The following is a 70,154-nucleotide window of genomic DNA, read 5'->3' as shown; positions in this document are numbered from 1 at the left end:
ACCTTCAGAGCACAATGAGCAGGCTGTAATGAAGGCTCATGATTCATGGCCAGGTAATAAAGCTGAAGAGGGCCGTTTACCCAACAGCATACACACACAGGCACACATACCTTAAGAGGCTCTGAATAACACACAGCTGCATATGGGATTTAACACAACATCAGGAGTGTGTTGTCAGACAGGCGTATGGTCCCTAATAAAGCCCTAAGCTATTCTACTGAGAGACTATTGAAAAGCATTCCTTCTTGGCAAGTGATTTTCATCAAAAACATGCAACCAACATGGCAACCAGGTGTGGGCAATTTGAGCGCTGGATGCCAGAAGGGAAAATTATCAGGGTATGTGACAGCTGATGACATAATATAAATGTTTTCAGGTCAGCAGTTCTGCTTGTGACAGACCAAAGCTGCACACATTGCTCACAGGTTGCAGACAGCATGCTCTCCCTACATTAAATTTGACTTTACTGGGACAAAGGCCTTTTAGAGGGGACAACGTCAACATCTTGCACCCTGATAAGACACTATATATGAGAGAAACTTGTTAGCACCACAGGGCAGCACTTCTCAGAAAGCTGAATTAGCTTCTGTGTGTATTTCTTTGTGTGTGTGTGTGTGTGTGTGTGTGTGTGTGTGTGTTTATGCTGTGCATGTTTGATGAGGTTTTTTAATGAACCGGCGGACTCCTGGTGGATATTGCTGTGTCAGGGTATAGTCTGCCTTTTAAGAGCTTCTGAATAAGTTATGATATTTGGAAAGATAATGAGATGGAGGGAAGGAGATAGAGGGCGTGAAGGAGCTGAGATCATCAGCAGAAAAGTCTTACCACAAACTGACAGTTGGGGCTTTGAGGCACACTTCAAGGTCAAACTGAGATATTCAGAGCAGAAACTTGCATTCTTTGAAACACTTTTCTACATTTCAACAAATACAAGCCTGATTGCAAAAAAGTTGCGACGCTGTGAAAAATGTTAATAAAAACAAAATGTAGTCATTTGCAAGTGAACTGACAGCAGCTTTCCAAACTATTCCTCAGCCCATGTACTGATATCCTTTTATACAATCATGTGTCCACAAGGCAGTGAACCTCACCCCATCTTCGCTTGTGAAGAACTGAGCCTTTCCAGGATGCCCTTTTCATAGCCAGTCATGATGCTATCACCTGTTACCAATCAACCTGTTTACCTGCTGAATGTTCCAGGTGTTTTTGGAGCATTCAGCAACTTTCTCAGTCTTTAGTTGCTCCTGTCCCAACTTGTTTGAAACGTGTTGCTGCCATCAAATTCAGAATTAGCATACAAAAATCAATACAGTTGATGAGGTCAAATTTGAAATACATTTTTTCAACTGAGCAAATGTCAAATAGGATTAGCAAGTTATCACATTCTGTATTACTTACGTTTTACACCGTGTCCCAACTGTTTTAGAATCAGGGTTTTAAATATACTCACTGGAAAATAAGAAGTCAAATTCACGATGCCAAGATTGAATTCAAATGTGAAAATACCCACACGTATGTAGTTTCTAACAGGTTTTGGAAGCCACTGGTTGGGGGATTTAGTGATGACTTGTGAGCATTTCTTTTACCTCCTCCATCTAATGTGAATGAATTAACATCAAACCTAACCCTTAAGGAATGTGAGCATATGACAAGGAGAAAAAAAGAGAAATTGTTTGATCAAACAAAAGGGGACGGAGAAAGTGCATCGACTGCATGACATCATATTTGCCAAAGCCCACTTGTATGAGCTAATGACACTGCAACAGTCTGACTGCTGTGCTTCCACCTGAGCACCGCGGCCACATTTCAAACTCACTCTCCTTTCAGCCTGTGTTACCACAGACACGCTGCAAATCAGAGGGGCTCTGACGCTCTGATGCACAGATGCACTGTGCCATATAGGCCCAATGAATTATGGTCATTGTGATTCCCTAATAGGCTTTCAGGGCTTGGCAGCACTAAATCTTAATAGTTTGAAAACTACATCATTGAGAGCTTCAGGCTTTATGTGTCATGGCCCCTTCAATAAATCCAAAACAAAGGTTTACTTTTTCTAATTTTACTGGGTTGTGAATTCAACAAGACATACTCAATTTTAAACCACACACAACTGAGGCCAGAGCCTACGTTCAAAAAATCCAATGTGTCTCAGACATGCAGGGAATGAGAGGGAAGTGCCGCTGCAGCCTAAAAGTCATGGTGGCCCTCAGCCCCTTGATTCCCAATGAAAAGCTAGGAGAAGCAAATGTGCTCGGCTCTCAAGCAGTTTGTCTGGTCTCGCCAAAACATACTGTCTGAAAATAATTCCATTGATGCAAAATCTCAACTTTCTGTGGCTGTCTTAGAGTGTGGAACGGGCTTATTACTGTCCCCTGTGGCCAATGGGGGATGTGAACGAGGCGAATAAGGTGCTACACTCGAAAGCGTACTTCACAAAGATGAGACTTATCTGAAAACTATCCAAACAAACTTTATTGTTAAGTGGCTAAGACAAAATACTACAAGGACGTAGATTAACTGTTTGGTTTGTACATCTGTTTCTCTACCTGAGACAAAGAGCAGCACGCAGAGGCTTAACTAAGCTTTTCTATGGGAAACATCTGGGACTGTCTCCCACACAGTAGATGAGGGTTAGCGTTAGGGTTAGAAAGCCCCCAACAGCGCTAAGTGGCTCTGTGCATGCTATTTTGAACTTCAGCTACAAAAGTCAGAGGGAGCTGTAGTTGGCCTGTTCTTATGTACCGCCTGAGCAATGTGAAGGCTGGAGAGAAAAACAGCCTCTTGGGGATGCCTGTTGATCAGTTACACCACTCTCTTCACAAAATGCCGGAGAGGACGATGTAATATTGAAGTCAAAGGTTGTTAGAGGACTATTTTGCACTTTCACAGCAACATAAGTCACCTCTGTTTTGGAGATGTTCCTTTCTTAGAGGAGGTACTTCACTGATTGGAGCCAATGGGATGACTTCACAATGATGACTAAGATGATTAATTTCACCTGTCTTCATTACTAACTTTATTTCTTGGCCCTTAACCTCATGCTTGGTTAATGTTGTCATACAGATAGCATGCACCTTGCTTCTTCACAGGATGTATTACTCATGTTGAATCATCCATCCACTGCCTGTTTGTTGAGCGTCAGACTCTTTGACACTACATTTCTTCCCAGATGCTGCAATTTTGAGTTTCTTAGCCATGTATATACTGTAAACACCAGGTGGATCCGGTTGTGAGGCCAGTGGTTTTGAATTGTAACATGACGCTTCACTCTAGCAGTGTGGTCAGTCCACTACCTTGGCCCAGACTGAATTATATCAACAAATACCTGATGGTTTTAGTACAGACATTCATTGTCCCCAGAAGATGAGCCTTTCTGACACTAATGGTTTCCTAATTTTTCTGGCACACCAGCAGGTTGACAATTGTGGTTTTAAGTGAAATGTTCATCGATGTTCATAATTAAATGGTAAATTTGTTCAAAACTTGCCACATCCCTTATGTGATTGCCATGCACCCTCGGCTGTAAAGCTATAGCCTAGCAGAGTCATCACTTCCTCATATTTCTCTATCAAGTTATGATAACCAAGAGCAATAACACTGAGTACTATAAAAATAAGACCTAAGTTGTAAACAGAAAATAAAAAGTTCTTTTATGTGAAAGTGGTTCAGAACCGCTGCTGAATGTTAACATAGTCTGGAAAACAGTTTATAATATAACCTCTAGACAGAGAGATTTCTGCACAGGAAATCTCACTTTATCACTCATTGAGAACATGTACATTTATTATATGGGTGTTGGCTCTCACATGATATCTTCACCACCTAAAGCAAGAAACAAAAAACTTGGAAGTGCAACACAGGCCCTCTTCAAGAGCTTTGACCGGGAAATGCTGGACTCACCAGTGTTGGATGTTTTCCCTGCTGTGTCCCTCTGGAAGCCTTTGGTATAAACCATCACAGGTGAGTCTGTTATGTAGACCTGACGGTGCGCTGTGTCTTTTCCCGGCACCACATTGCATGATGTCTGGGTATCAGAGTACACACACTTCAAACAGTTGTCTCTTTCTGCTTTTTAGAGCCACCAATGTGTGACGGTGACGGGTTGCAGCAGCGTTAATACTGGTCTTTGTGCTGAGAGTGTGTCGGAAGGAGAGTCAAAATAGCAGAGAATTCATGCTTTAAAATGAATTAGTTCATTTCAGGTGATTGAACTCGTGCCACTTCTGCCTGTGCAGTTTGATATGTTGCTCTCATGGTGTGCGGCAAATGACTTCTTTGTAAGTTGTTTTCTTTCTCTCTGGTGAACACAACAGCAATTACTTTCAGTGGTTGGCCTTTTCACACCTCCCATTCACGTTTTTTTGAGCCTGTCCATTCAGCTGTTTGGAGAAGGGGGGGGGGGGGGTATTGTTTAACTACAACCATTTCCCAGTGAGATTGCTTGAGTCGTTCATCTTGTGGAGTACAGGTGAATTCACCCCATAAGGAAGAAAAATATGAACACTGACCCCAGCAAACGGGTATTTTTCTTCCCGGCAATGGCTGTGCTGGGAAGCAGGACTCTAAGTCGAGAATAAGAGTGAGATTGAGGGAGACAGAAAAAAAAAAGATGCGTGACAAAGTGCATGGTTGGCAATAGATGAAATGGACTAAGGTCACTGGGTCCTGGGTAGGAAATGGAAAACCCTGGCATATGAGAGTGTTAGATTATCATGACATGACATCGGCGAGGATTTGGTTCCCATTCCAAACCAGGACAAAATACAAGCAGGTGCAACACAAAAGAGAGAGAGAAATAAACAAAGAGTGGCACAGAGAGAGAGGCTGAAGGGTAGATTACCTCTGAGTTCACCTCAGGTGTTCCTCTTGATCATGCTGTTGGGCTGGCTTAGAGGTTTTGATATGGGTAGTGACTGTTTATTGAAGTTGGCAGAGGTTGTGCTCTTGGAGGTGGCAGTTTCACATGAGCCTCAGAAACAAGCAGCATGGAAGACATCCAGGGACCGGAGAGGCTGTAAACCATCATCCTGGCACATATAAAGGCTCATATAAACATGCATCTCACTCATATTTCACCTCTTTATTGGACTCCGCTTCATAGCACATCCAAGATATACAAGTGTCGGCAAGAAGATAGTCTAAATTATCTCTCTATCACCGTACCTGCTCTGGGTTACTGAGCAATTTGATGCCTAAAAACGCAAAGTGTAAACATTCCTGTGATGATGGAGCTGGCAGCATTCATGAAAAGTCTGAGTGGGATAATGGCTCGAAGTATTCTGATTCATATCTTACGAATTCTTTCCGGTGACATCTCCTTTTCACCGTCGTTTTCCAAATTTAAACACAATAGAGAGAACCAGAGTAACTCTCCCCATAGATAATATTTTCAGTATTGTGGAGATATATTTTATTTCTCTGTTGTTAACCACCTCCCTTCTCTTCTTAGTCATTCAGTGTACTTCACCTGGTTGATATGCTGATTAATATTCAAAGTGGGTTTAATCAAATATTTATATATCAATCTTGAATCAAATCTCCATAATGTGAGAGTCCCTCATAGTGATAATCCCACATAGAGTTACCTCTGCACTTTCCCTTAGCTCTGCAGAGGGTTTGAGCAGTGGCAAAGCTCTGATAACCACACTGTACACTACCTGCCAAGCACCAAACAGCACACATGCAAAGTTAGCAATTTAGCATCTAAAGAGTCAGAATTTTCCCTCAGGTGTAGGTAGAGACCAAAACAGAGCTATAAAGAGCGTGAATATTGATCTTTTACTTGTCAGGAGGCTACAAACACAACGATCAATAATATATCAGCAGAAGAACAGAGCTTGTTTCTGCTGCCCCCAAGTGGTAACTCAGTTAATTGACTTTTTTTGTTTGGCCACTTGGGAGCAGCACAGCAAATTGCAAACGCAACACTTACAAATTATGAGCTTCTAAAGTTGTTGTGGTGAACTTGTTAGCATTCATCATTAGCATTTTAGAGTCGTTGTCCAGCCAGCAGATGAGGGGTAAGAACATTATTCGTTTTCCTTTTAGCTCTGTTCTTGACTCCACTATCTCCTGAGGGAAACATCTCTGGTCAGCTACTAAATGCTGCACTATGTTCAGCAGCTCGTCACCTTTGTCTGTTTACTGCTGGGCAGGTAGCATACAGCAGGTTTTTGGCTATAAAACAGAAACAATAACCTGAAAGACCCCAAAATGAGTCTTTTTTCAGCGAATCTATCATTGTGAGAGGAGAGACACTGAATATAAAGATGCTGATAAACGCAATGTTAATGATATATTCAATCCAGTGTTAACTACTGTGACAATACATCAGTTTATTCATAAAATTAATTTCATGACTTATAAATAAGAGTAATGCTAATTTAATATTTTTTTTTTTACTCTTTTGGGCCAGCTTGTAAACTTGCACTATAATTAATATCTATATTAGCTGAGCATGAATAATGCATTTAAAAAAAAAAACATGCTAATAATAATGAATGAATGTTTAATGATTATTTCAGCATTAGTAAGTGAACTGTGATGTGTTACTTTGGATTCTTTTCATATCCATTATGTAGCTGATCAATGCCAGGGTGGTATTCCTCTGAGGTTTCCTTGGCTCTTCACTCTGTGACATGAGAGTGTGCGGTATGTCTCTCAGGTCCTCTGCTTTTCATTAATAAATACAATTACAGAATCATGTCTCTCCTGATGGTGCTGCAGTGTAACCAACAAGGTTACTCACAGAGGAGTACTGCTGAGCTTGAGGCAAGGCAGCTTTTACAGCAAAACATCACTGTTTAATAAACTGCCTCAAACTGTGAAAACTTGGCACAGGAAAAAAAAAAAAAAAAAAAAAAAAACGCTTTGAGGGACTCGAACTTTATGAAAGTGAGCACAAACTTCAAGTACTAAAAGAAAGTTCAAATGCTAAACCTACTGCGTGTAATTTCACTTTAAACTGGCACTGGTGCTATCTAGTGATACATAACTGAGCTTCCACCTTCAGATGCTCAATCTTTACCAATTAAGAGAGGAAGCTACTCATGTAACTACATTTATGTTTCAGATTTAAAAATGGTCAAAATGTGAAAGAAAACCCCACAGAGACTCATCGGCAGACTCTGCAGTTTCCCTCAACTCTCGTTAAGATCAAAAAGGTCTAGAAACCCTCTGCACACTACCCGTCCGGCCCAGACGAAGTTAGCAACTAGCCGGTGAACACAGCAGTGTACTGAATTTGATGCGAGTATATAGGCAACTTTTAGTCCATCGTTTTTATAGGAAAATATTGCACTTTTTACTCCCCAACATTTATTTAACAGGTTTAGTTATTAACTTTTCAGAATGCATTGTCATATCTTAAACTGCCCAACAGTATATGAATAAATTAGAATTAGCTTCACCTCAGGCAGCTACAAAATGTTGTTTACAGGTTATTGAATCAGTAATAATTATGCTATATATAGGCTATATACTGCTTATAATTATTTAACACTGTATGATGAATAGTATTTTTACTTTGTACTCTTTTTTTGCTTGTGATTGAGTGTCTTTGGCCCTGTAGTATTATTACTTACTCAGACAGTTATTGAATGCCTTGTGGTTAAGATGCATGCCATGTAACAACATCTTTCTAGGTAATTTCTGGCTGAGGTTCTTTGTTGCATGCCCCCAAAATAATCATATAATACTAGAACAAAAACAGCAAATGAACAAGTGCAACTCTAAAATGGTATTGTTCACTGACTCCCCTGAACATGGCTGTCTTGAGAAAACACACAAAAAAATCCTTTGCATGCTAACAAGGCCACTTAACTGCACCAAGTCTGTGCGGACCAAAAAAGTCTATTAAGTTTAGCCAAGAGTTCCACACAACAGTCAGCAAATATATGGAAGCAGAGAAAGCGAGGCCAGGACACAAAAGCAGCACAGTGCAAAACGAAAGGCAGAGAGAGAGAGAGAGCTCTCGCATCTTGATAAGGACTCTTAAGACAGACACCCACAATGAGAGTGAATTAATCATTGTTCAGGGAAATGGGAGACGTGGTCCAATTTACAGGAGATTTATAGGTAGGAAATCAAATGCCACAGCATATTAATTAGCCAAGGTTACACCTCCGCAATTCAATGTTCAGAAACAATGACTCCCGAGAAGGTAATGTATGGAGAGGAGAGGTCTGAAACAATTTACTGTAATGTGTAGCGGCATTATTCTATTAGCCATGAATCACTTTAGCTCATATGTGATTCCTTCTGATGGCGATTGAAAGTCAATTTTAATTTTCGCTCTTTCATGATTGGGTAACAGAAAGGAGAAATTTACAGAGAGCACCTCTTCAGTTGAGACCAGCCTCATCTTCCAACAGCTTGTTGAAGTCATGAGCCTCAGCCCACCGCTCAACTCTCCATGGCAAAATATAAGGGTGCCTATTCCTCCTGCAAAACTCCATCATCTGGCAGGGAAAGCCTCTAAATCTTGTTATAAGCTCAGAGAGGATAGAGTGGCACACCATTTATGAACGCTGCATTGATGCCCAGGGGATGTTATAAGAATTATTCCTCCTCTTTTTGATGCCAAAAAAAAAAAAAAAAAAAAACCCAATCATGACAAAACCGGTTTTAATTGTCACAGGCAGCATACACAGAGGTGACTCAGACAATGGCCTTGAGCTCAGAGCCGTATGACCTCCACTTTCCATTAAAAACAAACAACAACAAATTATTTTGAATAAAAAATTGACAGAATTAATAGCCTAAGGCAACTCCTCAACCTCATTTAAAAAATGGGTAGAAATCATAGAAGATGCATGTGCCTAACTATTCCAGTCCTGAATTATCTGCTTCTCAAAGTCATTGTGCCTGCTGCTTGGATGAAAAGCGTGGCAAACATGCTTAGGCTTAGCCCTCAGTCACAGGCCCTGTGAGGGTTACTTTGAATGTCTTTTCCTCTTCGATTTCACTATCTTACACTCAAACAATGGAGAAATGACTTCCCAGGAGAGAAGAAAGGTGGATGTTTCATGTGTGATCAATAGAGAAGCTATATACAGATATACATACGGAGCATTTCAATTTCATTACTCGCCCAGCGTGAAGCTGTTTTATGTTTTAGGATCAAGTTCATCAGGACACTGACATGCAGTGTTATTGATTTATGGCTTGGCAATACTGCCCTTCAGTGGCAGCTGACTAGAATCACTTTTTTTCTGTTGGAGGAATGAAAGCGATTGTGGTGAGGAGAAATGGGCTGTGATACAGTGGCAGTCACTGCGGAATCCACCTCGAGAAATATGGCAACTCTCAAGAGTTCTCACCTTCTTGGAGTAATCAACTTCATGCTGAAAACATTTCACGGTGATGAAATACCCATATTCTGATCTCAAAAAGACATTCTTCTATATTATTTTCCTCTGCAATACCAAGTGAAACCCAGTGATTACTCAGTGTCTGCCAGGGCGAGCTCTTATTGTGAAAGAGCGTACCTCTCTGTAGGTCAAGTGCACTCAAATGTCAGGTTTTGTCCCAAAGAAATAAAGACAGATGTTTTGTGGCACTTGCCTGAAAACTAATCTAAGCTGGTGATCCATCAAGCCCCAAGTTTCAGCCCCGCTCAGTGCACTGGTTTCATCATCTCACGGCTCAAGGACGGACTGATCCACAGGCTACCTCTGGTTCCTTGCTTCAGAGATCAAAGTGCCTACATCTGAAAAGAACAAAAAGTAGGGTCTGCTTTGAATGTCGAAAATGTAGAAACCGCAGTGCCACATTCAATCTTGTTAAAGCATTGTCCTCAGCTGGCTTTTTGGTAACATAAATGTCAAACTATTCCCCAAGTCCAGCTGAGTGACACGTGTTTAGAGTATGTGATGGTGTTGTACACAGAGTGGTGCTGACCTCACTGTGACATTGACTCTCTTCCAGACCTGCTATCATACGGTTCAGTCTGACAGGGTCCAGAAGTAATTAAATATAATTGTGTAATGTGTAGTCTGTTTAAGGGCATAATTTGCAATACTTTTCCACTCTTTGATGATATGATGAAATCATCAACCGCTTGTCCTTTTTCAATAACAACACTGGGCAATATTTACCAGGGTTTTGAATCAATTCTTCACACAGGACCACCACTCCATGTGCCACCCACATTACAAAACAAAGTGCCAAACAAAGTACACCAATGAAAAATAGCTTGTCCACAGCCTAAAACACAAGAAAAACACACTCATAAACAATATACATTACATCAGTGACCACCCCTTCCCATTCACACTCACGTAAGAGAAAATAAATCACTGAGGAAGGTCACGAAAGGTGTTTTCCTGCCTCGAAGTGCTCAGCAATAATCACACGACACTGTGAACAACAAACAGCTATAAAGAGAGAAATGTTCTCACATCATCTCGTTATCGTTCCCTCACAGGCGTTGCAGCTGCTCGCTTTGTCCTGTAGGTGTCGCTCCGCTACTGCACCTGGTGCATCCAGCCCGCCAACCTCTGGCCCGGATTGTCTGGGTTCGTAATTGTCCTGGACCAATCGCAGAAGAGGTGGGCGGGTCTCCATTGTTACTACAGATACTCGAAGAAGTTTGCGCCGACCTGCCGCAGCTGCACCTATGAGTCTCCACGTTAATGAATAGCCGCGGCCCGCGCGAGACAAACGAGACGATTATGCCGAGATAAAGAGCATCTGACTCGCGCTCTGTCCGATAATGGCATGCGATGGTTCACCCGCGGAGGATTTCCCGGACAAAGTGATGCCCAGAGCAGCTCCCTGCACGTGCAACAAGAAGTGCAGGAGTCGGAGCGGCAGTGTCGTCTTCCTGGGATTATTCCTGCTGTCGCTGTGTCTGCACGCTGTCACCCTCGTCTGCTATTTGGACCTGCGCTCCGAAGTCAAAAGGGAAATAATCCACCAGAAGCGGGACTCCATGTTGACACTTGCGGGGAGTGACCTGGCTGACCCGGCGGGAGTGCTCTCGACCGGCCACCCGCGTCTGGACTCCGGCAGCAGCCGCGGCGGAGGAGAGGGTCATGAGGTAAAAACATGCAAAAATAATAGTAATAAGTAAATAAAAGAAGGAAAGGGGCTTAATGAAGAGCCGCAGCAGCTCATTCAAGACGACATTGTTTTCATTCCTCACACGGAGGCTGTTCGTGTTCATTCACCTCCGTTCAGTCCTCCTGTTCCCGTATCACGGTGTCAGGTTTTGTGTCTGCGCTCTGTTATGGCATGTTTCTGGGCAACTTACTTTACAGTAGCCTGTCACGAAGTTTTGCCAGCTCAGTTTCCAGACAAATATGTTTTGAGTTAGCGCTCCCGTGTGCGTGATTCCGCCTCTTGGAGAAAGATGCACAAAGGTGTAAGCTTTAAGTCTGTCACCTGGCCAAAGTCTCCTGTTCAGGTAAACACATCCTGGGAGGCATTTCAAGGAAGTTAGAGAAGTATGGTGCACAAACAAGAGGCAGCTTTGGAAAATTAACTCTTTTACCTCAGATGTAGCTTTTTATTTTTTTCCTTAATCAACCCACATTTAACTCAATTTGTCTTGTTTCCAGAGATCCCCCCTCAAACAGACAGAGCTTGCTGCTCAAAACTTAGGCAGCGTGCCCAGCTGGATTCACAGAAACGGGGGTCAGTCAGTGTGCTGGAGCAGGTGGACGGAAAATTAACTGGATCACCAGCAGGTGCAAAGCCCAAGGGCTGATGTAAATTCATCAGGACTTAGATGGGGCAGTTGGTACTTGGAGCTGAGCCAGTCTCGTCTCACATGTGTTTTCCTTTCTGGCAGTGGCCTGATTGAATGTTCATTGTGTTGTCTGTGGCTTTGGCAACAGCCCCCACCCCACACCCCTCAACACCCCCACCACCTCCACACACTCCCTAATTTCATCAGTACAAAGGGACCAAGTGTAGGTCTTAACATTGCATCGCTAGCTCAATTAGCTCATGTGTCACCAGTTGTGCAACCTTTCTTCAGAGAAAATGATCCACTGTGTGCAGCGTTGGCCGGACGTGGGGCTGTGCAGAGCTGTCCACTTGATAGTGACTCGGAGGAATTCATGTTATTCAGGATGGAGGCATTTATTTCTCTGTAGGAAAGATTATCGAGATCAATGGCTGCCATTGGTGTTTGATCTGTGACTTTTTCCTTTCACAAGTGGGAAGCTCAGCCTATTCATTTAGTCCTTTGCTAAGCTTATTTTAGTTTGGTTTCCCTGGTTAGAGCCGAGTGAGATGGGCCTGGTATTCAACCCAGATGGTGACGCTTCATGAGGTGAAAGACTGTGGCCCAGCTGTAAATATTTAACAGCGCTGTGATGCTGTCCTTGCCAGATGTCTGCATTAAACAACTCTGATTACACATCCCACAGTTTACATAGTTGGAGAAACAGGAGCATGTGGCATTTGGACGCAGCGGCCGCACTTGTTAGCTTTTCAAGCATTTCCTTTGAAGAGTCTTTTTTTGTAGAGCTAAAAATTGTTTATTGGATTTTTCACACAAGTCATCATCAAAGGAACTTCAGGAGCATCAGTGAAATTTGATGTGATGTGCAGGTATACAGACAAGTGTAACATAACATCGTAGAAAACAATGAAAATCAGAAACAATCAGGTACAGGGCCAAACATACATACCACATAGACCTACATCATGAAGGACACAAACGGCCAAGGCATTGCCATCCAATAGCACTACTGTGTCAGTGTGTAACCTCTGGTCAGGTGGACTCAGTCCACGTGGTGGTTGAGATGTATTTTTAAAGTTGCGGCTCCTCATCACGTAATAACAGCTTTGCACGCCAGATTTAGATTGCGTTTAGTGTGTTAGATAGTTTTCAACAGGGCTGATCCGTGTTGTGAACTTAGGTCCACCTCAGTAAACTCTGCACACAGTGGAAACCCAGACACTTTTTGTCATAATTCTCTTGTTTAGCCGAGTCAAACCGAATGGAAAGAGGACTTTTGCACTGTTGAGATCATGATATCAAGGAGGGTAATTGGGGGGAAAAATGGAAAAACGACATTCACTTGAGTTTCAAGTTGTAAATATCTTCTCTACAGTCAGTGCGTGCGCGTAGAAGCAGAGCTGTTTTCTTGCGTTGGCCTCAAAATGTAATTGCTAAAAAACTTATGTTTGATTAAGAGAAGAAAGCAGCGACCCATGTTTATTCTGGCAGCAAAGCTATTTTTCATGTAGTAAAATTGAATTTATTTTTTGATCCATTCTTAAGTGTTATCACATTTTTGTTCTCCTTCAGCCACCACCCGCCACTTGTTTTACAGTCTGACACTAGGGAAAAATAAAACTCAAGTGGGCCTATTAAGGCCAAGTAATTTGGGCTGAAAATTGGCAGAATTTATAGATACACACCTGATCTGAAAAAAGTGGTTGTGGCCCTAACTCCCAGATAAGGATCTGGGCTTTTTAAACCTCAGCAGTACAAGTCTCTGATCAGCTTTCATAATGTCTCTGTGAACAGACAAGGAAGCACTTGCCGGTGGGGTTGTGGGGTGATGCGAGGCAAAGAACGACAGCAAATGCTTATCAAGCCAAATGTTTAACAATATAACACAGTTCGAGCCTGTATATATATCTGTCAGGATGTCTATAACATTACATTTTACGTGTCTCCCCAGATTTAAGTACAGCAACAGAAACAATATTGTTTTGACACTTCAAAGGTTGATAGATCTTCAGAGGTTTTCCTTGCAATAATACTCACTGTAACAGAAAAATGCGCCATTAATGATAAACAGGAAAAACAGACATTTCCGGCATGTGCTGAAAAATGACACACCACTTAACATCTCACACTTTTTCCAGATCCATCTAGTTGCTTCTTAATGAGAGCAGATGATGTGGTCATTTATGATCTGAGCCTGGGAAGTGAACAAACAGTCTTCCCTTCAACAGTCACAGTTGGTATGCCCTTGAGCAAGGCAGTAAATCCCAGCTGCCCAGCAGATCTGCGCAGTTCCCAACAGTAAAAAGCCCCTCCCAGGTGTGTGTGGCTCTGAGGTCTGGAGCACGAGCGTGATGCAGGGCCTTACTGAGTAAGAGCAAGTGTCGCTCACAGTCAGCCTGACCCTCGTTCACCTGACCTCAGCAGGCTCAACGCAGTAAAAGTCAGTCCGTGGAATATTTAATTGTGTTAGCTCAGATAGTGTTTTATTCTTGCCTAACATTTTTCTTATAACCGTTTTATGAAATAATTTTCTCCTCTGATGTATGCCTTCAAAGTCTCACAGAGAACAGATGCTGAAACATCTGGAGTCTAGTTAACGGCTATTAAAAAAGTCAGTTTGATGGGACACAAAGTGCTTAGCAGAATACAGGCTCTGGGGGCTCCAGGGTGGGCTGTCACCCACATCTACTTTAATTGTGACCAGTGCGTGATTAGTTAAAACAGCAGTATCATATGTACAGATAGCCTACATATCAGGGATTAATCAGCGCGGACACAACGGTCATAAAAGCACAAGGCGAAGGAGGTTGAAACATCAGAGATACAAGGCTGCAAGCTTTTCCATAGAAGAGTGAATTGTCTTGACAGACGGATGGCGTTGACGCCCAGTAAAGATTAAGTCCAGAGTCACAAACATCTACCAAAATAATAAATTCTCAAGGCATTCACAGCATTCAGCTAGAAGTCACTTTGCCAGCAGTGTTGCAACAATCTGAAGTGTGATTGGCTGCTGACAGGCTACATTTCCCTTAGGTTGAGCCCCACAGCTTTTTTAGATGATAATCTATGGATGCTGTTATTAAATTATCCCAGTTATGGTTTAAAACACATGGCCTTCCAGAGAGCTGTGTCTGATTTTGGCAGAGGTCAGGACACTCCTTTCTGTATGAATTTTAAGCAGAGAACACACTGTCAGTGTTCTATCCACGAGTGTGAATCACAGGAGTATTGAGTGTGAATCACAGGAGTATTATGAACCCTCAGTTCTCAGCGGTGAGCCAGCTGTTAATTCAGCAATGCCTGTACAGCAGTGATGGACACCCAGTCTGCATCTGGCACCCACAGCCACCAGCCCCCAGTTTCACCTCCTCAACTCTCACGTTCTCAACCGCAATTTAGTGACTAATTGTCACTGCGAGTCCAAGATTTAGAGGCAGGACTGCGGCCAGAATGTCTGTTTTTGTGGAAATATGTGAGCCAGGAAACGGTATTGGTCAAAAACCACTCACGCTGTGGCTTTTTATTTTCATAAATGGCCTAAAAAGTTCTGATTGTTGGGGAATTTCGGTAGTGTGAGTGTAGAAATGGGTAGATACAAGCCGTTGCATTAGTAAGTGTTAATAGGGCAAAAAGAAGCCTTGTGATCACAAAATTACACATCCCTGGGGTGACTGAATTTTAGTCATATCCTCACGGAGCAACGGGGAATCGCGTCTTCTGCGCTCAACAGCACCCCCCACGCTTTGAAGATTTGAAAGCCCTCTAATTAATAGCATTTTTTCCCTTGTGCTGAAAAAGAATGGTTTACTCAATAGTTGGCACTTGGCATACATACCAACACGTTGTCATCCTGATTTACTGTAACTCTGCGTGCCTTTGAAGGGTATAAAGGCCGTAAATGTTGTAATGAAGTGAAATGAAGCAAACAAGGGCGCAAAACCATTTCTCATAGTCATATAATGGCATAACTTTTTTTCCTCCTTGATCACTTTGTTGCCTTCATCAACAGCACAAGCCGCACCAATCTGGTAGTAGCCTTGCAGATTGCTTGTTTGTTTTTTGTCATTCTGCTGGAGCTTAATCTCGGGCCAGAAATTGGCTGTTGAATCATGTTTGGCTGTCAGAACAGAGGAAAGTGTAATGCCATATGCCTGAACATACACCCAGAATCCTTTGAGAGGTAAAAGCCCCCTATATGCCAACAGCTGGAGAGGAGATGTGGAGACACCTGCGCACCAAATGAACAGCAAACGTCGCTGCTCGCGGGAACATCTGGAGGTCTGTGTGCCGATAAACCATTCCAACACATACTCCTCCATCAGGCTGGAATTCCCGTGCTTATAAGGTCAGACATGGCTGGCAGCTGGTCAGGGATGTAGACTTTAACTACTCTGAGCTTGCCCAACACAGCCGGCGGGTGGTGTTTGACATGATACAGCTCATCCCTCACCACAGGAGGGGGTTCCCACATCTGAGACGAGGTATAGAAGAAATTTGAAACATAACTTTTCTTGTCTGCCTTCTTATGGTCTTTCAGTGGCTCTGCTCACAAACCACACAAAGAGGCACTGGGAGTTCACGCTACTTTCAGGACAAGGAGAGTTCCCGCCGCCCCGGGGGGGGGGTTAAACAACTGTGTTTACTTGAGCGTCACAGATGGAGACATGCAGTATGTCATCTTGTGCCCAACCGGGATAGGCCCCATGTTGAGAAAGAGAGGTCAAAGTGTCTGTCAGTAAGCTTGTCTGATGCATTCCAGCGAGAAGAAATGATAGATCATTATTTATTGTCTTTTGATCCACGCTAAGGTGCTGCACATGTCACTGCTTTGGAGATGTCAGTTATCCAAACTCCAAGCAGATGTCCAGCACAAGCGTTGTCTGGTCGTCTGTCCTCAGCCGTTCACAGCCTTTATCTTGCACTCTTAACATCATTTATGGTGACACTCCAAAGTGTGACCGAAAGCGATCTCGTATATTTCGGGGCTCGACGAAAAGGAGGTTTTGGGTGGTCTTGTTGTGTTTCCAGTGCCAGAGTTTCTTTGTCTATCGGATTCTGGGAGCCCTCCAAAGATGTGATCACAAACTGGCTGTTCTAACTGAAGGCGACTTTGAACAATCTGCGTTTTTAAACCTTAGCACGAAACCCCTTTTTCTTTTTTGTTGTTGTTATTGTTGTCAGAGCCGGTCACGTCTTGAGTGTGTTACACTCAGGTCAGCACGTTCTACGGAGTTCATGTGAATGTAGGCCGACCAGAACCAGTCACATAAGAACACAGGCATGCGGTTTGTCCCGCCACTCACTCACCCATGGGAACACCACACCGCTGTAGCATAGCGTTTCCTGTTTTTAGGGATGAGCTGAGTGCAGCTTCATCAGATCCTTGTCTTTGACTCCAATGTTTTTTAGCTTATTCGTGCTACCTCTGAATAGGGCTGGGACCAGGTGCCATATGAATGGGTATTGCTCTCAGATTAACCGCAATTCATGTCCTCCTTTTGTATAAAAAGGTGAATTTTAGAGCAGCCATGTCCAGGTGACTGTCTCAAAATGGCAGAGACGCAGACAAAAGTGACTTGGGTTACAGGATAGGTTACAGCCCCAATGGGGCAGACAATGAGTTGGCCACAAATGAATGTGCTGGCTGACAGAGTCTCACATCTTTTCAAATGCCCCAAGTTGTCTTTGTGCAAACATTATACCCCAAGAATAGAAAGGACACTTGTAACATGGGTTTCGCTCTCAAAACCTTGTATCACTCATCCCTTTTGTTTGCTTCACAGAATTAATATGAGGTGATCTTGGCTGGTAATATTCTGTCTGCGAAGCCAGTGGCCCTCTTGAATTTTCTGCCATATGAATTTTCCAGCACTCATTAATATTTCCTTCCTTTTTCACCAGGAGTTACTGCACAGAAATAGCGACTTCCACGCCACAGAGGATAACAGGGGCATAACTCAGCGAGCGAAAAGGAGTCCCGGCAAGCAGCCAGAAACAGGCATGTTGTTTTGTTTTGTTTTTTCTTTGGATCTATGATTTATTTCTGCCATGTCTTTTGTTCTTAATACTGTATGTGTGCTGACAATGTAGCTTTATTGCCTCCCAGGTCTCCCCTTCTGTATTTTTCAGACTCAAACTCCAAATTCAGGACATTTAACTGCAAGACAAACCCTTCAAACCATGGCTCTGTGGTGCACCTGCATCAGTCTAGTTTCTGGATACATGCTTGGCAACAGCCTGGTCGGCTTTTGAGCAATGGTTTCTCTAGCTCTTGTTTATTTGGAGGGGATTCGGTACAGCGTAAATACCAGGCTTTTGGTGGGCTTAAGGCTCTTAAATTTTGAAAACAGTTTGTTAATGGCTTCTCACTTTTTGGGGAATTGATTTTTTACTGCTTTGTGCTTACTTAACAAAGCAGCTCCACCACATAATGTTGCCGAGTTTATAGAGCAAGAGATTAAATGGAATGGGATTGATTATTACTTGGACAGCAAACAAGGACAACAAGGAGTTTGGGAGGGTTTCACCAATTTGAAACAGACAGCGAAGCCCGCGTTGATTTTCCCCGTCTCAAAATAATATCAGGTCCCCGAAATATCTTTTGTATCAGTCAACTAGGCAGATCTGCGTTTTGGAGTCCAGCTGTGCGATCGGTCACGTCTGACCCTTTCGAAAATAAGATTAAAAAATGTTCTCCTTTGTAGGACATGCTGTCATTGTCAGGAACCAGGTGGCCCTGTCTGAAAGCGGTTATCATGTGAGACTTTGATGGTTTTCATTAATTCCAGCGAATTGATTTATCGTAATCGATAGCTCAACAGACAGCCATATGGACGATATGTCTGAATTGCCTTTTGTAGTTGTTGTTCAGAATGTGAGCTATGCAAATAAAAAAGCGAAGCCTTTGAAGTTTCATGTCTGAGAGCAACAAGTGCACCATGATCACAAGGCATACCAATGTCTGTGGCGTGACACTGAATACTTGGGGGGAAGTTTAGTGATTGTGTTTAAATTAGAAGAAAAAACTCACCTTTGAGACTTTCTACATAAATCAGTAAAGTCCCGAGCCTCTAAACACTAATCATTCCCAGGTCTCTCCTCTGCTCTCAGCGCACAGACAAAGGCTTTTGTAATCTCAGCCTTAGATGTGTGTGTGTGTGTGTGTGTGTGTGTGTGTGTGTGTGTCTCCTGTGTTTGCACGTGTGTGCATATGTGTGCATTCTGGGCACTCCTAACGGGCACCAGATTCCAGATAGGGCTGCTCGTTAAGAGAAATCTATGCGGATGCATCCAGTCATTTAGCCAGAGGAGAAACACTGGCCATATGTTTGAGGGGGACTCAAACTGTGAGGTTTTAAGGTTAAATGGCCTTTGTAGTTGTAATGACATGGTAAACACAAGAGCAGCGAGACGGCTTTTTGAAAAGGATTCTTCAGCTGCACACAGAGCACACACACCCTCAGACACACACACACACACAGATGTACACTCAGTGTATTTTGTCTTTCAAGCGCTGACATAGATGCCCCACCAACATCCATGCGCACACGCACACACACAGACACATGCACATGGCTGTAAATGGGAGACACACTCACACAAACACATGCGCACACACACACACATGTAGACACACTTTCATCTGCATTCTCCATCTGGGCTTAATTCAAAGAAAAGGATTTTGGCAGGATAAAGTATCTCTCTAATGATCTTCTCCAGTTCCACTGCCTGTGAATGCTTAAGGCACTTGTTCATACAGAGGAGGTGAAACCACACTTACAAATTACTACACTATAAGATACCACAGACTGACATACCTCCACTCCAGTGTTCAGTGCCGAACATCTGAATCTGTTATTTTAGCCTGTTCGCGATACCTGCGCGGAATGAGCTGGATACTCGAGATGTTATCTGAGATGATAATTGTTCGGGAGACCATTTCAAGCTTAATCACACTGTTTTTGTTTCTTCCAGAATCGACTGGGAGGGATAAAAGGAAAGAGAAGAAAAAAGGTAATACATAATTCAGCCTACGTTTCAGTCTTTCATCCTGGTCAGACTGCTACCTGCTGCCTGCTCTGTGGAAGAATCCCTGACATGTCGTCCAAAAGCCAGTAACCGCGTTGGCTCAGCGTGAATGACAAGCTTTCCATATTTGACCCGTCAGGGGCGTCATTCCTGCCCTCTTGGCATTACAGTCCGTACAGATGCTGTACAGACTGTAAAGCTCTTGGAGGCAAATTTGCGATTTCAGGCTACATAAATAAAACTGACTGTCAAAAGATTAACCTCAGCTCAGATTTAAAGATTAAGCTCAGTTTTATAGTTTGCCAACCATTTTGTTTTCTCTCCTTACAGGGAAAAAAAGGTCTGTACCTGGCCCCCCTGGCCCCCCTGGTCCCCCAGGCCCACAGGGGCCACCGGGCATCCCTGGAATCCCTGGCATTCCAGGAAGCAATGCTGTGGGGCCTGCAGGACCCCCTGGACCCCCCGGGCCACAGGGACCTCCGGGCACTCAAGGTCCAGCAGGTATAAAACTTAAAATAGATAGGACACGATAATACGCTGAGATGGCCAAGACTCAGGCAAGAGGACTTGGAAACACCCACGAGTTGAGAGATTTGTTCTTAGATTACAGTATTTTCCTGCCTGTAGACCCGTTCCCACACTAGAAGAGGGCTCAAGTTGACAAAATTGATGAACTCATTGCCTTCACAGTGCGAGTTTCTGATGCAGGATGTCAAACATAGTGTGGGATAGCAGTGATCTATCTTGAAACTATGCCGCTGTTTGTTTTGTTTGAATCATCATCTCTTCTTTGTTCCTCAGCCATGTTGAAGGCTATTTTATCACGTCTTTTTCTTATTGCAGGAGTTCCAGATAAGACGAAAACAAAGGAATTCCAGGTAGAGTATGTCACCTATCGGGAATTAAATGTTGTCCCACACAGAAATGTAAATGTAAATGAAACAGCAGTGCTCGTGTTTCACTGTGTGTCCAGATTAGTCACCAGAGATCATTTTGTTTTCCAGCCTGCAGTGGTTCATTTGCAAGGGCAGGAGACAACCATCCAAGTGAGAGAAGGTGGGTCTTCTCTCTACTCTTACTTGTAGTTGCGCCCCTGTGCCTGACACAAAACAATAAACACCCTTAATCCCTGTCAGTGTCCTTTTACAAAGACCCGAGACTGCAACTGTTCTGCTGAACACATCCCTGCCAAGCCACAGGCTTACACCAGAATAAACAGAGGCACTGTAAACTGTCGACATTCGCTTGATTAAAAATGTTTAAACAAGAGATTGTGACTTTTTTTTTTTTTTATCCCTTTCTTTATTTGGTCACCTTACGGAAAGTTAACACAAGCACATACAGAACCTAAGATTTTATGGTTTAGAGGGCAAGGTTGCTACTAATATTTACTGTAAGATTATAGTAACCCTGAAGTAATCCCATAGCTATTATAGGATTAGTATGCAGTCATAGGCTTCTATTATAAATCAGATCCGTGTTAACTCAGGTCAAGAGCAGAAGCCTTGCATGCTAGCTGATTCAGGTTATCCTGCATCACTTTGTCAGTGTAAAAAGAGTGTAAGCATCATTAGCAGTTTTATTTTCTGTCAGTGCTGAGCTCTGGTTGTAGTTAAACACTGCTGACAGCTGTTTATGTTGATTGTTTGCCTCTTGTTTGTTTGTTTGTTGTGACATGTTTAGATCTGTCTGAAGGCATCCTTAGGAACTGGAAGATGGTGTCCATCCATCACCGTGTGTTCAAAATGCACTCTCGCTCTGGAGAGCTAGAGGTGCTGCTGGACGGTGTCTACTTCATATATAGTCAGGTAGAAGTGAGTACGGTCCTTGACGTAACTCTTATAATTTACAGTTCAAAGTCAAAAGAACTGGCACTTCTGTAGTTAATCTTAAAAACCTGCTTGCCTTGCTCCTCCATAAATGTTTCAGTTATATTTTACGATGTATTTCTTTCGCCTCTCACTGTGGCTAAATGTGAACGCCTATAACTCAGAGCCTTGTTGGCCACTCAGATATTCCAGCTGTTTCAGCTTTAAATAAGCTCTTAAATATCATGTGGACTTGTTTTGACTACCCCTCTCAGTCTTTTGTGAATTTTATGTCTCCCCTCTCCACCAGGTGTACTACCTCAACTTCACCGACATTGCCAGCTATGAGGTGATGGTGGACTCCAACCCATTCCTCCGCTGCACCTGCAGCATTGAGACAGGCCAGCGCAAGTTCAACACCTGCTACACGGCTGGGGTGAGCCTGCTCCGCGCCGGCCAGAGGATCTCCATACGCATAGTGTATGAGGACACACTCATCAGTATGACCAACCACACCACCTTCCTGGGAAGTGTCAGACTTGGAGAGGCTCCATCTGCTGGACAGAACTGATAACTGCACCGCAGCACCAGCCCTCTGCAGAAATTAGATGTCGCTCGCAGCAGCCGAATCAGTAGGAAGCAACTTGTAGCCCAAGTCTTGCCCCTGTTTAGTGGAAACTTAAACCCTCCAGATCATTACATTCGAGTGAGCCCCCCCCCCCCCCCCGGATGACTTTGGTTCACTTTCACAGCCCTGTACTGAAAAAGACAGTATCGACTGTTGTACTTCCCCCTCGCATTGATTCTGTGCAAAGAGATCAGTCCCGATGAGCCGAGCGTCCTCATCAAACAAAAGTTCTATTTATAGTCACCATTTTGTGTCAACACAGACGGCATCTCTCTCTTTATATCAAGGAAGGACACTGCGCTGGCATATACTTAATATTTACATATTTTTAGGTGCTGTTGAATGATAATCTTGTATCTCCAAAAACACCAGCTATTCAAAATGTTGTATTTGCTGTTTTTAGAGTTTTTAATTAATTTAATGTCATTAACAGTTATAAGGAAACGGTTTAAAACTCCATATGCCCCTGGGGTATAAAAATGACCATATACGTGTTCAAAGCAAGTATAAAGCTGAGAAAAATCTATTAAAACTGGAGTTATAAGGTATTCACAGAGCAACAGCACTATGTATTTTGCGCACATTTGCACTACAGCATTCCTGCAGAATATCAGTGATATGTTTTGTTACAGTGCTATTGTTTAGTTACCGTGTGAATGAATCCATGTGGAAAAATGATAGTTGTTTATACGTCTATGTACATACTGTATATAAAATGGGATATACTTTTGTAAATGGAGTTGATTGATGGATTAAAATGTTTCATTTTCTGTCTAAACCCATTTGTCTGTCTTTTGTGTTTGTGTAGCGGGTGGTATTGATTTAAAAGGTTAAAACTTCTTCAGATCGGACTCTGCTGGCACGAGTACTGACAAGAACAAACGATGTTCTTTGACTGAGGCCTTTGTCTTTATTAAAATGTGGCTTTTAGTTTGACTGCAAGTTTCACAATACGCTGCAAATTTGGCTGTAATCTTCATGCAATCTAAATGAGTTCCATGTTGAGAGGCAGAGAGAAGATAGTTCCTCATTTAGGAACTAATTTTGAAACTGAACATTTAAGTTTCCGGGGGTTAGCTGATGTGTGACCTCACCCATTTGAGTAACTTGAGGACATCTTGTCTGTCTCACTCGTCTCGCAATGCTTTACAGTGCCTTATTATCACTCACAGCATTTATGTTTTGTCTCAGCCTTTTCCTGGTGCACAGAGCCAGTGTTTTAGAGAATGATTTTCGCAAACTCCAAGGGGACATAATTCTACAATTAAATCAGCCACGTTCTGAGGGAGTCAATGGGAAAATGGCCAAGATGTCTAAAACAAGTGAGGTATGTCACTGATTATGCAGGATGGAGTCATCTTGGACAATGTACTACTGAGATTTATGCTATTAGTGAGTATTCAGATAGTGCTGCAATAATAAATTTTCTCCTAATGCTTTGTTTTCTCTCAGGACATAAAGCCAAGTACTTTGCAAAAAGCTCAGAGTTCTCTGAAGATGTCTTCTAGGAGAGTAAAACGGGAACAGGGCGGCTGCAGAGGTGGGTTGGAGCCGAGAACTGAAAATGTGTCCATTAGTTACAGTTTGATTTGGTAGTGAGACCATAAACAGTGTGCTAAGTTAATAAAATTAAAGTATTATGTTGATTTCTCCATCCTGCCAGGTCCAACATCATTCCTGCAGTTAACAGCTAACACTAACAAACAGCCAGATATAAGAGGTAAAACCGAATTCACATCTTTGGCTTTAGTATCACACTGTATGCCATTATTTTGAATAAGTATATCTTTCCTTCTCCCGTAGGAAATATAACAGTGATCCCTTGGACTGTGTCTGTGCAGCAAGGAAATGCAATTTCACAAAAGGAAAACAGAATTGTTGTCCAAGAAGATGGTTATTACTTGGTGTTTGGACAAGTATTGTGTCACTGTAATTCAAGCATAACTAAGTTGATATTACATCTGATTTGTTCCGACTATTCAGCTAATGTTCTGCTTCATTCACAGGTTTTGTTCACGAGCCCAAGCACGGTTATGGGACATATCATTCGAAGATGGGGTTCCATGAAAACAGGAAGGGCATCAACACAGCTCTTGCATTGCCTGCAAGAGATGTCTGATGATGAAAGTCCTGACAATACGTGCTACGCTGCAGGTCAGTGAGGCACTACTGTGTGACTGCTTCAAGACATGCATTGGAAACACATTAAGAGATATGTGCTAAAGTTGTTTCCTTGTTGAGAGTTACATGAGAAGATTGATAGCACCCGTTTGTCAGCATGGTAGATATGGAGCTACAGCCAGCGGTTAGCTTAGCTTAGCACACAGACTAGCTATCCTGGCTCTGTCCAAAGTAAACAAAACTCGCCTACCAGCGCTAACACTCCTTGTTTGTTTCATTCTTGTTTAATTCATACAAAAACAACACATTGTGGTCGTAAGGGTGGTTGTGGGCCAGACTATTTCTTGGTTGGGAGTTGTGACTTTCTGGAGTCTCATCGTCACTCTGAGGTTTCCAGACTGTTTCTGGCCAAGAAATAGTCGTAACCCCCCTCCCCCTGAAACCACAATGTGTCATTTTTACACTTTGGTTTTTGTACACATTAAACAAATCAGATAGAAATGGACACAGCCAGACGAGTTGTTTCCCTCTGTTTCCACTCTTCGTGCAAAGCTAAGCTAACCGGCTGCTGGTGGTAGCTTTGTATTTACCTAACAGGCATGAGAGGGGTATCGATCCTCTAACTCTGGGAAATAAAGTGCATTTGTGCAGATTATGTTGAACTATTCCTTTAACTTTTGCAGCGTTTCCGACATTTTCTCTCAACACCAAACAAGGGAATATCTTTTGTGAGAATGGCATTCATCCCACCGTTACAGCTCCAGAGACTAAATGACTCTAAAGTATGCCAAGGGGCTCTGAAGCTGCATTGCGAGACACTATGTCCTACAATTGTAAACCCACCTTGTATCTCCTTCTGTGTATCCTGTCACAGGTATAGTGCAGCTGCATCAGGACGATGAGCTAGAACTGGTGATACCAGACAGGCCCCAAGCCCTCATCTGTATGGACGCAGACTCAACCTTTTTTGGTGTCATACAGCTGAACTGAAACAAGGCAGAATGGAGATGATAAGTGTGCTGCTCGATGTTGCAGGATGTAGGAAAATGACAGTGAGCTGCGTGAGGGGATGCTGATAAAGGGCTGAGTGACAGCAGCAGGAAAGCTGACGGGACCTGAATCTCAGGAAAATACATACTGAACTTTTTTAAATGAACGCCACATCTCATCTGTCAGCTTTTTTGACGCCAACTATTTTTAAAATCCATCAGCTTTAACGTGTATCTTTCAGGTAGTCCACCTGGGCCTGTCCCCCAGCACTGTTTATGTGTGCTCCCACCTCCTTTCATCGGTCTATTTTAATTTTAGCATGTCTCTTTATACCTCGCTGGGGGTTGCCTCCAGCTCCACCTCCGCACTGTCTGTTTATTTGTTCCTCTCGCCTATTTTTGAATGGTTTCCGTTTTCCTGAGACCATGTCAGGAACAAACAAAGGTATAAATTTATATCACTCTGTAGGTGTTCTCCCGGGTGACATGAACTCTTCAACACTGTAAATACTTACATATGTTATGACAAAATTCAAGATAATATGTATAATTTCTTATATTAAAGACAGAAATATGTCCATCTTTGTCTAAAAATCTGTTTTCATCCAAATTAAAGGGTCCTTCATCAGAAGCTTTCTTAATAGAAAGTGATACATCAGCGGCCAAGCCTTTATTGTCTAAATATAGTATCCACAATGCCTATCTGGTATCCGCAGATGTTTTCTGACTCGCTTTTTTTTTTTTTTTTGATGAAGCATGGCTATAAGAGGGTGTGTGTGAGTGTGTACATGAGCTCTGGCAACAGGAGTGGTGCCGCAGCAGAAGCAGCAGCAGAGGGAGAATGGTCAGACATATGTTCTCTCATCTCCTACTACTCTGGTCACTCAGCCATGACCTCCATGTAACTGGACTGATGTATCACAAGCCAAAGGTAGGCTCATGATGAATAACTGAAAAGTGTAATATCACTGCAATTGTTTTGTTCTTAATGTTGGACATTTATGTTTTTGAGATCATAAAACTGTTTGACTTTGGTTTCCATGGTTCACTCTTTGATTATGATTAATGTTCCTTTCATTTCAAGGAGCAGTCCTGGAACAACCAGAACCTCTATTCTGTCCCTCTGGACCTGGATGCAAGGCTTAAAAGACTAGACCTGTCCAATAACTTCATCAGACAGTTGCACACACTTGCTTTGCCATACTTGGAGCAGCTGGACCTGAGCTCCAACCAGCTGGATCTCATCTCCGAAGGGGCTTTTGAAAACCTGGCTCGACTTGAAGAGTTGAATTTGTCCAGAAATGCACTGAACAACAACCTTGGCAGCAACAGCAAAGCCCTCCAATCCATCAGTAGACTGAGGACTTTGGACATATCAATGAACGGTTTGAGTGATGATGCAGTGGAACGGTACCTTCGAAACAAAGCTACTCTTGATCAACTAAAGATGACTGGCAATGCTTTAACAAGACTTTCACACAACTTGTTCAAGGAAAGCAAAGGTTTGAGGTCCATTACTATTGATGACAACCAGGTATCAGTGATAGAACAGGGGACATTTGAACCACTGAGCCAGTTAGAGATGCTAAACTTGGCCAAAAACAACCTGGCGCATATCTGTGATTTTAAATTACATCAAGTTAAATTTCTTAACCTCAGCAGGAATTCAGTTGAGTTCTTTGTTACACATGAGGACAACCAGTTGTACAAGCTTGAAATTCTTGATCTGAGTCACAACAAACTCCTTTATTTCCCAATTGTCCCAAAAATGAATAATCTGAAGTATCTTCATTTACAGAATAATATGGTTGGTACCTTAAATTCAGAAGCTACAATGGTGTCAGAGGCCAACGCTCTTTATAATGAGATCATAAAGGAAAGAACAGTTAGAAAAAATAACTTACATTCAAACTGGAGGCTGATGCCACTGATTTATCTTGACCTGAGCTACAACCACTTCAGGTCTTTCCCACTGGAGACTCTGAGCCTTCTTTCATCTTTAGAAACTCTTAATTTCAGTAACAACTGTCTGCAAAACATCATCTGGAATGTTAGAAAAGATGAGTCAGGAAACCATCGGCAGCTTTTCTTTCCCTCCTTAAAGTACCTCGACATGCAAAGCAATGGGCTTGTATATATTTCGCCATTTTTTCTCAATGCGCTCACACAAATAGAAACGTTAAACCTACAAGGCAATTCTGTGAAACCTTGTGCCTCTACAGAGCATTTGAAAAGCCATCAATTAACACAGAACATCAATCTCAACATGTCTTGTGTTGTCTTTGAGCAGTTAAAGACTCTTAAACATCTAAATCTTAAAGAAAACAACATAGAGATGCTTCACGCCAACACATTTCAAAAGACATCTTTGGTTTCTTTGAACCTTGCTGGAAATTCACATATGGTAATGCAAGTAGGTGCATTTGAGGGAGTGCTCAAGACTCTTCAGTCCTTGATTATCAGTGAAATAAACATGACAAGCTCTGATCTATCTTTACCCTGCATGCCAGTGTTGACTCACCTGAACATATCTAACAACCACCTAAATATGCTACCCAGCAGTCTGAGCTGCTCTCCTCTGAGAGAAATCGACATAAGAAATAATCTCTTTGTGTCTTTAAACCATTCTTTGATCCTTGCCATGTCTGCTCACCTCAACCAAATGTATATCGGTGGAAATTATTTCAACTGTTGTGACAGTAAATGGCTGACAGTCGTACATGAGTTGAAGATAAAACTGCCTGATATCAGCGACACTGTATGCTTTACAATGGATAGAAACATTGTGGTGACAGGATATCTGAAAAACACCTCAGAGTACTGTTTGTTTCATCCAAAGGCACAGGAAGTTCACTTTGGACAAATGATCATTATAGTTTTATTTGTAATTGTAATATTAGCAGTGTTGATCATATTCACCTGGAATGTGTGCTGCAAAGACAGATCATTTATAGTGTGAAAGCTGAATTTTACTGTCATTATTCTGTATATTGTTCTATATATAGATATGGTTACATAAAGTAAGCCAACCAAATACACTGGAGAGTAAAGTGCAGTAACTGAAGCATAATTCCTGTGAGTTTCAGTGTGCATGACCCATTTTCCTATAAACAGAAGTGGGCTTAATGGCTGCTTAGACTGCAAAAACAGACTTTTAATTAATAAAATGCAGTAAAATCTTCATCATGTCACACATCATTCTATCCTCATTTCCATTCAAGCTCCATTCAGGCATTTTCTGATAACTCCCCTTCAAAGTACTGGTTTGTAGGACATGCATCATGCTGTGCGACCTGCGCAGCCAAATTTTGTAACTGAAATTGGCTTTATCGATTCCCAGGCTGTTTGGTTACGGTGCATGCCAAATTCACTAATCAGGCGGAGAATTTTTGTCCATCCTTCATTGTGAAATGTTTGTTTGCGACTAAAAGTTTAACCTTGGCTCAAATTTTTATGACGTCTTCTGTGAGGCCTTGCACAACATTCCCAGAACCTGGACTGAACTCTTGAACAATTCAACACAACGCCAATAAGAGACCTTGTCTGAGTTTCTGTGTGAACATACGTATAACAAATAAAAACAGCTTATTCGACAGTGTGTGTATACAACCCCAATTACCAAAAAGTTGGGATGCATTGGAAACATAAATAAAACAGAATGTGATTATTTTTTAATCCTTCTTGACATATGCTCAAATAAAAACAGTTCACAGACAATATATTTAATGTTTGACCTCATCAACCTCACTGATTTTTGTGAATATACGCTTATTCTGGATTTGATGGTGGTAACACGTATCAAACAAGTTGGAACAGGAGCAAATAAAGACTGGGAAAGTTGTGGAATGCTCCAAAAACACCTGTTTGGAACATTCAGCAGGTAAACAGGTTCATTGGTAACAGGTGACAGTACCATGATTGGGTATTAAAGGGGCATCCTGGAAAGGCTCTGTCATTCACAAGCAAGGATGGAGCGAGGTTCACCATTTTGTGAACACATGATTGTATAAAGGAGATTAATACATGAGTTCAGGAACACTTAAGAAAACTGTTTGTTTGCAAATGATTGCTTCCTGTTTTTATTAATGATTTACATTCACATTTTTCTTTATTTTATGCAACAGTATTTCTCAAGTACAATTTCAACATATGGCATTTGTAGTTTTTTCTCATAAGAATATTGGCGGTAGTATTTTTATGGAAATTTCATAATCTGTACATATGTTCATATACATTGTTGATTTTTTATTCTGTTCCCTTTATACTATTTATCTTGACCCTTCTGTGACACCATTATATTTTCTTAATACTTGCTGGCTGTGGCGCCCCTATAGCTAAGTTGGTAGGGTGTGCACCACATGTATTGAGGCTGTCAGTCCTCCGCAGTGGCCACAGGTTCGACTTCCACCTGCGGCTCATTTGCTGCGTGTCGTCCCCTCTCTCTCTGCCCCCTTTCCTATCGCACCTTCAGCTGTCTCTATAATGACTTTCCCCGGTGTGGGATCAATAAAGACTTATCAGTAACATAACAACAGCACATATGTTGGTATTCTTCACTGTACAATATGAACCTCCCATTTCTATACTGACTGGAAAAGCTACTGTCGTTCAATGTGATATTCATTCTCACTCAATAAATCCAATTTGGATCCTCGACATTTAAGAAGATAGGCACATAATCATTAACATGAGGTTAAACTAACACATGAACAAACTTTGAATTTTATCCCACACGTTTACCTGGACTGAACTCTTAAACAATTCAACACACAGCCAATAAGAGACCTTGTACGAACTTCTGTGTAAACAAGTATACCAAAGAAAAATAGCTTATCTGACAGTGTGTAGATACAACTCTGATTCAAAAATGTTGGGACACTGTGCAAAACACAACATCCAAACAGGTGTTTTTGGAGCATTCCACATCTTTCTCAGTCTTTTGTTGCTCCTGTCCCAACTTGTTTGAAAAATGTTGTCAGAATCAGCACATATTTACAAAAATCTGTGAAGTTAATGAGGTAGAACATTAAATATATTGTCCTTGTCCTGTTTTCAACTGAGTATATGTCAAACAGGATTAACAAATGATCCCTCTTTTGTTTTATTTATGTTTCACACAGCGTCCAAACCTTTTTGGAATCAGTGTTGTACAATCTCAGCAAGTAACTGGGGAGAAGCTGCTGCTCAGGAGGATATCCTGTTGAGCAATCCTCTCATTGTCCTTTTATGGACACATCCTTCTCCTTTAAACTGATGCAAAGTGGCATTTTGCAATTCTCATGCCCCTTACCACTTTGTCCACTGGCTATAGCCAGAGCTGTGATGCCAGCGTTAGTGTCTAAGCAGCCAGGATGCCTATCAATCTGGCTCTTGAGCAATATAACTGTAGGAAATGCTGCCCCACCCACAAGATCCAGGTACTGGATCAAGTAGCAGCTTGACAAGTTCAAGCAAAGAGCACTGGAAGAAAAGAACACTGTGTGGATAGTATTAGGTGTAAAACCATAGGAATGCAACGAGCAAATTGTATTCATTCTTCTGCTTGATGATTAATGGTGGCTGGCATTTAGACATTAGCAGCTGCTTGTTTGTTAGCAGAGAAAGTGTTGGAAAGTTGTATCACTGTCAGCCTCTCCCTCTAGGCTAACTTTATTTCCAGTAAACCTCATTCTTACAAGTAAAAGATTAAACCTGACACTGTGGAAATCTTTCTTAATAAGGATAATGTTATATTACATCAGTGACATCTGCTTCCTATCTCCCTTTCCAAACAAGTTGAGACAGGAGCAACAAAAGACGGGGAAATTTGTGGAATGCTCCAAAAACACCTGTTTGGAACATTCCACAGGTAAACAGGTTGATTGGTAACAGGTGATAGTATCATGATTGGGTATGAAAAGGGCATCCTGGAAAGGCTCAGTCGTTCACAAGCGAGGTTCACCACTTTGTGAACACAAGATTGTATAAAGGAGATTAATACATGGACTCGAGACACCATTGTCGGTAAACACAGTCTGTTTGCAAATGACTGCATCCTGTTTTTATTTTTGTTTTACACATTGTCCCAATTTTTTTGGAGCAGGGGTTGTATTTAGAAATATGCTGATCTGAAATTGTAGTTTTCTAAACAAATGCACTGTGTCTTTCTGCAAACATACAATAAGCAAAAAAAAAAACAAAAACCTCCAAATCATATTATTGACAGCATGTTGAGAGTATGTATTTTCTCTTCAGTGGAAATAAGAGACACAGAACACATCAGGGTCTGATTTAACAGTGGCTGTAATATATAAGCACCGGTATATTTGTACTCTGTATGGGCTGATAAGCGCCAAGAGATCAATCAGAATCAGGATTAGAGTCATTGGGCAAGTGTGGAGCATTAGGCTCCGGTGACAGATAAGTCGAAGAAAGAGCAGGACTCCGACTAACATTTAAGTTACTCCTCAGTGCTCCTTTAAATTAGGTGACTATTTGGGCGGTAAACGCAACACAGCGCTTCCAACATGGCGCCCTGTTTCTCCTCGTTGTCCATCAGCAGAAGAGAGTGGCGGACACATGTCACTGACGACCGCGGCTGGAAGAAACAGTCAGCGGGGATAAGAAGAAGATGAAAGAGAGGACTTACTGCGCTTTGGTAACCCCTCAGGACCAGAAACCTTACGCCGTGAACACAGAGTGCCGTCAAAACTGGCATTAGCTAACAGCATCTTTAATATTTTTAGTCAGCTTAACTGTTGGCTGGCTAGTTAGCTAACGTTAGCCATCAACCGTTCAGTCCGACCCGCGGGGGCTCCAGCAGCGGCAACGCCGGCAGAAATTCCGCCGGGAAGACCATGACTCCTCACCAGCTGCCTGTCAGCCGCCGGCCCCTCCTCTCCATCGTCGCCCAGAAAGTGCAGTTAATTTATAAACTGTTTTTGCTGGAACAAGCCCGGAATACACTCGAACAGGAACTTCTCAGCTTCACCACTAAGGTAATGATTACGCCTGTTTAACATGGACACATCACTACATATCAGGTTGACATTAGCTGAAAATTAATTTAGCAAGCTATCAAGCCCTCAGGACACATGGCCAGATCGTATAGTTGGGCTAGCTAAGTTAGCTAGTTTGGCTGAGATGGCTACATGTTAGCTTATAAAACAATGCGCCTTGGAGCTGTGCAGAGCTGTAATCAATGTTGATGTCATTTTCATCATTGCTTAATAATACTCCAACTTAGTGATTGATTGTGTAAATGTCAGAAAAGGGTGAAAAACAGTCATCACAGTTTCCCACAGCGCCAGAAACTGATTGATTTATTTTTTTGGCTAACCAACACTCCAAAACAATGTGTGGTTATTTAAAAAAAATAATAATAATAAAAATCCGAAAATCTTCACATCTTAAAAGCATTAAACCAATGAATGTTTGGCAAAACTCCGGTTGAATTATTAACTTGATCACCAAAATTGGTGTTTTCTAATAAGCACAGCACTCATTTTTGCAGTCTTTCTTTCAACATCACTTAGGCCTGTTTCACTTTTCCCTCAGGCCTATGAAGAGGTTCAAGGTTTCTTCAGTTCATCTTTTCCCACCAGTGTGTTCAGTGATCTTGCGAAGGCTTTGGATTCAAAATGTCAAGCTGTTGACAAGCTCTCGGCTTTGTTAAAGGACCTCGCGGGCGGTAAGTCAAGAATTAATCATGCGATTTTTAGCTCATAATGTGACATTGCAGACATCCACGTGTAAGACAAATGCACCAAATATCTTGACTATAATATAAACGCCTTGTCTACCACCAGCACAGGTGTTCGGTGTGTGATTTAGGAAAGGATTTTCCTCACTTTCTCTCTCTGCTTTTCTCGTCTTTACAGAGCCACACATTTGTGTCAAAAATAGAGTGAGAACAAACCAACTTCAGCCACTCACAGACAAAGGGATCCTGATGACAGATGTTCTCAAGTTTGGGCCCATGTTGCAGAACTCGCTCATGTCACCCTCCATAAAGAAAGCAGTTCAGGTGCTTGGAGCCACACAGTCCCTTCAACGGTTGAAACATTTCCTCATCTCTCAGCCTGCAGCACTTCAGCAGGATGACGTGATATGCAGCATCACATCAAGCTACAACAACGTCCTTGCGACCACAAGCTCATTGTCTGACTTAAAGGCAGAGGAAAAAGTACATGTTACTGTTTTTCAAGAGAAATGCCCACCAGATGCTGTGAATCTTCTACCTGCCATTATTCAAAGTCCCAAGATTAGCACAGAGAGGCCACCACTGCTCCTACCTCCCACACAGGCTCTATTCCCAGAGATCAGTAACCCTAAACCAATGAAAATAACACCACTATCTAGCTGGGGATGTGAGGATGATGTCCAGGTGCAGCACCAAAAGCAAACATCCGCTCAGCTGCTTCACTTCCTCAGAGCAAAAGCTAAACACGTGGGTGCACTAGAGGTCACTGTCATGGAGTGGAGTAAAAGTATGTACACTTCCAGTCCGCCTGAGTCGATGTCGCCCGCCTTCAAAACACAGAGCTATCAATTCGGACAGGTTGTGACAGAAGGTGTGATTAATGCAGAAGTGCCAAAAGCTCTGAGTGCAGACTCTGAAAACCAAGCCCCCGTCTTCAGAGTGAAAAGAGTGGAATCAAGTGGCTCTCTGACCTACACTTGTGTGATTGCAACAAAGACTGAATTGTGGGATATTGGAGACATCTTCACTAAGGTGGGACACAGGGACTCTGAAGCCAGCCCCTTGCAAAATACAGACTGCCAAAATGTAACGGCTCAGGTGGAGAACTCAAGAGTAAACATCCAGTCGGAAACCACAGCTCTGCAGTACACAGAATCTGAACATGAGGGTTATTCTGCTGTTGCAAAAACATCCACTATCAACGGTATCACCATTCCTGAGTTCCAGATCCGGAGGTTTGAAGAGACTGAGGTCGTTGTGTCTCATGTTGTCAGTCCAGACAACTTCTACATCCAACATGCAGACTCCATCGTGAAGCTGCAGGCCCTTGTCACAGAGTAAGTCATTCAGCATGGACTCTAATCTCTGTTCTGCTTTTTCTCAACTTTTCTTAACCCTCACTGATTCCCTGATCACGTTAACAGAACTAAAAGAGCCACTTATCCTTTTTGTTCAATACAACTTTCTTTGTAGACTTTTTTCCCCCCTTTTTTTAATAATCCACATGTGTCTGGTTGTCATTATTTTTTTTTCTCATTTGTAGCAGCTGGAAAGCCAGTAGTTCATATGCTGAGCAGAACTGCATTCCAGACATTGGAACCAAAGTAATGGGTTGGTTCCCCAAGCAAGAACAATGGTGCAGGGCTCAGGTGACGAAGATATGTGGAGTCAGTAGAGGTGGGTTCAGTTTTGTCTGTTGGGATGGATTTACAAACGCATACCTCTAGATGGTAGCAGTGTCACTTTGCTTGCCTGTAGCCACTTGGGAATTCTCCACTGGATTTTTTTTTTTTTACATTTTTTAAAATCTTAGCCTGCCATGCTCTCTGTCTTTTGTATTTCAGAAAAGAATACCACTGATGGTGCAGGGAGTAAAACATCGATCCAGGTGGAGGTGAAGAGGCTGGACCACGGCGACACGGCCTGCCTGTCACTGTGGAACATGAAGGAGTTGACCCCAGAAATGGCCGCTCTGCCCCTTCAGGCTGTACAGGTCTCACTGGCAAATGTGAGTAGTTCCCTGCTGATAATGTTGGCTTCATAATTTCACCTCATAAAGCTCTCACTGAGGAACACATTAGGATGTTCAGCAACAGGCATGCAGATTATCCCTCTCAGGATTTGCATACATGGAAATGGTTAATATGCTGTGCTGTGCTGTGAGAGTGTAGACTCTTTTACAGTACTGGCGTTTGTCCACATGATTAGTCACAGTCTTATCTATTGCTCAGTGATAAAGGAAATGAATTATCTCCGTTCATGGTCTCTCTTGTCCGTTTCCTCTCCCCCGCAAGGTGACGCCTGTGAATGGGAGTGAGTGGTCTGAGGAGGCAGTGGGCTGGTTCCAAGCAATGGTGCACAACAGGACGTTCTATGCCAGACTTTACCCACAGGGGCCGAAAGTTACAGTCGAGCTGTTCTTGGAAAAGGGGAAACTCAGTGCTATGAGGTACTTAAGAATGAAACACAAGTGAATTGTAAATTTAGAATGAACAGATAAAAAGCAGATGAAATCACTCTGATTTACTGGCACATGTTGTTTCTGCCAATGAGTGTCTTTTTTTTTTCCAGCTAACATTGTGCACAAGATGAATGTTGTTGAATTAAGGTGTGGTACAGTCAAGGGTGTAGGTTTCATTTCTACACTTGGGGGGCACATATTAAGCGGTTCTCCTCCAGAAGGAAAATGCAAAACTCAGGCTCCAGGTGACAGTTTGAAGTATAATGCAGTTAGACTCACTGGTATTCTTTATTCATTTCAAATATTTCCTGTAGATCAACTTTTCACATTTAATGTCGCCCCTGCTGAATTGGCACACATGTAGACATGACTTTTCTGTCCTTTTTTGTGTTTTTTGTTTGGGAAGTAGTCTTTTTAAATGTGCCCATAGCACCTCTTCATGTCAGTGATAAATGAATTCATCGTAATTAATTTATAAACTCTTGGGCTTTAAAAGCTCATATGTGTTTAAACAAGTTGTCTGCTCATGTTCAAAACTTTCTGCACACTCAAAACGTATCCCACATGTGTGTTATGGAATGATTTTTACAAATCATATGCATCTCATCTACACTACTGAGGCTGACTGAAAACAAGACGAAAACACATTTTATCATAAGATCATTAGAGAGTGAGACCATGTTACCGCCTCTAAACATTGAATCAAAATCATATGTTTAACATGAAGGATTACTCTTCCAGGTCCCATATTGAGAAAAGCAGTTTTATTCTTGTGCTTTTGAAGCAGATCAGTGCTTTATGTTAACAGTGTGAGATTGCCCAACACTGTAAGCCATTAGCTAAAACCGTTGTGCTGAAAGATGTGAATCTTCAGAAATCAAATATTGGATCTCCTCATCCTTTTCCCTTCTGGCTCCTCCATGCTTATCAACCACACATAGTTTCTTCTTCCTCTTCCTGTCTTATGGCAGATTGCAGCCATGGCATTTGAGGTTGCATACCACCACCATTTACTTTACCGGAGGCATTATTGTGTCTATGAGTCCTGCTTTTATGTTTTTATAGGGGCGAACAAATGTATCTGTTCAAAACGTTGAGGGGGGCGTGTCCCCTACACCCCCCTGAAATCTATATGCTTATGTTGACCCTGTAGTAAGTAGGCTGAACAATAATCAGAATATTATTGAAATCACAATACAGCCAAGTGCAGTATCCAAATAGCTGAGAGTCTTTGGCAAAGGTAGATTTATTTATGTATTTTGGCATATTGCTCCGCTCTATCTTATAATGTGTGTGTATAACTGTCTCAAGAGCTGCCCAATATTTCAACAGTAAAATGGTTTTATCTTCATTTCAGGAGAGGTGCATCACTGTCTTTGAGGCTGACCCAGAACGGACATGCAAAACATGGCAAATTGAGGGATGTGGGACACGTGAAAAGAGGTAAGTCGAGTTGCAGTTTGGAAATTGTTTACCCTCAACTGTGCATCTACAGTAGATGGCAGTGTAGCCTGTGTCTGACCGGGGCAGCGCTCATTTTCATTCAAAATGTTCGTGGCTGCCACCACTCATTTTCACTCAAACTGTTGTGTTTTGCTTTTTAGGAGGTGTTCAAGTTCAAATGAGAAAACAGCACTCAGAGTGGGAGAAATACCTCATCTCGTGCTATGTTCAAAGTGGGAAGTAGTTCAGAAAGCAGGGAGTGTGTGTGTGTGTGTGTGTGTGTGTGTGTGTGTGTGTGTGTGTGTGTGTGTGTGGTTTTGTTGGTGCTTGCCTGACACCCAGCCAATTTGACAACCCTGAGACATTTAATGATTCTTAAGTGAGGCATAAATCATCCAGCTTTGACAGACCATCTTTGTATAAGTGAATATACAATAGACTGAAAGTAAAGGTCACGCTGACAAACTGCTGTCATCTGCACTTTGCAGTGCAAAGAAAAAGTGAGGATATTTAAATAAAAAAAAAAAAAGAAGAAACTATAAAGCAAAGTTTTGCATTCAAACTGAAGGATTAACCAGATTAGTACATGTTAAATAAATCAGCTTGTGTGTTTGTATGTCTCATACAGTCAAAGCTGTGTTTGAACGTGAGCATAAAGCTCATGTTCTCTGTAACATAACTGCAACTGAAGACATTTCTTTTTTGAAACATAAATTCCTCTTTTAGACTTCAAACTGTGACTATTGTCTGTAAAGCAGGGAAACAAAAGAATATTGTCTTACTCCTTATGTGTGTGTGATGCATGGGGAATACATAATGGTGGAGGATGCTGTTTTCTTTGGAACGTATTTCACAGACATGGCTTTGTGTGTCTTCATTCTGTTGGTTATACTTTATTTGTGTCTCAAGTCCTGGTCATTCCAGCCAGTGCAGTCATATTATCGTGTTGCCTGCCTTGTACAGCGGCAGCTCTGGTATTTTGAATGTACTGTACATATATCTCTGCTTTTGTAATAAAACAGCATTATTTCCAGCTTTATGCCCCTTGTCTCTGTATCATAGTGTATCTTCTACAGAGAGAATATAAATGAGGTTTAGTTCATTCAAAGAATTACCAGACCTCTCAAACCCTCCCACTACATTTGTCGTAAGCAACGCAGAGATGCTTATGCCTCAGTGAACCGCTGTAGGTCATCTGATAGTGCATGACAAATGACCACATTGTGTTTGCACTTGCATTCACTTTGTTGTTACTGTAAATTATTGTTTGTACTGTTACAGGGAGGAGTTTGACCAGAACAAACTGAAATATCAGTCGAGAACGATAAAAGGAATTAGAAAGATGTGATAAGCATGTGGATTGAGTTTTAGTCCTCATTGTTTGATAGTTTCTGTCTTACAGAGCATCAATTCCACACTGGTGTGGGAAAAAAAAGTGCTACCACTAAAATACTGTTAATGACAAAGCCATGTTGCATGTTTATATGTATAAAATTGTAGAAATTACTTCCTTTGTTTCCCTTTGTAAAGTTTTAAGGTGAGTTTTTTTGTTGTTTTTTTTTGTACTGACATAGGTTGCAGTTTTATGGTACAAGCAGTATAAAAACCTGGCATGTTGTAATATAGTGGTGTGGATATATCATATAGATACTGCACTGACACGATCATTGTGTCAGAATAGGATGCACTGCACATATATCCATTTAGCTTCCAGAGTCCTCTTCCTCTCTGGTCTCCGTGCTGCAGTAGAGGTCACCTGAGGCCGAATTTATGCTCTGACGTGATTGGAGTGGTTTGCCCTTGGAATTTGAACAGGTGAGATGTGAGTGAGACTAACTGGTAATTAGGGTGTGGCATTTTGAAGGCCAGTGTTTTCCAGGTGCTAAATGATGCCAATTGTGATTTGACTTTCGCAAAAGTGCGATTTCGTGTTTGAGTGAGGACAATGGCGTTGTGCTTAGAGTTCAGAAGTCTGGAGCCTTGCTGATACACGAGCTTCAAGTGTCGAGAGTTGTGTGCATGTGTCCAAAAGCTGTAAATATGTCATGCACTCACAAGCGTGTTATTAAAACAATGGAAGCAAATTTTATACAAAAGTAGACTTGTAGATAATCAGTAAAAACATCAATAAGAACAGCAGCTGGCACAAAGCAGTAATCCAGTCTCATGTTCGTGACTGCGATATATTAGCCTCATTTACAGTATTAGTTTGTGACATTGTTGTGTTACAGAAATCAGCATGAACAAATGAGAGGACTGGTCCTCATTAAATCTTGTGTATAAAGTTAAAACTGACTTTCATTTTCCACGACTTTAGAGCAGCTCAAGTGTTTTCTGGATGAATCTGCAGACCTAGTGGCTGTGACTGTGCTCTCAATGACAGTGGCTCAGGTCAAAAGCTTCCTTCACTTCCCTGCCCTGCCAAGCACAATAAATAATGTGGCAGGCTGAGGCCTTTTGTGTCCACACAGATTCCTTCTTTTGCCCGGGGTAGGCGGAAATCGAGGCGTTTGATCTGAATTCTAAAGAGTCTTGTTGCAGCCCAATAAAGGCTGCCATTGTATGTAAATAGTTTATATAAGAGCATATGACTGCTACGGTGCAGGGCAGTGGCTAGTGGCGGAGGAATGATTAGCATTTTCCAAACGCATGGTGTTCTCAATCCAGCCCTTTGGCTCGCTAAAAAACACAATATTTTATTTCATTTCTTCCTGCTTTGTACACATTTTTGTGTACCACCACAGCTGAAGGTAAAAAAAACACGTTCTGTCATTTGATTCTCTCTTCTACTAACATCCAGTGCTGTGTGAGGTCAGATTTTATGGGACTGATGGCTGACATGCCCCCTTGTCTGGACTCGACAAATACTGCGTGATGATGTTTAAATAGTCATTAGCCTTCATAGCAGTGATATCTGAATAAATCAGCTTTTAAAGAGTGTGAGTGTTAGTTTTACAAGTTTTATTTGGCCAATCTGCTCAAGTCTGCAGCCTTTGTTATGAACAATAGAGGTCTCTCAGTCGTCTTAAAAAAATCTCATAATGAGATGGATGTCTTGCTGGTTCCTTGGAGAAATGTACTGGCAGTCTGTCAGTCTGTCAGCAACTGGGCTGTAGGTCAGTTTGGGAGTACACTATTAATACAGGGCGAGCCAATCACGTGGTTCAGTAAATGTTTCGCAATTGGCTTCGTCCTGTTGCGTCTTGTGACGGTGCGCGGTGGTAGGCCATCACCCCAGCTTTTATACGGCCAACGGGCGACTTGGCAATTCTTTTCTGTTGTTCCTTGCTCTGCCAAATCCAGCTTGATGCTCAGGCCACACATCAAGATGGTCATCTTTGGACCCGGCGCTGCTTACGCCGCTTGCACCGCTGGCTGAGCCTGGTAAACCTCTAAAAACTACTGTTACAACAGATAGACTTTTATTAAATTACTAAACTGTGGACGACAGCAATAACTATAAGCTATTTAAACTGAAAATCCATCGCTAACAATGTGAGTTTTGTTCAGTACAAAGGGCTAAATGCTGCATGTTTCAAGAAAATTGGTTATTCTATTGTTTGAGAGGCGTTTTGACACCTTAGCTTTGTATTGTTACACATTAAAAATTTAGTTACAACAGTTGACATCAAGCTAGAAATGTAGCTTAGCATATTCCCATGTAACCTTGACTGAAAATGTAATGGCTTTTTGCAGACCTGGAGTCGAAAATGAATTGGGGCACCTTTTATGCCGTGATCAGCGGCGTAAACAGGCACTCAACAGGCATCGGACGCGTCTGGCTGTCCGTCATCTTCATCTTCCGTATCCTGGTCCTGGTGGTTGCCGCTGAGAGCGTTTGGGGAGATGAGAAGTCCGGCTTCACCTGCAACACCCAGCAGCCCGGCTGCAACAGCGTCTGCTACGACCAGTTCTTCCCCATCTCGCACATCCGCCTGTGGGCGCTCCAGCTCATCCTGGTCTCTACCCCCGCCCTGCTGGTGGCCATGCATGTGGCCCACCGACGCCACATCGACAAGAAGATCCTGAAGAGGGCCGGCCGCGGCAGCCCCAAGGAGCTGGAACATATCAAGAACCAGAAGTTTCAGATCACCGGAGCTCTGTGGTGGACTTACATGATCAGTATCATCTTCAGAATCATCTTCGAGGTGGCTTTTCTTTACATCTTCTACTTGATCTATCCTGACTTTAAGATGGTGCGTTTGGTGAAGTGTGACTCGTACCCATGCCCCAACACGGTGGACTGTTTCGTGTCCAGACCGACAGAAAAGACCATTTTCACTGTGTTCATGCTGGCAGTGTCTGGGGTGTGTGTGCTGCTTAACCTGGCTGAGGTTTTGTTCCTCATAGGCAGGGCCTGCAAACGGTGCTTACGGGGCTCTGAGGAAGAGTCCAAAGTAGCTTGGATAAGTCAAAGATTGTCTTCTTATAGGCAAAATGAAATCAATCAGCTGATAGCAGACCATTCTCTCAAGGGTAAGTTCACTGTGACCAAAAAGAGCCCAGGTGAGAAAGGTGAGAGGTGTTCTGCTTTCTGAGGCTCTCCTGTTCCCTTTAAACTAATCTACAGTAATCACACATGGAGCACATTGCTCTGCATTAATGTCACAAGGCTCCATATTTGATCATTGTCAGCATACACATTCAGACCATTTATTTATACATCGTGCAGTCATTCGCTTATCGATTCATCTGTTTTTTTCTTGACCGGTTTTACTGACCCTAGCTGCTGTCGGAACTCGTCTAAACTACTTGGAGCCAGTCGTGAAGGTTAAAGGGCCATACCATTTGTGTTTTTGCATGTTTTTGCTTATTTTCCATTAATTAGGCATAGCTGATACTGGCTCTGATTCATTTGTTGGGTTTTAATTTGTTTAAGAAACAACACACAAAGTTTCTTGAGCTTCAGAAACTATGCCTTCATTCATTTTTGTCAAACTGTTGCTCTGATACAGTTCAAATTCTGGGTTTTTTGAAACATGTAGCAGGTTTGTGCACCTGTTAGAAACCATCAATAGCTGCTACATAGTCGTATAACACTGATTCCAAAACAGCTGGGACGCTGTGGAAAACAAAACGAAAAGTGATCGTTTACTCATCATATACTCAATTGAAAACAGCACAAAGACAATATATTTAATGTTTTATCTCATCAACTTCATTCATTGGTTCATGGGTCATCATCATAGTATCATGATTGGTATGAAAGGGGCATCCTGGTAGCTGTCCGGAGAGCATGGAAACTTTACAAACTAAAAAACTGTAAGCCTTGTCGTTCACTCAGTGGTAACATAAAGTGTATATGATTTCTGGTAACTTAGCCAAAATGTGCAAAAGCAGCGGTATGGTCCTTTAAGGAAGCAAAGCTTACCATAGAGGTTAAAATGCTGGATAGAAAGGGAACTTTTTATTTACATCTTGTTCATATGTACCATATTTAGTGAAAGCTGGGTGATGGCAGAGTGGAGCGTTGTGTGAGTCAAAGCCATTAAATGTCAATAACAGCCCTTTAAGCCAGTAATGGAACGCTTCGAATTTATTAGACAGTTTCACTTTTTAGATGTTGCTAAACTTTGTGCAGACGGCTGTAAGTATTATGTACCTTGGCACACCGCTGTGGAAAGAGTTGGTGCTAGAAAACCAAAGAAAGGTTTAAAATAAGGTCCAGATATGGACAACTGTCACTGGATATTATTCTTCCACAAGTGACTGAGAAATAACATTTGACAGCATTTTCCACAGACACATCTTCACTACTGTAAACTTCCATTAAGAGCACATGTTATCTCGACAGAGTGCTGAGAGTGCTGCACACACACCGAACGCATTCCCACGACTGCAGCATTTCAGTAAAGACAACAGATGAAAAGGCAAAATTACAATAATTCACTCTAACTCCTCTACTCCTTTGTCTGCCGGGTGACTTTTAGAATATTGCAGTACTGTACATACACATGTCTTTGGATTTGTATATCTTTGAATTCAATTGTGAATCCCGTCTACTGACTTCATGGTGTTTTTCTGTTTGTTCCAGAAAAATGTTTGAGGTTGACCCACTTTTTAACAGAGACCCTCCACTGTGTGACAGCGTTGCATTTGCTTTCCTTAATATTACCCTGTATCGTACATTATTCAGTATCTCTCTGTGGTCCTGAATATGTAATGTCTCATACGCTGGTATCTGTTCATACAGCTGTTCTATTATAAAGTTTCACAGTGTTGTGCATACAAAAACCCTGGTGTCGACATTTATGCCTAAATGTACATATATATCACTTTACATCCAGGTAAACAATCCAGTTAATACTGTATATAATATGGGTTGATACTATATGTGTACATTATGTAATATAAAGAAATAAACTGCCTGATAATTTGACATCAATTGAAGTTATTTAGTGAACGTACAAGTTGTTCGTTCCACTGGGTTTCTTTCCAAAAGGTGTGTTAAATAAGAGGACAGCAGCTTCGCTAATAAGATAAATACTGTTTACTGTCACTGTCATTTGTAACTTGAGGATGCAAATGGCTACTCATCTCCAAATCATGCCCCCCATGATAGGAGAGACCCTCGTGCTATGTTTAGATCCCACAGGCACTTGTGGCCAGACAGACTTAGCAGACGACATCATTGGCCAGCTGCCGTGTCACTCACCGTAACAAGAGAGTAGAGGGGCCTTTAATAGTTTACATTATAGAGTGTACCCTGTGCCAAATTTAACCACGGGGGGAGGGGGGTTTGAGGGAGGACACGGTTGAGAGTGTGTCCAGCAGGTTACGTGTGGTGGTCAGTGGAAGACCCCGGGGCCTGGATCCTGATTCCTGCCTGAGCTGTGTTCGAGAGCAGCAGACGGAGCCCGTGGGTTTGTCGGTGTGGAACGGAGGTTGTGGCGAGCAGAAGTCCACTTTTCCTGTCCATTCAAGGGCATTGCTGGGGGCCTGGAGATCAGCTTTCCACTGAGGCCTGTCAGCAAGGCAGGCGGCCTCATGGACCCTCGAAGACGTGCAGGGCTTCACCGCAGGGGATGGATAAGATGACAAGGTGGGTTTTTCCAGCAGATGCGACTTCCCTGATTATTTATGTATTTAAACATTTGTGGATTGATGTACTCTCAGGACTTACACTTCTAACTTGATTTGGGTGCACACTGCGGCTAAAGGCTGCTGCTTGTTTAAAGACTATCTGTGGGAAAACTGCAAGGAGGTGCAGGTGTCCAGGCTTGAGAAAACACTTAGTTTTTGACAAAAATGCTCCTCATATTATTATCTTTTGTCAAATGGGATTACATGGTCTGACTTTAATATGGAAAGCCTTGTTTTGTTCAGATTGCAGCCCAGCCTGCAGCTGTTAAAACACCAGATCAATGTGGCTCCCTTAACATCATTTCAGCAGTTATCAGAATTCATTCTCCCTGTTACTGTAAACCACATCTGTTCCATATAGAACATATTTCTAATGGTGTGTTACAGGAGCTGACAGCACTGACATTACACAACTATTCTAATTCGCACTTCCTGGCATTTGATTTCACCTTGTGGAGATCATGTTGCCGTGACTCGCGCCATGAAGGCCAGCAGCCGCACAGTCATGACTGGAACCTGCCTTCCGTCCTGTCCACACTTGCCAAATATATACCCTCCTAAAGTAAATATAATCCGGTCTGAGTCCACGTGGAAAAGGCCACTACCTGCTCGGCAGCAGTGCCCCTGTTGTACACTCAGTTGGCAGCTTTGCTCCCTAGACACTCATTTGGCCTGAGCTCTGCTGAACTTGGTAAGATTTCAGAGAGTTTATCATCTTCGGGAACTCTGAAGCTTACTTTAATCTCTAGATTTGTTTTATTTGAATTGTATTTTCTTTGTAGGCAAGTCTGATCAAATTGAGAAAGTGTTTTTGACTGTTTCTGCACCTTCAGTCCCAGATCTGAGCTCACACAGCCATGGGGGACTGGAACCTGCTGGGAAAGCTTCTGGAAAAAGCCCAGGAGCACTCCACTGTGGTGGGAAAGGTGTGGCTCACCGTCCTGTTCATCTTCCGCATCCTGATCCTGAGCGCCGCCACAGAGAAGGTGTGGGGCGACGAGCAGTCGGGCTTCACCTGCGACACCAAGCAGCCCGGTTGCGAGAACGTCTGCTATGACATCACTTTCCCCATCTCCCACGTCCGCTTTTGGGTGCTGCAGATCATCTTTGTGTCCACGCCTACGTTGATCTACCTGGGACACATCCTCCACCTGGTGCGGATGGAGGAAAAGCAGAAAGACAAGTCGAGGGAGACTGCACATCATTCAGACAAGCAGGCCCTCATTGCGGATGCTAAGCACAAAAAGGCTCTTATGAGGGACAATAAGGGCCGAGTGCGCCTGCAGGGGGAGCTCTTGCGCACGTATGTCTTCAATGTGGTCTTTAAAACCCTGTTTGAGGTGGGCTTCATTGTGGCTCAGTACCTTTTGTACGGCTTTGAGCTGAAGCCCATGTACACGTGCGACAGACCGCCCTGCCCCAACGTGGTAAACTGCTACATATCCCGCCCCACGGAGAAAACCATCTTCATCATCTTCATGCTTGGAGTGGCCAGCGTGTCTCTGTTCCTGAACCTCGTAGAGATCTACCACCTGGGCTTCACCAAGTGCCGCCAGGGCCTCACCTTCAGGAGAGGTGAGCAGTCATTGCAGGGTATCCAAAAGGAGCCCAGCGAGGCCTCGGTGCCCTTCGCCCCAAGTTACGACGACTACTTCCACGGGCACCACCAAGTCCAGCCGGCCTACCCGCCCGTACCCAGCTACAACCTCTCCCCCCTGTCTGACGGCACAGACTCGTCCTTCCACCCCTATCACAGCAAGGCGGCCTACAAACAGAATAAGGACAACTTGGCGGTGGAGAGGAGCAGCAGCATGCCAGAGGAATGTGACCTGAAAGGAAAGAAGGGAGCAGGATCGGCTCCCGGGTCACCTACGCAGGCCAGGCCCGGCCGCAGCGCCAAACACAGCAACAACAAGACTAGAATAGACGATCTGAAGATATGAGGAGGTTTATGTTGCTCTGAGGGGTCTTAAATTGCAGTGAGGGGATCGTATGTTGTTTGGAAGCTTTCATACATGATGAACTGACCCCCCCTCTTTAAGATGGGTTTGACTCATTCCAGCTAAGAATATGTGACTGTGACATGCACAGGGCACATGGAGACGATGTAAGGTAATGTGTAATAATCACATTGCTAATGAACGTAGAACTCTCCAAGGTGCCCGTAGCTGTATTTCTTTTAAAAAACCGAAGTGGATTTCACATTAGACTGTAGCTTTAGTGGTATATGGAACACCATATTTTCAGCCAGTGTTGATGAGTATTGGTTTGTTTTTTAATTGATGTGTGTATGGTATGAACCTTTCCACCGTTCACTATTGTCACAGAGAATCTAACAACATCAGCAAAGTACTGTCTGCTCAGGTTGTGCATTCAGAGTCATGAATGGGAATAGACTCAAAAAATGCAGCTCTGTGTATAAAGTTGCTCAGAAACTTGTTCCGCACCGGCCTGACCTCGTTTGAGGGAATCAGATAGGGCGAATAGTTAAATTTAAACTTCCTTTAACTGTTTTGAGGTCACCATCCAGCATAGTTCACTTGCTTAGACTTGAAGTGAAAAGTTGTGCAATACCTGACAACTCATTGGACTCTGGGAATACTGTACGTGATTCCAGGACGCGCCTCAAAAGAAATTGCACTGGTCTCAGGAGTTCCCACATTTGTATTCTCTTTTTTTATCGTGACAGCCAGCAAGTACATAATCATAAGCACATTGTTTTGTTTATATCTGTTTATATCTGTGTTTGTGTCGTTTGTTTTCTGTAAAGCACTTGGTGACAACCATATTTGTAAAACTTGCTTGAAATAAATGTGTCTTAAATTTGCAAAGTTAGGCAGTGCATCTATAATCTCAAGCCTTTATCAGGAAAAAGGGGGAACCATTTCAGCGGAACACACGCTGCAGCTGTTCCTGAAACAAATAAAACCAGATCGACCGCGGAGGAGGAATGATATTACTGCTGATACTCAGTTTCTATGCACAGTAGCTCTAACATACAGCGTAGCCCTGCCACCAACAGAAACACTTCTGAATCTCTGAAATCAGAATTTGGTGTAGCTTGAGTCATTTGGATCTACACGCAAACATTTCAACCTGTTAAAATGGGACATGCTTGAGCGGGAACAAACATGTCATGTGTAAAGACTTTGCTGTCTGCATATCCAACTCACGCACATCTTACACTCATCTGTGCCAGGAAAGCACAGCACACAGGCAGCCCTGGTATGGAAACCTTGACATTAAAGACACAGAATGTTCATGGTGAGAAAGCTCTCTTCATACCTTCAGACTGGAACGTTCAGGATTTCCTGTCAGTGCCTCGTGTGTCAAGGGACGAACAACGAGACGTTTTAACTTCAGTGTGTTAAAAACAAAAGAGCGCAATCTCTGAATCTGTAGTTTGCTGATGTGTTTAGACATGATTGAGTGCAGTCTGGGCGTACTATCCTTTCCTTCGGTGTGGTGCCAGAACCAATATGTTTCAGATCTCCCACACGAAACAGTCAGGAGTGTTATTGGTAATGTACAGCTCCATAAATCAGTAAGTGAACCAGAATAGTGTCTGATTCTGAAACATGTCACATCTACTTTTACAAATGAATATAAAACACAGAGGTTAGTGAAAGATATTTTCAGACATGCATCATCTTAAAACACAATAAAGTGATCAACTCTGAGAAAAGGCTTATACGTGTTTTTGAAATGTTGACAGATGTATAGATATGAGTTATGACTGTAAGTGGAAATCCAGCACTTTGAAATGAAATCCTTTTAGTGCGAGGCCAACATGTCAAATTGTACTTGCATCAGAGTGTTGGAGCATTATAGAAGATCCAGTGTAGCACATTTTTGGAGATATAGAGCATGCGTCAACGACAAAACCAAAAAACATCTATTATATGAGCATTAATATCAGACTAGCACACCAGAGAGAGCATTGTCATCTGAAGCTTTAGTTTGACTGTATCACGCTATGAAACTGTGTTTTGTTAACATCAGATGACACGGAGTGTTTTGTGTTGTATAAAACCGCCGTGACTTTGATCAGGGTGGCTTTGGTAATACTCTGCAAGTGAAATTAATAGCAGCATGATGATCTATGACACTCCCGACTATACAACATTAAATATTATGTTTCGCTTTTTTAAAAACAGCAAGGCTCTTGCCAGAGTTAGCAATATTTTCTTTGGATCATCCTCTCGATGAAGAGAAAACTTGCAACACTCTGCCCACAATATACAGTAAAGTAAAACAACTGTAATGATAAGAACTGTTTTGCCATTAATAGATAAGTGTACCCTATTTTTTTTGGCATTTGTGCTTTATGTTGGATGGTGAAAGGCAGCACAGGCTGAAGTTGAATCTGTGATAAGGATTCAGCCGGGGAGTTACCGGGGAGCCCCAGACCTTAATATCTCAATGAAATAAAAATGTTCACATGGCCTCCAAATCATGGAATCAGCAACCTGGCAAAAAAAGATAAAAAAAAAAACTAAAAAAATTGATGCCAGTACAAAAATGATCTTTTTGTCCTGGCCTTCTATTTATTTCTGAGGAGCTTTCACTGTCCCCTTATATCACATGTTTACATTTTGGAACACATTTTGCTGTAGTGAATGTGGCAGTTTTCTGCAGGATAGTGAAAAATGAAATGCTCTCTGCAGAGATAATGTTCAATCACTAAAGACACTCTCTCCCAAAACTGGACTACCTTCACTCGAGTGGAAAACACACACGCACGTAACCCTCCTGTTATTGAACCCCCACCGAACAATATTTGTATAGTCCCTAAAACCTGGGAAGGTGAAATTGCAACAAGTGTTTTCCACTGAGTCATGGTAGCTTACCTGACTCATCAGAGATGAGCTGCTGTTGTGTGAATCCTCAAACACGAAGGAGAGCCATGAGCAAATGTAAACGTGCTCTGAAGGAACAGCCTTCCAGTTACCTTTCAGTTCAATGGAAAAACTCTAAAGGCATAATCCTACATATAAACACCCATGAATAATAATATATATAAAATCTGCATGATAATTGAATACTGTATTTTTATGCCTTTATTTGCTATGAGACATATTTTATGTGTTTGGGATAAATATGTAAAAGATAAAATCAAATAATAACACCCCAGTGTTGCTGTTTCCTCTGTGCTAAAGCCTGTAATTATCTTCTCAAAAGAGCCTCGGCAGTTTCATGGGAAATAACAACACAAACACAACACAGCGCTGCCTTGGTTATGTTTAATAGTGGATATAATTTTATGTGTCCAGATGAGTTATTCCATCACTTTATTCTGTTTGCTCCCTGTGGTGCCTTCATATTATTGCCCAGCAGCTGTAGCACAGCACTCTACTGCCCTCTCCCTTCACTCCTACCTCAACGCTGACGAGCTGCTCGTCTGAGGGTTGCGTCTGCTGGGCATGCCATCTGCTGGTCAAAGGAAATCCACATCACAGAGATGTTTTGTAATGCCATTTCTGTTTTAATTTACGTCTTGCTGGTAAATAACAATTGAGGCTTTATTATGATGTAGTCCTATATATCTGTTGAATCAGGACAAATGCACAAAGAGTCCAATTGTGGACTGTATCTCAGGAGATGCACAGAATAAAATCAAGGAGTTTTGTCGTGTTTATTTAATCCCTGACTCAGTGAAGTGTTCTGTGCTCTCTGGCCTGTTTTTCATCGCACTGACACTATGCGCCCAACCTGCTAATGTGTGATAAATGACAAAGAGCCCGAAGCAAAGTCTGCCCTTGCACCAACTTTGCGTTGCCGCAAGGGTAAGCTTATGAAATATCAGCCAAAAGGAAAACAAGGCTTCTGATGTTTGCTGACTGAATCAGTCTGATTGCTTGCAGGCCTGTCACCTCGTCACCAACACCAGCCTTGTTAAACCCAACAAAGAGTGCACAGCTCCAACGCCAAACTGCACAGAATACAATGTGGGTGCCACTGAAAAGAAAGACTCACACAGCACAGAGGAAAATGAGTGGAAATCAGCTGCTGACATGGTTTCTCAGGCAGAAAACATCATTATGGCTTGGCGTCTGTCAGTTCTCGTGCCGGCTACCATGCTGTGTGGTCTGTGGGTACAGGCTGACCGTCTGCTGCCACCATGTGACAGCTGAAACACTGTGCAGACCTCAGTGAGGTATCCTGTTGTCTTGAGAGAAAGCTTGCCTTATGGCCACAAGACAGTTTGTTTTCATGAATATCTCTTATCAGGCTTAGCCAAAATCAAGGTAATCAATTGAGATAGTCATCAAATATCTCAATGCCTTTCGGTGCATCCTGCCTTGAAAGAGGCTTCTGACTGTGATAGCTAAAATTTGCCTGGAGGATTAACAACATCACAAATCTATAGCACAGAGAGCCACACAAAGACTGAACTCACTCACAGTTTATCAATGGAAGCTTTGACTTAGCATAAATAAAACTAAGCTGACCTTCTGCATAAACAAAGTCTCTCCATAAATAAATGCACACGCTCGCATGCATCTACGTGCACGCGTTCGTTTGCTGTGGCTCACACAGCAGATGGTAGAAGTCATGGTCTCTTGCGTGATACAGCTTGTTTATCACATGCCCAGGTCTCTTTTTTTTTTTTTTTTTGGTTTTAAAAAAGCATCTTCTCAAAGATTAAAACTCCTCTTTCATTAAGCTAGTTATATAATTTTCACACAAACTAATGACTGCTACTTATTACAAATATTACAACACCAAACCAAAGATCACAACATCTGAGTGTGTCTTTGCTGTCTTCCTTGTACGGAATATTAACAGTATCAAATTGTGCAAAGGTTTTTCCATGCACCATCTGATATGCCCACAATCTTACACAAAATACCACAAAGTCTTTGAAAAGATGTGAAGCAGCTTAAGAAAATGACAATTTTTCAAGTTTATTTGAGCAAGTCAACATTCTCATCTGCATCACACTGACTCCACACACGTCTACATCCTCAAATCACCAAACTTCTTCGATACAAAACATTCCTTTAACTACAATGTGATCTTACATTAATTTCCTGATCCAAAGCTCCAAAATATCATCGAAGTACAGTTCACCAACACTTTAAAACAGAAAGACAAACACATGTTTACACGGGCGATTATTTTAGGGACGTCATAAAGACTTTGATCCAAAATACAGCATGAAAGTGAAGCACATCAGGGGTTTACACGGAAGTTAAGAGGCCTATTTAAATGAATGCAGAAAAGGAGGGAAATCTGAGGACAGAATGATCAATTCAGTAGCACAGACTCGAACAAAAATGGGTGTAAAGCATTTTGGAATCAAATCCTTTGTACAAACACATTACAAGTACATACAGCGGATGTGTGGATGTGTGCGTGCGTGCGTGCGAGTGAGCGCATTCAGCATCCAAAACTCAAGATGTTTTCCTACATGACAAACTCTTTACTGTGAAGGGACTTAGAGCATTTTGCCAAATGGCAGCTTATAATAAAGCCTCTTAAAAATAGGGGCCGTCCTCTGTCAACAAAAGTAACAATTTCAGAGAACAAAAAGTCAAAAAGTGGGCCTGCTGAGGCTGGTGAAAAAAAAACACACCCAACAGCCTCCACTCCCCCATGCCAGAGAATAATAGATCAGTTTCCTGCTTCAACCTCGGGTTAAAGCCTAAGCGCAAACCAGATCCCCTAACAGTCTGGTTGGTAGATGGTGCTGTTTTAGTGCCGGAGCCCATGGTTGGGGGGGCTGTGAATCCATGCCTGTCTGACCACCTCCTGCGGTCTTACGAGCTGATAAGGACACGCATTAATCATCTTTGCCCTTCCCTTTAGGCGTGCCTTCGTTCCAGGCTACGTAAACAAACAAAGCCAAAACCACATGCACGGCAAGCACTGCAACAATGGCTGCATAGAAGTAGCTGTCAGAGCTCGACATCTTCATGGAACCTGGGGAAAGAAGGAAGAAGAAGAAGAAGAAGAAGAGAAGAGTTCATGGTGATGACAAGCAGCTGCATTAGTGCCAAAAGTTCAGGGATGTCTTGATCATTTGTAATGTGAAACTTATTGAAGATGCCTACAACGTTCATGTACTTCCAATTTAAAATTTGTTTCATGAATGCCCATTACAAAAATACCAGCATGGATGGGGGATCTTGAAATGATAAAAAATTTGTTTAACATCAGAGTTTTAAATACCATTCATAATGTGCTTCCTAAGGCCTGGTTCAGACTACATGAGACAATTGTCACCGTTTTAGATTTAACGTTCACACTGCCAGATACTGGCCAGACTACACATATGATCCCTGTGATCGATCACGGCACGTCTAATTTCACGATCACACACGAAATCAGATGTCAACGGGGAGGTGGGTGAAGCATTGTGTGTGATGCTGGTGGTCTTGTGTACCAAAAAGAAAAAAGAAAGAAAAGAAAAAAGAAGATGGCTGTAGCTGCGCTATAACATTAAAAGCAAAAGGTGTAAACTTCGGCTCATTCGGTCATTATTTATACATCTACTGGTAAGCATCCAGATAACAATTAGAGTTTCACGTATAGTAATTTTATCTCCAGAGTCATTTATTCCACATGGAGCAGGTTCGGCTGTGTTGGCCGCATAAAACAGGCTACTTTAATGTTTGATCTGGACTTAGTAATGATGAGCATATTCTTGCAGTTAGGATGTTGTGACAGCACAGCAACTAGTCGCTGGGCTGCTGAAGCACTTCTGCTAATTCTCGCCAATATTTTTTTTTTTAACTCATTTTTGAGTCATCCTCCCTCGCGGAAAATTTCCACAGCTCAACAAACGCTTCCTCTCTTTCGCTGTCCCACCTAACGGCAGCAACCTGAACATCCCTCCTCCTGCTTGCCCTCATGACCTGACTATACCCCGGAGAGAGCACCTGATTGGTCAACGCTCAGGAACATGTCGTGGGAGATGTCAAGCTAGACTAGTCAAGACCAAAAAATTCTGAAATGCTAGACTTTGCATTGGGCAGTTGTGCGGTGCGTAATTTGTCGGCTATGACAAAATCAAGCTAAAATCACATAGTATGACCCAGACCTAACCCTTATCAATATCATTGGTTGTATTAGGGCCAAATTCTAAACCAATGAGCAGACTGCTGAAAGTCAGACTTGGATTTGCAGAATGTTCAGTACCTGTATCACTACACATATCAATATCGCAAAACATAATTATTAATACTATGAGAGATGTTTTTCCCTGATTCACCTAAATAATTTTTAAAAATATTAAAAATAGTTACTAAAAGAAGTTAATAATTGTTGATATAAATGTTTGATCCATTCTGTGTATAAATGCCTTGAGACAATTTGCATCTCTCCATCCAACTTCTTATATTTTTGGCAGTGTGCATTTTTAGAATTTGCTGATGTTTGTTGATATATTTGCACTTTTTCTTACTTTGTACCACTGTCCAGCCAACACACACAAGGAAGTGTTACAAAACTTACCCTCAAATATGTACGCTTTTGATGCGAAGTAGAGTCCAATGGGCAGCGTGACCATCAGGATAGTGAAGAACAGCAGTGTCTTGAGGGCTGAAACCAGGGAGCTTTCATTGCTGCAGAGGAAAAAAGTTCATGAGTCGGCAGAGAGGAAACAAGACAGCGACCTTACTGTTACGCAGCAACGGAACATGCTGACTCCTAATGTGGGGATGTCCCTTGGCAATGATGAATATAATGCTCGCGGATTACGCCATATTCAATAGAAGTCCTTTGTACACTTTGGCTCAAGCTCAGCATCGAACAGCACGGGGGGACGGGGTATTTGGGGCCAGCCACTACTGCCCAGGCATAGCAGCTAGCAGACTAAGCCAAGAGGCTAGCTAGCTAGCTAAGGTTAGCTGTTCATTTAAAATAAGTGATTATTCACCCTCTAAAATACGGCGGCGGTCCGGCGCTGGCGTCTAAAGATGCTCTGACAGATCCGTCCATTGCTGGTCTGACAGGAGGCGAGATTAAAATAGCAAAATGAAAATATAACAGGATAATGTAAGCGTTTTCCCCCGTCTGTGCTCTGTTGTCGTTGCTGCAAATCCCTTCTTCCGCATGGGGTCACGGGACCGTCACATGACGAGGTTTGACAGCGATTAGTCTCGCGAGACCAGACTTCATAGCAATAGTCAAAGTGCGCTTCGGTCCAGCGGTAATAAATGTAAGAAAAATGATGAAATATGAGCTCTGCGCTGATTTCTGTAACAAAAAAAAAAAAAAAAAAAAAAAAAAAAAGGACAAATTATCTACATTCAAGCAATGTGGATATTCTTAGAGTTTCCTGTAATATGCAGTTTATATTTTTTTCTGTCTATTTTACCCAATTTCCCCTCCCTGGTGACGTAACCAGTGGTAGAAGAAGGTTAGGTAAGAAACTTTACTGTCTACAATGTGGAAAACAATCTTTGGCTTCGTGACAATCAACATGGGTTACAATAAGAAAATAGTTAAAAATAAATAAATAAATTGTACATTCAGTCATAGGAATTCAAACACAGTTTCAATGGGTTATTACAAAAATTACAAATTGCTAAACACAGCAAACATAACACAGTCTTATCAATATTGTTGTGGTCTGTATACTCTTGGATTATTAATAATAACCCACAAATGTGTCACAAGGATTTTAATATCATAGTAGGTTGAGGTGGGGTAATTTGTACTGCTGTACAGACTGTTGAATAGCTTTATAACAATGCATCATAGGCTTGAGATGCAAAGTTTTGATCTGGAAAAACTAAAAGAAACTGAGTAAAAAGCTCAGTATTTGCCTCTAAAATATGGTGGATAGAAGTATAAAATGGTCGAGGATAGACTTAATCAAGTAAAGTAAATAAAAGTCTGACTGTAAAGGTTTTTATCCAATATAACTTCATTTGGGTGAACATTTACGAAAGCCTACATTTATGATATTTTTCCAATCATATCAGGTTTCCAAATACAGAAATGGCATTCTAGTCATCTGATGGGAACCTAAATGTCACCTTTGCTTTAAATAATAATAACATGTAGCAATTAAAATATGTCATTTGAGTGAAGTCTGTGCACGCCCACACAGATCTAATTTGGCACATAAGTGAAAAGAAGAGTGTGCAGCATCTTAAAATTACTGTTGTGCTTATTTTCCATAGATGTACTGTATGTAGACTGTATTCCAACATAACTTTATGAAACCTTTGTGTTTATTTTCCATCACATTAGACTTACATTCGTTTAATGGACTCCTCTGTACAATTAATGTGTCTGGCTCAGGACCATTAAGTCTCTTCTTTGGCCTTGAGAGATGAGAAAAATGCACTTTGAATCTTCTTGTTTGAACTATTTATTCAGAATATCTCTTCTCAGGAGCACTTCAGGGGCTTTAGACTCTTCATTGCTCCTGCTTGTCACCGCATTTCTTTCTTTTTTTTTTTCTTTTTTTTTCCTATGAATGATCTATTGTAAGGGGTAAAAATAGCCACAAACACAAGCCTGTGCTGTTCAGGAAATTAGATTTTCACTTCAGTTTTGATTCATGGTGGGTGGTATACACTCTCGAACCTGCAGAAGCCCTCTAATATACCAGCAAATGGTCAAATCAGCATCACATGATTATTTAGTTAAACTCTGATAAGCTCTTCAGAAAATGATAAGCGGTACATGGCTTTTACAGATGGAATCAGGAACTGTATGATATATGGGTACATTCAACCATTGTTCTTCATGAAGAGCTTTTTCAGCATTTAAAACATATCTTTCTGCACATTAAATAAAAATGTTTCACAATTGCCGATTCATATCCCGACACCCCTGTCCATTTTTTCCATTCCCATAACATAGTCTCTAAAAATAGGAGCAAAGATTGAAACGTGCGAGTTCATTATTCAAGCATCATTTATTTCAGTTTTAAGTGAATTGCATCATTGGTGCAAAAGCATGAAATAACCTCAGTGTCCCCAGTGGCTGGACTCGCACAGATCACATGTACAGTATGCGCTTGAGCACCCTACATTCCTGAATAATGTAACACTGTGGACTATTTCTCATTTAATTCTAGATGTAACAGAGAGTCATTTAGCCCATTTTGTGCTGACTATATACATTTACTGTCGTGCACTGACTGTGTTTCTGGTTGAAGTCTCCCTGGCTGAGTGTCAAGGAGTGGCGCTTTCTGCTCCAGTTGGCTTTGTTCTCACCGGTTCCACGCTCAGCAGGTTCCCCCGAAACACATTTCATGTGAAAGACTCTCAGAAGGGACCAGCCAGAACCACTAAGAACAATGCACTGATGTGTGTTCAAAATAATCATTTTTGCTCCCTGTGGCAATTTCACTCCTGAATAGGTACCCCAACAAAAAAGCCCCAGACCTCACCGGCTCTGTAGAGGCAGAGGATTGTCATACTGAATCATATTATAGTCAAATGTGTTGCTGGATGAACCTCTGAGAGCAATTGTAAAAATTATTTTCTGCCTTTTTTGTTCTGCTGGATGTTGCCCTTTAGAGACAGACAGGAAGCATGGAGGAGAGGTTTCAGCGTAGCGTCCCTGGAACCCTCCATCACTTATGCAATGTTGACTTGAAACATTTCAATACATGTCCTTTGTTCATTAGAACCATATGCAGACAGCATGAGTACAGATACCTCTGTCAATATCAACGTCACATTCTTCAGAGGTGTAATTTATATACAGTATTAGGCCTCCTGCTAAAACCACAAAAACATTATGATCAGATGTAGCAATCTGTTTATCTTTTCACTTAACTGTATTTAAAAGAAGGTATTGATTAAAACCCCCTTTTTGTATATGAGCAAATGCAGATCATACTGTATGTTCAAAATCTAACCTGCAAATAATTACAACCCTTTTTTCTAGCTGTACAGAAAAATATCCCAGGCTAATCATCGGAGCAACAATTACAAAATAAACAGTGACCTCCTTTCATAAACAGGTCATCAGCAATTATTCCAGGTCGAAATGACATCCTCCCAATACACTGGAATACACGCTACACTTTATTTTCTCTGGAAACAGATGCAAAACTAAAAATTAATTAGAGGCTTTATTGCAGTGAGCTTTGGGAATAGACCATAAACCACAGAGGACAAGGCTGGTGCAGTTCCTGGCCGCACATGTTCACCCCGTTATGGTGGGATTATGAATTTTAACAAAACAACCGTCTCTAAAATTGAAGCTTGACAGATGTCATGTTCTCAGCGGAATAACAGTGTGTAGATCTGGTCAAGAGGTCATCTATTGCAAGTTCAATAATAGACCCTCCTTCCTCATGGATTGTGATCTCTGACCTTCTGGAAGTAGTTCCCATAGCTTTCTGTCTGGACTCCCCCAGCTATGCCTTTTGCATTCCTTGTGTCACCAATGCTCCGTGTCAAACACGAGGCACCCCGCACTCCACACCTGTTGTTTTGACCAAGAGGCACAGTGTCCTTGAGAGGGAACTATTACTGTCAATTAAGTTTCCATTTGAAATCAGAGTAAGCGTTAAAAAAAAAAGAAAAAGAAAAAAAAATTAAAAATAGCTCCGTTCTATTCTTAGCTTTGTCATTTGCTGCTAAGGCTGAGAGGATTCTGATTAGCTCTCATGTCAGCGAGTGCCATGTAGTGCCACTATTTTCCTCTTGTACCATTCAGTGGTACAAGTAACCAAGTACATTTATTCAAGTACAGTGCTTATGTACAATGTTAAAGTACTTGCACTAGACTTCAGTATGTCCATTTTATGCTACTTTATACCTCAACTCAGCTAAGTTTCAAATGTGCTGTTCTTTTGTTTTTTTCCACTGCATTTGTTTAACAAGTAAAATCTTGACCTGCTTTTCAGATTGAGATTTTACATAAAAAAAAAAAGACATCATACACTTTGTTGGTGAGAGTTACATGAGAAGATAATGTTTTCTTGTCTGCACACTAAATATGGCTAACTGAGCTTAGTATGAAGACTAGAAACAGGCAGTAACAGCCAGCTTGGCTCTCTCCAAAAGTAACAAATCCACCGATCGTCACCTCTAAAGCTCAACAATTAACTTGGTGAATCTTGTTTATGAGGAGTTATGTGCTGGGCCAGCACACACTCTAGGAAGTAACTGGTCCCAGCAAAGGAACAGTCCAACATTACCTTCTGCAAAATGTCAAATTGTCATTTTTACTCTTCAGTTTTTGTACAGATTAGACAAACCAGAAACAATGTGCTACTACACAAGCTTTATAAGTGTTGGTTGGTGGACTTTGTTTTTGGACAGAGCCAGGCATGCTGTTCCTCATGTAACTCTCTGCAAGAAAGTCAATAAGATAAGACTTAATAAAATAAGATTAAGTCAGTGGTTTGCAGGCGTTTTGGCTTATGACTCCACGATGTCTACTTTTTTCAAAATTAAAGCAAAGATTAGAGAAAAGCCCAAAAAATTATTACAAATGTGTGTAGCTGAACTTTGTTATTTCTTCTTTCCCATCCTGTTAATCTTCTTACAAACCCCCATTTTAATCTCGTAACCCTTTAGAGGTTGGGAACAAGTAGGAATCAGCAGACTAAACAGCTGATCTGTATATTAAGTAGGAAAAACTAGCTCCACCATCTACAACAGTAAAGTTGTACTTACTGTACACATTGTTGCACCAGTATACACAGTCTGATAAATTAATATATAATGGCAATATTATTCAAAGGAGGATCCAGTACTTTTGTTCTTGGTACTTCATACATCAACTCTTCGGTACTTTCAGTACATATACTGTACTTACTGGCAACATATACCATATGTTACCCATGCATGGGATCAATATGTCCCCATACACACTTACAAAAAGGCACATACACGACATGTCATACTTGTTCCATACATGAGAAAATATTGTCAAGTAAAACTATTAACATTCATCTGTAATCCCTTCTGCCGTATATGATTCAGGCTAAAAATAAACACAAGAAATTTGATGTAAATAATTATCATTATCCCCATTTCCTGCTCTCACTGGCTTCCTTGGACCCACAACACCTAAAACCTCCTGGTAGCACTGTGACCCGCAGCCCACTGGGACATGTAGGAACACATCATATGCATGAGAACACAGGCACTGCTGCACCCAATGCACAAATCCATTAGGAGACTTACTATTGGGGCAGCAAGCCCACCGTGAGACCCCACTGCTGTAAAATGCAATGATGTGCAAGAGCTGTGGAAATTCCTGTGTGCAAACAGGGGAGTCAGGTCTGGCTTCTTCCGCAGGGAGAAAAACCATCATGTCATGCTTGCATTGAGCCATGTAATGCATCATTCCTCATCCATTTTGTGTTAACTGCATTAGTGGCAATGTTCTGCTGTTGTGGAAATAATCCTTATTGCCCGCAAATGAGAATTTGTTTCTTTGAGGCCTCTCCTGCTCACATACCACTGAGGGAAAAGAAAATAAGCAAGTACATGGCTGTGGAGAGAGCAGCAGAGTATCATGTCCGCAGACAAATTCAAATTTATGCCTTGCTCTCTCTGTGCTTGAGCCAGTTTGCGCAATAAATTGTCAGTGCCATGAAGTGGATGTTGCAAAGATGCAATGAGCACTGCTGATCTCTTTGATATTTGCAAAAAAATATGACAAGGATATCTGCCTTTTATCTGTATGACAATAGGTCTAACTTATGATACTAAATTCTGACATATCTCTATACAACAGTATATTGGGATTTACGGTGTAACTTGACTGTAGGAAGCTTACATGAGAAAGAAAGCAGCAGCCACAGCAAAAGAAAATGGAGCAGAAAAAACAGTGAGAGTAAACACTTTTCAGAAAGAGGGTGTAAGTCACAGAGAGACAGAGCCACATGGGCTACATACTGTATGTGAAACTGGCAAAGCAGAGTCATGAGTTATGATGGATCTTGTGGTGCAGGGAGACATGGATAGATCAGGTTGTCCTTGAACATACTGATAGAAAAATGTCTCCACAAGCTATTGCCCTTCATGTTGAATCACAGGCAAAATGACAGACATAGTGGGTGGAAAGACCAGTCATTTCAGCTATTCATCCTGGACTGTGGGTATTCTTGTATTCTTGATTTATCTACTGAGAAATATGAGTTACAGTCTTTTCTCTCCATATGTTTACAAATGCAACTATTATTTCACAGAGATACTATAACTCTGCGAAACACAGCGTCATGAGTTTGTGAATTTCCCCCCATTGTGGAATAAATAAAGTCTATCTTATGAGTTAGCTGACGTTGGTAGGATTTTTACGGAACAAATGACAGTGCTAAACCGAGCCTGCGTTATAGCTATTGCAGTTCAAACACTGATGTGTTTATGTATGAGTGTATATTTTCGGTTGCATGAAAATTCCCTGAGAGATCTGATAGGTCAGATCAAATCTGATATGAGTCATGCATATGCAAGCAGCTATCATAGCTGATGGAAGCAGGAGGTAAACAGCTAGCCTGGCTCCTTCCAGCATCTCTAATGCTCATTAATTACAACCGGATACAACGACAGATGTGTTAAAATGGTTTCATGGAGGGTTACCATATGTTCAAGACTATTTCTGAGACTTTTTCTCAGTTTTACTGTACCACAACGCGTCATTTTTTGTACAGATTAAACAACCAAAATATGACGCACAGACTAGTTGTTTCCCTGCTTCCTGTCTTTATGCTAAGCTAAACTGAGCTAAGCTAACCATGTCATGGCTGTAGCTTCAAACAAACAAACGTGGGAGTAGTATTGATCTTCACATATAAGTTAGCAAGAAAACATATCTCCGAAAATGTTAAACTATTCCTAAGATGCTTCAGGAGACAGCAGAATAACTGTAAACAGTCAAAAGAGCGGGAAAAGGAGAGTAAAAACAGCGGGAAAAGGGGAGAATAAAGAGTGCAAGGTGAGAGGAGGAGAAGGAAACATGACATTACTCTGTGACTCTTTGGTGTGGTGGAGCCGATACTGTCATCTTCCCTCGAGCCCCTTTAGCCACTCATCTGTAGCTGACCTTGCACCAGCATGTAGGCTGCTTCTTTCTTCCACATCACAGACACTGTCTGGTACGACTGCAAGCAGAGTCGAACACTTTTCTGCCATTTTGCTCCTCTGCAACTTGGCACCTTGCTCTATAAAACAGCTTGAGTGTGCTGAGAATATTTATAAATCCTTTGAATTAGACATCAGGAATGTGTAATATCTTTAATATCCCAGTAACAGTGCATCATATCAAGAATGTGTCACACTGACATCTTGGAGCCTCCCTGTGAGGTGAACCGCTCATAGTTTGTTTGCTGGGTGGACATTATGCTGGGAGGCTGTCAGAGCTCATCACGGATAGGGTGACATGTGCTCAGGCACACTTGCACTATCACGAAATTACATCTCTGGCTCCTGAAGCGAATCATGTCCCTCAGGCATTTAATAAACAAGAACTAGCTTTGTTTATCATCCCTAAATCATTCAATGTTTGAAAGTGGGCTTGTGGGGCTTTGAACTTTTTAGTCTGATAAATTGATACATGTGATTATTGAAACGGTGAAGGGCAGTTGACTGAAAATGGAGGAAATTCAATTTTGTGAACAACAAATTCAGCATTGTCCCATAAGCAGACATTAATGTTCAGATATGATTTTTTTTCTTGAATCCGGCAGACAATCTTCCCAGTGTGTTTTATGTGGGCATTGTTGCTCAGAAGACAAGCCTGAGGCTGAAACATCATCATGGTGAATTAATACAGCATACATTCCCAGAGAGAAGAAGACTGAGAAACATATTCATCCACAGTGAGGATGAAGTAATGGGTTCCAAACCTCAGCATAGCTTTTACAGACAGTAAAATGTGTTTCCCAATTGGCAGCTACCCCAGTTCTAATATGCTCAGTCGCTAACATCCAAATAATAGCATTAAGTCCTTGATAACTGAGCCACGCAGTGAATAAAAAGGCTTCAGCTGATTGCATTGAAGGAAAACAAACAAACCTTTAGACTTTTTCTTCATTAATGCTGCATTTAAGAGCACAGAGACACAGTGGAAATAGAAAATACATTCATTTTCTTTTCACTATGTTGTTGACATACTCACAATCGGTCTGTGCCAACAGGCAGTGAGTCAGTCTCGTGCACACGTAGAGTAAGCAAAGTCTCCCACCCAAACAATAACTTAGACCATATGTATTGACTCACTGTATTAAAGATTTTAGGAGAGTTGTTCTCCAAGTTGACTACCCTCCATGGTCAAAATGCTTTTTGGCGAGTTATCTGTTTTGTTTTGTTTTTTCCTAACCAGTGTGCTCGTCTTTACATAGAGTTCCAGGAGGCAGCCACAAAGACACACAATGTACTGGTGATACAAATGGTTGTTTTCCACCCAACATACGGGAACAGTATCTGACATGCCTGAAAGGAATATGATGGCACCAATGTCCTCTCCAAACATGATTATATCTTTACAACCGGAAAATGATAACGGGTCTTGTGAAAAGGCACAGGGTGAGTCATATAACACATCCACAATGAGGCGTTAGAGACACTTCATATAAGATTTCCAGTAAAACACTTGCTTTATACATTTAACTCTGCTACATTATTGTTTGTTACAGCCGGTGAAGGCTTACTCTTCAGTCCCTCTGTGGCACACCTGGAGGTCTCCATGAGGAGCAAACGTGGGACGCAAAGGGCAAGAAGGATTGTCTTGTATTCTTTGCGAAAGTTTTGGTTCAGTAGTCCATATATGATGGCGTTGAGGCAGCTGTTGAAGTACGCCATAAAGTAGCTTGTGACAAAGAGCCACTCAGGTATGTTGGGCGCAACTTTCACAGGGTTTATAGCTACAGCCAGGCCTATGAGGTTCAGTGGAGCCCAGCATACTGCAAACAACACAAACACCATAAACATAGTCAGGAAGTTCCTCACATCACTAGGTTTCAGTTTGGTCCTTTGCTCCGGCTTAACCCGATGTTTCACTTGAATCACCAGCACCCATATTCGCATGTAGCAGTAGGACACCACCAGCAGCGGGATCAGGAAGTGAATCACCACCACTGAGATGGTGTAGTATGAGCTGACGGTCTGGGCGAAGGTGCAGGAGTAGATGCGGGGATCGTACTGCAGCGAGCCGACAAAGAAGTTGGGCACTGTGGCGATGGCAGTGAGCAGCCAAGTGAGGCCCAGATAGCAGCAGGTGTTCCTCAGGCTGTACAGGCGGTCATACTGGAGGCTGTGGCAGATGTAGCAGTAGCGGTTGATGGCAATGGCCGTGATGTTGAAGATGGAGCCGATGACGCTGAGGCCCATGATGAAGCCGCTGGCCTGGCAGTGCAGGTCGCCCATGGTCCAGTCATTGTGGAAGATGGCTGTCAGGACCAGAGGGTAAGGGTACAATGCCACCACCAGGTCTGCTACAGACAAACTCACCACGAAGATGTTGCCTGGGGAAACAGTAGGAGATTCAGATAACAGACAAAACATGACCCCAACTGGTGTATAAATAAAGCATACAGCATTCCTTTTTCACTTTCTGCTGCAAGTTAAATTCATTAAAATAAACTGGGTCACTGGAGGCACAACTGTGATTTAGCATCATAAAAGAGCAGCTTCACTGTGCCCTCCGTGACTCATTTTGATGAAGCTTTTACCATGTACTCTCCGGTGCACGAACGTGGATCCAGGCAAAAGCTTTTTTTGTCGCAGCCCCTTTTTCCTCACTGTAACTTCTTTTAAAACTAACAGCATTTGTAGCCATGCTAGCAGCATGGCTTGATGGATGCCGATGGGTGGTCTGTCAAATCACTACTTTACTTTTTTTGGTGATCCCCCGACTTAAGCACAACCATGCAGTTCACATCCATGGTTTTGAGTGAAGTATGTCTTGGATGGATTTCCATGATTAATTGTACAGACATCCATCTCTATCCATTGGTTATCTTTTGACCCTCTTCATCGAGCACCATCATCACAAAGCGCCATCTTAATCTCATAACCCTTTGGAGATTGAGAACAACTAGGAACCAGCAGGCTGAACTATATATAAAGTATATAAAGTGCCAACATCAGGACAACATTTAAATTTGTCTAATTCTTTGGTTTATATGCTAATACCTGCAAAACTATTGACATTCCCATTAGCCTCAGCTGTACTCGTGTTTAGGGTTAATTAGTAAATGTTAGCATGATAACATGCTAAACTAAGATGGTGAACATGATAAATATTAAACCTGTTAACCATCAACATGTTGCACATTAACATTGTCACTGTGAGCATGTTAGCATGCTGATGTTAGCTGTCAGGTAAAAGTTTCACTGTGCTTGAATGCAGCTTTGCAGACCCCTAGGATAGTTGTTGCAATGTTTAATAGGGTACATCCCCGTAAAATGGTCAAATCACGCTGCCTTCCTTTTAAAGCTTCTTCGCCTTCAGGAAAAGACAGTCGAACACAAAGTTTAAGTACACAAAAACCAGGACATAGGTGATTTTAGCATCAGATTACTTCCAAACAAGGGCCTTTCCTCATGAGGTCTAGGTTGATGGTAGTGTGACACCAGATCTCCTCAGAAGACATGAATCATAGAAAATGACGTCTGATATTGTTACAGTGCAGCTGTTCTGGGTGGGGGACAATAAAGCAATAAATCAAACTGTAATGGTTTGTCAGATAAGAAGAGAGATAACAAGAACATAAAGTGGAGTCACAATGCAATTGAATTGTTTCGCAAAAGAGGTATTGGCTTCATATAAAGAGTGTGCAATAAAGGGTCTAGGATGTGTGCAAGCTGCACATACACAACTCAAGATGAAGTGGAGATTTTGTCCAAATAAACCCAGTGTTTGCTGCCATTAAGTACAGTTTAACAAGCTTTTTAGAGATAAAACTCTTCATCGTACAATGTGTACGCCATGTAGTGAAGAGCAACGCACTGATAGAAACTGCATAACAAAACAAAAGCCAGCCAGTTTCTCAAGCTGCATTACATCACTGGTTAGAATATAAACATTTATTTTTCTGTAAATAATCTGTAAAGGATTATATATAATATGCTTCATTTTAACAACATTTTGTGTCAGACATTGGGTGCGATTCAAGGTTTGATAAAACATAAAGCACCTTTTGAAGCTGAGTATGAAGGCGCAAGGCTCTCGCTCACTCAGACAACAGCTGAAACAACAGCGTTGACTGGCAGATATGATGGGGGTGGATTTAAAACACATGTTGGCCATCAATCCTCGACGTTCAAAGCTTGTTTTAATCCCTGCACCCCAGGGACAACACTGCTACAGTCTGTTGTTTAGCAACCAGTCTAATTTTAATTTACTCGCCTGAACTTGATTCATCTGATGTGGTAATAAAGAAAATAACAAAGAGCATACACCATCATAAAACATAACAAAAACTACATGCAAGTGTATTCCTATCTGATAGTTTTGAGTTTTTGGAGAAATTCAGACGTTGGTTTCACATTTTTACGCAGACCTGGCACAGGTATTCAGAGACGGTTGATTTCCCGGTTACTAAAACAGCACAAGCACTCTCTCAAGCCTGCTGAGATAAAAATAAAAGCATTTGTTCTTCATCCTCGAGTCAGCTCAGTGGGCAAATCTGTCAGATTGTATTTGTGACGCTCACAGTACTCGCTGTGTGCATTTGTCATTGTGCAGTGGTTTGATTCCTCGCTGACATCATGCGGCTCAGTGTTATCATGTGCACCGGCTGGACAGGGCATGCTACAGCCTTATAGCTCTCTCTGGCTGAACCCTCTTTCCCCCTTATCGTCAAGAGGATGAGGTAAGTGCTAAAACGCCGCTGAGAGGATTGTTGTGAAGCGGCCAGATGACTGTCTTTGTTTTGTTGGCATCCATTATTAAAACACTGGACGAGCCATTACCTCTCGCTGTTTAATTAACCAGCTTGGCTGGCCTGATGCTCATCACACCCAAACTCACAGCAATCAAAACCATTTGTTGTTTTAGTGTTAAACGGCAGACCAACAAAGACATTCTCACTCCTGGATACCAGAATAGAGTCATGCTTGCTGACATCTTTGTGAGCTATTATTATCAGCGAGTGTGAGTTGGATAGAGCTTAACCTGAATGCTGATTGGTTGCAGGCCATCGGGGACAGCTGACTTGCGGCCTTTAAGTTCTCTGACACCATTGGCTCTGTAATGATCTGACTGTACGGTATTCTCTCTCAAAACTGTCAACCAAGTGAAATGTTGCATGAAATCAACTGATTCTTGCTTTAAAGTGACTTCTGAGAGTCGAGCGACCACCCACCCCATGAATTCCCACAGAGACAGCTCTCTCGTTGTCTGCCACATACAGATTTTTTTATTTTTTTTTGCCAAATGAAACATAAATCAGAACAGTACAGCAGAAAAGCGCTCAGCTGTGCGTGAGTGAAACAAGATATTTGTCATCAGAATCAGCCAGCACTCAGCAGGCTGCAACATATTCAAAACTATATTAGACAGAAACTGCCTCACACCCTCCCTCCCAGCATGTAAGCCCACATATGTGTCAAAATAGGCTCTATATACAATGTGGGCATATTTATGGCAGAATGCTTCATTCCAGCTGAATAGTTCTGAACAGCAAAAAGAACAATGTGGGAAATAAAAAGGGAGCTATGCTGGGGCAAGAATGGGCACATAATGAAGACAAAGGTAGGAGAGCTAAACAAACCAAAAGATAAAACAAAAGGCTGCCGGCTGATTTTCAATCTGATGTCTTGCATGGCTGTGTGCGAGTGTGAATCTCAGGGGCTTATGTTCCTCTGTCAAACCCACCGTCTGTATCCCATCACTCCCACTGCTCATACAGGAAACGTGATATACTCCACTTTGATTCACCCGGCTATATTTATACACCTTTGAAGGAAGATGAATTCATAAAAATGTGGAGGAGGGCTGGCATTGCTTGAATGCGGCTGAATGTCAGCAGGGCTTATTACTACATGTGCATATCCCAAACTAGATTACATTTGATTTACTCAGCATGTTATCATAAATAAGCAAGAATAACCTTTCGGCAAGGGCATTAGCGCTGATGAATTAGTAGTGACTACTGCATGGACTCGTGTTCAAGGGGCCGGAGAATTTTTTTCGAAGAAGTTTAACATTAAACTGACACAAGCTGCCTTTTGGTGATGCAGCCTGCTATGAGCCCAGCCAAAAACATCATCGTCATCATCAAAGGCCATCTACCAATCAGACCCCCTATGTCTGAGAAAATAAGACTCACTGGCCCTGAGAGAAATCAGACCATCAGGACACAAGCAGCGTCTGGTCCAATCGCGTTTCGCTCGTTAGGCGCAATCACGGAAACATGAGGATGATAGTGAGTTGTGCAAATTGAGCAAAACAGCCTCCTGCAGTGGAAGTAAAGACTAAATGGAGTGTAAACAATGGAGCATTTACCTTATCTAGGAGTGATTTAGTCAGATAATCCAAATCCGATAATATCCTACTGCCACGCTGACCACATTTGAAGCCTAAATGTCATCTACAACTTTGTTGTTGGGAGAAGAAGATATGTTTAATGTAGTGTGTTAAATGATATTCCCCGTGGATCTGTGCTGTCAATTTAAATTGGCTTCTGGTTTGACTCACTAAGTCCTCTGACTCAATTAACCCCCCCTCTGGACACTCCAGTTTTTAGGTTTTATTCATGACTGTGGAGTGATTGAGGGGATGCCGTGCATGATTTAACAAAAAGTTCATCCTCAACCTTACACACCCTGCAACCCACAACTCCTGATATGGAGGTGCAAGCTGCACACGCACACAGTCGAGCTCATTCTTTCTTTATTTCCTCCATCTGCTCCCCTTCGTCGTTTCTCTCTCCCTCTCTCTCTCTTATGAGTGCATGAGTGTATTTGTGAGTGTATTTTTAGTATGGTTAACCCCAGTGGGAAACTCTACAGTTTACACCCCATTGGCAGTCCTATAGTGCCATGCTCCACCCTTTGAAGATTCACTGGTTAGATCCTGTTACACGTACACACTTGAGAGAACCTGCAAACCTGTGAAAATGAGTCACATGGCGCAAATTCTCTTCAAATATATGACAATATATATCACTCAGAAGATGCACCTGCATCTACCAGATGTGGGCACTTGCATGTGTTGTTTTGAAGAGTCTGAGTGGCGGAGGGATACACGGAGGCAGCATGCGAGGCAAGCGTGTCAAAGAGAAGCAGAGCGGAAAGGTCCTGCTGCTGTGCATGAGGAAGCAAAGCAGCAGTCTGAATAGTGTGTAATGGAGAGACGAGATGGGATGTTTCGGCCTGGATTCCACAAAAATATCTGAGCATAGTCGTTTCCCACCGTAAATCATAAATCACACCACAGTTTATCACTAATGAGTCAGTTTGTGAACCCAGGGGTTGTTATCATATCATGCTGCACCTATTACTGCTTTACAAAACAGCCATCTATCACAGCTTTCCACACTTTCCTTTCAGAAACGCTGTACAACTAAACATTCATACTAAGTGAGCCAGACCTATAAATAGCTTGTTAAGACCAGAAAGGTGATTGATGATTGGCTAACAGCAGTAACAATTTAAGTCACTTAAGGACACGCTTGAAAAAGAAAGAAAGAAAGAAAGAAAGAAAGAAAGATAACATGAGCTCCAGGCTCCAAGCTTCCACCGGAGTTTCAGGTTTCTACTCACACATGCTGACCAACGGGACACCGCGACACTGGCGAGGACTCTCGTGTGACTGGACCTGTCAGTCAGTCCAATTAGAGGGAGAACAGTAACATGAGGTCTGTAATCAGTGCAGTGTCTGTCGTCCATCAACATGGAGAAGACTTCTGAACAGGCAATTTACTCCTGCACTCTTGTTTGAGACCAGTCAACTGTGGCATTTTTGCGAACTGGATAATCAAATTATTCTTCCGGCTCCTAAACTTCTTGCCAAACTCCATTTGGCTGTTGTACACAGGAGCACATTGGATGTGTTATGTAATGTATTTGAAATTGTAATTAAAAGCTCATTATTGCAAATGCTGGGTGACCTAATCCCGCAGCCTGATTCGAATGGTCTCATTAGCATCATGTTCTGATCACTGTACTTGGTCTTCTGCCTCAGCTGAAGTGCTTCCTGACTTTCCGTTTAAGCGCAGACTTGCTGGGGGGGGTGGGGGGGTGCTGCACGGCGCCGGATCTCCAGGACCTTCAAGTGCATTGCAGCACAACATCAAATCTACGGCTTGCTCTGTTTTCAGCCTCTGGAAGACAATTCTGATAATACATCTCACTGTTCTGTTCTGTTTGAAAAACCAAATCATGAGGTTTGATCATATAATTACAAGGATACAAGTTGTATCGCTCTTGTGATTGGACAATATATTTTTATAAACTGATTCTTGTGCCATTAACCCTGCAGGGCATCGTTATACATTTATACAGACTGTCCTGTGACTGGTTCTTTGATTTGCATTTTTTTGTCACTTCCCAAGTTTTCCCGTTGCCAGACAAGAAACGGCCTCTAGGTCGCAAGATATTATCAGTTTTTTATAGAAGGAAATGGACACAATGCACACATGTGCAACCCAAGATATGACAGATAATTGCATTTGTTCGGGGGGGCGGGCTTTGCTTTTAAAAAAAGCAAAGCCTTCCTCAGTAGCATCAATATTTTCTTTGGACCCGCTGCTGGAAAAAAGTGCAACACCCTCCCCCTAATATCTCAAAGTAATATAACGGTGTTAGATTGGTACAAAAGGCAACTAAGTGTGTTTACAGCTTGCTTTGCTTGTGATAAAACAATTGAAAGGTTTCTCTGTGACATAAGTAGAGCATTATGAGTTTGTATTTCAAGCTTTCTGTTCATCTCGAACAGTAGGCAGCAAAAGTATTGATCAAGCTCGAACAAATAAACAACATAAATAGCTGAGTGTACTGAATTGAGCATTATTTCTTGTGAATTCAATTTTCATTTGCAAGCTGAAAAATGTGTTATTTCTCTGACACATTAATCAGTCATTTTCACTATAGTCACTGATGTGCACATTAGAAGCTACAAAGGAACTTTCAACATGCTGACACACTGATTGCGCTCGATCACTAATAACTAAAAAGATCCAGGTGTACTCTGTGTTTCTTACATTCGATACCAGCTGCTAGCTAATTGTGATGGGAAAATAAAACCTGGCTCGACACAGGACTGTTGTCCTCTGCTTACGGTTGTGCACATGAAAGCTTCCACTTTGATCGAACTTTTTTGATGTGACTATTTGTGTAACTC

At 42.0% G+C, this 70,154-nt stretch overlaps 7 protein-coding genes across 11 annotated transcripts in view; 5 read left to right on the top strand and 2 right to left on the bottom strand.

Moving 5' to 3' along the window:
• Positions 1–10,598: 10,598 nt before the first annotated feature.
• eda (ectodysplasin A) lies at positions 10,599–22,930 on the top strand. Of its 2 annotated transcripts, none has more exons than XM_076739261.1 (8): positions 10,599–11,041; positions 17,594–17,690; positions 19,667–19,705; positions 20,051–20,221; positions 20,564–20,598; positions 20,725–20,776; positions 21,404–21,534; positions 21,839–22,930. In XM_076739261.1, exons 1-8 carry the CDS (start codon positions 10,715–10,717, stop codon positions 22,097–22,099), a joined length of 1,113 nt encoding a protein of 370 aa, XP_076595376.1. In that variant the 5' UTR covers positions 10,599–10,714; the 3' UTR covers positions 22,100–22,930. The 2 variants fall into 2 exon arrangements, with proteins under 2 accessions (XP_076595376.1, XP_076595377.1); XM_076739262.1 differs by having other exon boundaries at positions 10,605–11,041; positions 21,404–21,528; positions 21,839–22,218.
• Positions 22,931–23,297: 367 nt separating this feature from the next.
• Positions 23,298–25,270, top strand: LOC143325432 (tumor necrosis factor ligand superfamily member 13B-like). Of its 2 annotated transcripts, XM_076738464.1 has the most exons (6): positions 23,298–23,483; positions 23,609–23,696; positions 23,820–23,876; positions 23,960–24,072; positions 24,163–24,310; positions 25,152–25,270. In XM_076738464.1, exons 1-6 carry the CDS (start codon positions 23,298–23,300, stop codon positions 25,265–25,267), a joined length of 708 nt encoding a protein of 235 aa, XP_076594579.1. In that variant the 3' UTR covers positions 25,268–25,270. The 2 variants fall into 2 exon arrangements, with proteins under 2 accessions (XP_076594579.1, XP_076594578.1); XM_076738463.1 differs by having other exon boundaries at positions 23,960–24,310.
• A 796-nt stretch (positions 25,271–26,066) lies between these two features.
• Positions 26,067–29,196, top strand: LOC143325431 (transforming growth factor beta activator LRRC32-like). Its single transcript, XM_076738462.1, has 2 exons — positions 26,067–26,197; positions 26,351–29,196. Exons 1-2 carry the CDS (start codon positions 26,108–26,110, stop codon positions 28,223–28,225), a joined length of 1,965 nt encoding a protein of 654 aa, XP_076594577.1. The 5' UTR covers positions 26,067–26,107; the 3' UTR covers positions 28,226–29,196.
• Positions 29,197–39,499: 10,303 nt separating this feature from the next.
• LOC143325665 (gap junction beta-1 protein-like) lies at positions 39,500–43,230 on the top strand. 2 transcript variants are annotated; one of them, XM_076738912.1, is made up of 2 exons: positions 39,500–39,601; positions 40,548–43,230. In XM_076738912.1, the coding sequence occupies exon 2, from the start codon at positions 40,562–40,564 to the stop codon at positions 41,387–41,389; it is 828 nt and encodes a 275-aa protein (XP_076595027.1). In that variant the 5' UTR covers positions 39,500–39,601; positions 40,548–40,561; the 3' UTR covers positions 41,390–43,230. The 2 variants fall into 2 exon arrangements, with proteins under 2 accessions (XP_076595027.1, XP_076595026.1); XM_076738911.1 differs by lacking the exon at positions 39,500–39,601 and adding an exon at positions 39,700–40,235.
• Positions 43,231–43,530: 300 nt separating this feature from the next.
• LOC143325664 (gap junction alpha-3 protein-like) lies at positions 43,531–45,990 on the top strand. Of its 2 annotated transcripts, none has more exons than XM_076738908.1 (2): positions 43,531–43,893; positions 44,768–45,990. In XM_076738908.1, the coding sequence occupies exon 2, from the start codon at positions 44,792–44,794 to the stop codon at positions 45,875–45,877; it is 1,086 nt and encodes a 361-aa protein (XP_076595023.1). In that variant the 5' UTR covers positions 43,531–43,893; positions 44,768–44,791; the 3' UTR covers positions 45,878–45,990. The 2 variants fall into 2 exon arrangements, with proteins under 2 accessions (XP_076595023.1, XP_076595024.1); XM_076738909.1 differs by lacking the exon at positions 43,531–43,893 and adding an exon at positions 44,560–44,625.
• A 4,836-nt stretch (positions 45,991–50,826) lies between these two features.
• Positions 50,827–53,994, bottom strand: vma21 (vacuolar ATPase assembly factor VMA21). Its single transcript, XM_076738913.1, has 3 exons — positions 53,818–53,994; positions 53,394–53,503; positions 50,827–51,860 (listed from the first exon to the last, which is right to left on the bottom strand). Exons 1-3 carry the CDS (start codon positions 53,877–53,879, stop codon positions 51,721–51,723), a joined length of 312 nt encoding a protein of 103 aa, XP_076595028.1. The 5' UTR covers positions 53,880–53,994; the 3' UTR covers positions 50,827–51,720.
• A 7,107-nt stretch (positions 53,995–61,101) lies between these two features.
• Positions 61,102–70,154, bottom strand: part of mtnr1c (melatonin receptor 1C) — a 10,834-nt gene continuing 1,781 nt past the window's right edge. The window contains exon 2 of the mRNA XM_076739047.1: positions 61,102–63,330. Coding sequence (XP_076595162.1) covers positions 62,465–63,330 — 866 coding nt within the window. The 3' untranslated portion in view covers positions 61,102–62,464. The remainder of the gene's footprint in view (positions 63,331–70,154) is intronic.

Source organism: Chaetodon auriga, chromosome 9 (assembly GCF_051107435.1).
Source record: "Chaetodon auriga isolate fChaAug3 chromosome 9, fChaAug3.hap1, whole genome shotgun sequence".
Classification (NCBI taxonomy): Eukaryota; Metazoa; Chordata; class Actinopteri; order Chaetodontiformes; family Chaetodontidae; genus Chaetodon; species Chaetodon auriga.
Note: the sequence above shows the minus strand (reverse complement) of the source record. Positions and strands in the feature narration are given on the sequence as shown.

What these genes read in the sequence shown, in the direction of transcription:
- LOC143325432 (XM_076738463.1), top strand. Translation starts at nt 23,298, where the DNA reads ATGCTTTACAGTGCCTTATTATCACTCACAGCATTTATGTTTTGTCTC. An exon ending in AGATGTCTAAAACAAGTGAG is followed by an intron (nt 23,484 to 23,608) that starts GTATGTCACTGA and finishes GTTTTCTCTCAG; the next exon opens with GACATAAAGCCAAGTACTTT. An exon ending in CAATACGTGCTACGCTGCAG is followed by an intron (nt 24,311 to 25,151) that starts GTCAGTGAGGCA and finishes ATCCTGTCACAG; the next exon opens with GTATAGTGCAGCTGCATCAG.
- LOC143325664 (XM_076738908.1), top strand. Translation starts at nt 44,792, where the DNA reads ATGGGGGACTGGAACCTGCTGGGAAAGCTTCTGGAAAAAGCCCAGGAG.
- eda (XM_076739261.1), top strand. Translation starts at nt 10,715, where the DNA reads ATGGCATGCGATGGTTCACCCGCGGAGGATTTCCCGGACAAAGTGATG. An exon ending in AACCATCCAAGTGAGAGAAG is followed by an intron (nt 20,777 to 21,403) that starts GTGGGTCTTCTC and finishes TGACATGTTTAG; the next exon opens with ATCTGTCTGAAGGCATCCTT. An exon ending in TCATATATAGTCAGGTAGAA is followed by an intron (nt 21,535 to 21,838) that starts GTGAGTACGGTC and finishes CCTCTCCACCAG; the next exon opens with GTGTACTACCTCAACTTCAC.
- vma21 (XM_076738913.1), bottom strand. Translation starts at nt 53,879, where the DNA reads ATGGACGGATCTGTCAGAGCATCTTTAGACGCCAGCGCCGGACCGCCG. An exon ending in CCGCCGCCGTATTTTAGAGG is followed by an intron (nt 53,504 to 53,817) that starts GTGAATAATCAC and finishes TTTCCTCTGCAG; the next exon opens with CAATGAAAGCTCCCTGGTTT. An exon ending in AAAAGCGTACATATTTGAGG is followed by an intron (nt 51,861 to 53,393) that starts GTAAGTTTTGTA and finishes TTCTTTCCCCAG; the next exon opens with GTTCCATGAAGATGTCGAGC.
- LOC143325431 (XM_076738462.1), top strand. Translation starts at nt 26,108, where the DNA reads ATGGTCAGACATATGTTCTCTCATCTCCTACTACTCTGGTCACTCAGC. An exon ending in TGATGTATCACAAGCCAAAG is followed by an intron (nt 26,198 to 26,350) that starts GTAGGCTCATGA and finishes TTTCATTTCAAG; the next exon opens with GAGCAGTCCTGGAACAACCA.
- LOC143325665 (XM_076738912.1), top strand. Translation starts at nt 40,562, where the DNA reads ATGAATTGGGGCACCTTTTATGCCGTGATCAGCGGCGTAAACAGGCAC.